The sequence below is a fragment of the Eupeodes corollae genome, chromosome 2, assembly GCF_945859685.1.
Source record: "Eupeodes corollae chromosome 2, idEupCoro1.1, whole genome shotgun sequence".
In the NCBI taxonomy this organism is placed as follows: domain Eukaryota; kingdom Metazoa; phylum Arthropoda; class Insecta; order Diptera; family Syrphidae; genus Eupeodes; species Eupeodes corollae.
Window position 1 is genome coordinate 61,944,416 of NC_079148.1, and position 60,948 is coordinate 62,005,363.

The 60,948-nt window shown below is 35.6% G+C and overlaps 3 protein-coding genes across 3 annotated transcripts; 2 read left to right on the forward strand and 1 right to left on the reverse strand.

Moving 5' to 3' along the window:
• Positions 1–13,150: 13,150 nt before the first annotated feature.
• On the forward strand, positions 13,151–14,098 carry LOC129945812 (NADH dehydrogenase [ubiquinone] 1 beta subcomplex subunit 8, mitochondrial). The gene is made up of 3 exons (XM_056055740.1): positions 13,151–13,310; positions 13,494–13,726; positions 13,786–14,098. The coding sequence occupies exons 1-3, from the start codon at positions 13,223–13,225 to the stop codon at positions 14,002–14,004; spliced, it is 540 nt and encodes a 179-aa protein (XP_055911715.1). The 5' UTR covers positions 13,151–13,222; the 3' UTR covers positions 14,005–14,098.
• An 8,148-nt stretch (positions 14,099–22,246) lies between these two features.
• LOC129946148 (CCR4-NOT transcription complex subunit 9) lies at positions 22,247–39,936 on the reverse strand. Its single transcript, XM_056056227.1, has 5 exons — positions 39,480–39,936; positions 31,922–32,302; positions 31,659–31,853; positions 31,477–31,568; positions 22,247–24,698 (listed from the first exon to the last, which is right to left on the reverse strand). Exons 1-5 carry the CDS (start codon positions 39,531–39,533, stop codon positions 24,518–24,520), a joined length of 903 nt encoding a protein of 300 aa, XP_055912202.1. The 5' UTR covers positions 39,534–39,936; the 3' UTR covers positions 22,247–24,517.
• Positions 39,937–43,725: 3,789 nt separating this feature from the next.
• Positions 43,726–60,355, forward strand: LOC129946771 (protein DDI1 homolog 2). The gene is made up of 6 exons (XM_056057088.1): positions 43,726–44,877; positions 55,330–55,744; positions 55,854–55,976; positions 56,057–56,219; positions 59,582–59,780; positions 59,840–60,355. The coding sequence occupies exons 1-6, from the start codon at positions 44,607–44,609 to the stop codon at positions 60,022–60,024; spliced, it is 1,356 nt and encodes a 451-aa protein (XP_055913063.1). The 5' UTR covers positions 43,726–44,606; the 3' UTR covers positions 60,025–60,355.
• Positions 60,356–60,948: the final 593 nt, after the last annotated feature.

Consider the following 60,948-nt stretch of genomic DNA (forward strand, 5'->3'; position numbering starts at 1 on the left):
ATTAATCAGCGTTTTCATGACCTTGGAAAGAAGGGACGTAAGTGCAATCGGTCGATAATTAGACGGTGAGGAAGATTCGCCTTTTTTGGGAATAGGCTGGACAAATGCGGTTTTCCATCCGCTCGGAACGAGACCTGAGGAGTAGGACAGATGAAAAAGCTTACGCAGTGATTTTGCCAGCGATGAAAAACACCTCTTCAGAACAATAGCGGGGATACCATCCGGACCAGCAGATTTGTGTATGTTAAGATCTTTTAGGACTCTCGCTACAGTGCAAGTGCGAAAAAAGATTTGCCCCATAGAATCATTAACTCGCTCAAGTAAAGGCAGTCATAACACTCACTGGCAGCGTTGAATTGGCGGCAAACTGCTTAGCAGCTTAGCTTACCTTTCTCTATAGAGCTAACAAATGGAGTGTCATTCACAACGAGCGTACGAACCGAGGAAGAATTCCTTATATTTTTTACAAATGACCAAACATTTTTACTGCCTTTGGGACATTGCAGTATATAGGCGTTGCAGGCCTTCCTGGCTTGCTTGAACTTATATCGGTTTCCCTCAGTTGGATTGGCTTTAAAACAACGGAAACTTACCTTCTTGACCCTAATAACCTCTTTACAGCTCGGATCGAACTATGCGTTTTCCTTAGGTCTGATGCTTTTAACTCTATTTGGGATAAAAGTTCTCATTAACAGGAGAATCAAACTTGTGATCATATCAGCGCTGGTGTAAACGTCACTATCCAGGAAGCATAGGGACATAGGGGGAATTTAATGAGATTATCATACATTGCCGTTGGACGTTGATAGTCCATATTCGAAGGACAAGAATTAGAATATAAAAACGAATTTGAAAAACTGAGGATACCGTCATCAGCAACAAAATTTAGTGTGTAAGGAGTTACAGATCATTCATAAAAATAAGGAAAAGTGTCGGAGACAAGACAGTACCTTGGGGCACACCAGCGTTTATTCGGTGAATATTAGATCTGAACCCGTCTAATACTAATTGAATTGAACGGTCCTAAAAGAAACTACTAACCCAACAAAGAAGAGGTTCATCAAAACCAAATGCAAGCATTGCCGACATTTTCTTCAAGAAATTTCTTAAGCTGACAATTGACAAAAAAGTTGAACAACATTCAAAGGAAAAACAAAACCGTTCTATTGCTTCGTTTAAAAGATTGAAGTCGTATTAATTTAAAATATGATTCTTCTTTAGGTAAAATATCATTTATTAACTTCCCATAGGAAGTTATTGGAAGTATTGGAATTACAAAATTTCACATTTCTCGAAGTTTCAAGGTCCTCAGAGTTGAAATAAAAGATTTTTAGAAACATGTCTGTGAGTGCGTGTGTACGTTTGTTCGCGAAGTTTTCCTCGTCGTACATGACTCAAAAACCAGTAGAGATATCGACTTCAAATACATTTTTGTTTACAGATAATAATGCAGAAATGACTCTCAAACAAATTGAGTGGGTGGTTTTTCGCCACAGCAATTTAAAAAAAAGGTGAACATTTTGGTTAACCCAAAATATCTTACGAACCAATAACGATAGAGACTTGAATTAAATGCTTAATTATATATTGTAACTTGATTGTAATTGTAACTTGATAATTTTGAAAAAAAAATCCAAATTAACGTTTGTTTTTTAACAAAAAACTGAAAAAAAAAATATATTTCTCACCTCGAAAATTTTACAATTAAAAAATGATTTTATCTCCAAAATAATTTTATGCAACGAGAAATAACGATATTGATATTATGCAGGTAAAATTTTGAGGAAAATTTAATTGACAATTTTTTTTACAAAAAAAAGAAGCTAAAAAAAATTGATAAGAAATGTTAAAAATTGATTTTCGAAAATTCTTTTCAAACATTTAAGAATATGGCTTTAAACTCCTTTTTTCTAATAAGAAATACTGTTTAACATTCGGTAAAATTCTGAGAAAAATCAAATGATAGTTTTTTTTTTTGTACAAGTAATAAGAACCTCAAAAAACATTACTAAAAGTTGGTAAAAATTGTGGCTTAAATAATTTTCGACTTAAATATCTTTTCAAAAATGTGAGATTAAGGCTTCCATCTAATTTTATTTTATAAGAAATGTTGTCTTTGAAATGACATTTTTTTTAGAGAAAAAAAAACCTAAACAAAATACTTAAACTTAGTAAAAATTTACTTGCGACTCAAATTTATTTTCAAAAATTAAAAAAAATGTTTGTTTCAAACTATTTTTATCTCATAGAAAAATATTGTTTTTGACATTTAGTAATTTTTTTTTATAAAAATGCAACAGTCAGTTTTTTCATAAAAAATTAAAATCTACAAAAAATATACGAAAACTGGTAAAAATTGATGTTCTCGATATAATCGTGAATAATAGAAGACATTGACTTCAAATCGATTTCATTCATCCAATTTGTATTTGTTTTTAATAAGAAATAAAAACTTTTAAGAAATGCTACTTAAATTGGTAACAATTTTTTTTTTCACTAAAAATCTTGTTAATAAAACTAGGTTTTTAAATCAAAATATTTTTTGTAATATTCATTTCTTTTAACAAAATACTAAAACCTACACACTTTTTAAGCAAGACAAATCGACAGTGTGTGGGTCGCATTTCGATTCTTTTTGATAATCAATTTTCAAAATTCTTTATTTAAATTTTTAAATTTTAATAAAGACTTTATTATTATTATAAATTAAATTTAATTCATTATATGTACTTTAAAAATAGATATAAGAACAATAATTGAAATCTGAAATAAATTTAATTGCTTCCAGCAGAAGTTGTTGGGCCTCCGGTACGGTTGAAATATCGCGATTTTGTTTCAAAAATCGGTAGTTCTTGCCTGGATTTGATCTTTGATCTAATGTAGCCATCTCGTGCATCCTGTCCACAAACAGATAATGAGGCTTCTGTAACAAGCTTAACGCAACGTTCTACTGCTTGAGTGTGACAAGGCAACTTCTGCAACATTATATTGTCCTTTGAAGAAATCATGTTCGATATTTCTGTATCGCTGTATTTTATTGTCATTGGTAGTTCGATTACTTTTTCCTTCGACCAGTCTATTAATTAATTCGTATTAATTAGATCTACTTGTAGCTTAGGAAGTTGAAACTCACGAACTTCATTGCCGTTTCTAAGTTGTCTTGCCTTTATTAATCTTCGGAGAGCTAGCTCTCTTATGTGTGATTGGTCATCTTGGAACTTAGCTAGCAACAAATTTTCTGGGTGTACGAAGTATGAATTTCTTTGTATAGTTCTTAGAACGATGTTCTTAATGTCATCCCACAAGTACAATGATCTTTTTAGCATGTTGAAAATGTGAAGCCGACCATTTTTACATGATGGCTTTGTTTTTGATGTCAAACCACGTTGGAGCGTATAGACTTTCACAATAAATATGACAAGTTCTTTGAGCTTGTCTGAAGGATTTTCTGTGCCAACATATAATCGAAGATCCTTGCTAGCTAAAGCGGGCAAAATTGAACCTCTAGAAATAGCAAAGCACATTTGATGCAAATATTTTTGATCTGTGCTTAAGGAGTCAGCATCCACATCCGGAAGTGCTGCATTTACTGCTTCAAAATTCACTACTTTGAAGCTTAGACACTTTTCAAGCATTTTCAAAATGCTGTGGTGGTTCCATCGAGACTTACAAACAGATGACGAAGCGGTAGCTCAGTTGCATGTAATAAACACACAAACCATTGTAAAGGACGACCAAAATGTTTTTCTAACAATGCAATGACTCCGTTCTCATGTCCTGTATTTACAGCAGTGCCATCACACCCAATTGCTACCAAAGACGTAAGAAGTTCAAAATTTATTTCTAGAAAGTCAACTATACTTCTTTCAATAGTTCTCGAATCAATTGAAAGGTGTCCTAGGTATTCTAAATCTGACTCTGATAAATGTGATATATGTATGTTCTTCAGTAACAGTCTTCCGATGTAAAATGTTGTCAGTCTTAGCGATGAATAATGTTTTGGCCGTCAAAGTAAAGTGAGTATATAGGTTTTATTAAACCTGCAGCTTCACATTGTAAACCTACACGGACTTTTCGACGCTCTCGTCGTAATTTACTCCGATATTTCACTTTTGATGAATTTTCACTCTTTATGACGTTTAAATCCAACATAGCAGCGTTTACTATGGTAGCAAGCCGATCTATCTGAAACCTCAGTTCTATCATATACTGTAACCAAATTCTTTAGTTTGTTTCTTTTTTGAAACGTTTCTTTCTTTTGTTTGCAGGGTTTTAAGGGGCAAAATTCCTTGACTTCAGTTTCAGTAGAAGTACTGTCAGACAAATATTCCACAACTGCATCAGTAGTAGAAGTGCTATTGGTTGGAGTATCGGCCGTAGTTTTTAAAAATTCTTAATATTTTCGTTCCCTAAGATCCTTACGAAGCAAAGACTTGGTTGCCACTTGATCAACAGATCCAATATACATTTTACGAGCACTTCGTTGATCTTTTAAGAAGGGTTCTTCTCCAATGGGTATTTTTACGAGTCTTAGGCATTTTAATAAGTCAGTAGCAAACGAATTTATTACTAAAAAATTGGACGTCAAAGTAATGTTTATAAAAGTGGCGGAACGAATTAACTTAGTTAGTCAATAGTTTAAATATAAAAATAGTTTAATACGCACAATTACACTTCATAGAAAGTGATTCTGACACATTACTTGAAAAAAAACATTAAAAATTACTCTGAATCGAATGAAGAATAAGTTTGTAGACCTTAAATTTATTTTGAATTCAATTAATTTGCGGCAACTGAAAGAAAAATCATAGGTTCCTGTTTTATAATAACTCTGAATAGAGTGAAGAACTTTTTAAAATAAGGTATTAAGGACCGATTTGTCAAATTGAAAATTTTGACATTTTTCGACGTTTTAAGGTCCCTAGAGTCGAAATAAAAGATTTTTAAGAATGTCTGTGCGTGCGTGTGTACGTACGTTCGTACGTCCGTACATTCGCGACGTTTTTTTCGTCGTCTACAGCTCAAGAACCAGAAGAGATATCGATTTCAAATAAATGTTGTTATACAGATAATAAGGCAGATGCAGAAAGGGCTCTCAAGAAAATTGCGTGGGTGGTTTTTTTACCATAGCAGTTTGAAAAAAGGTGAAAATTTTGGTTAACCCAAAATATCTTACGAACCAAAAACGCTAGAGACTTGAATTAAATTTTATATAATATATTGTAACGTGATATCAAAGAAATTTATTTTTTGAAAAAATCTAACGGTATTTTTTATAAATCAAAAAAACTGAAAAAAAATTTGTCACCTCCAAAATTTTACGACTAAAATATGATTTCATCTCCAAAATAATTTTGTGCAACGAAGAATAATGTTTTTGACATCTGATAAAATTTTGAGAAAAATCGAATTTATAAAAATAAAAATCTAAAAAAAAACATTACTCAAAGTTGGTAAAAATTGAATATCGATTCAAATATCTTTTCAAAAACTTGAAATTTAGGCTTCAAACTTATTTTATCTTATAAGAAATATTGTTTTCAATATTAGGACAAATTTTGAGAAAAATCAAATTGACAATTTTTTACAAAAAATAAAAACCTAAAAAAAATAATAAAAGTTGGTAAAAAATGATTTCCGACTCAAATATCTTTTTAAAAATTTGAGATAATAGCTTCTAACTAATTTTTGCTTATAAGAAATATTGTTTTCTACATTAGAACAAATTTTGAAAAAATCGAATTGACAGTTTTTTTACAAAAAATAAAAACCTAAACAAAATTTATAAAAGTTAGTAAAAATTTATTTACGACTCAAATTACTTTTCAAAAAATTAAAATATTGGCTTCAAACTAATTTTATCTTATAAGAAATATTGTTTTCAACATTCGATAATATTTTGAAAAAATCGAATTGACCGTTTTTTTACAAAAAATAAAACTCTAAAAAACAATACTAAAACTTGGTAAAAATTTTGTTTCGACTCAAATAGCTTTTCAAAAATTAAAAATATTGGCTTAAAACTTATTTTATTTCACAGAAAATATTGTTTTCGATATTCAGTAATTTTTATATAAAAATCCAACAGTCCATTTTTTCATAAAAAATAAAATCTACAAAAAATAATACGAAAATCTGGTAAAAATTGATACGAGTACATATAGACAAACTTTTAAGCAAGACAAAGCGACAGACGGGATGGGTTGTTATCAGTGTGGGTCGCATGCCAGCCTCTTTTTTAAATTAAAGCCATCTGCGCCACCTGAATATAAAGTCATAGCTTCCTGATTTTTTGCATAAATTATGTCCTAGTAAAGGGTCACCAGTTAACAATAAAGGAACAACAAAATTTTTATTTTTGTTTTTTGTTGCCACTTTCGCTCCACCCAGTACCCAAAAGGGGATTTTTAAAGCTTAAGACACACATAGTGTGAAAGCCATCAGCCGAAATTCAATCTTCATAGGAAAAATAGAATAAGGTAGTTGAATCATAAAATCTCGGTGACCAATTGTTATCATCTCTTCGAGAAATAAAAGGGTAAGGAAACTTTTGATGTAAGGTTGTGCACTATAAATATTTTTGTCCCCAATCTACCAATATTTAAAATAAATAAATAAATTTGGTGGTGCAGCGGTCTATTTAGAACTAGGGACTGGTGGCCTACAACTCTCATCCAATCCTCTGTACAAAGAATGTTTTCAGGGATGGAAAGGACCTACAGTTTTAACATGAACCCCAAAGGCTAATTTGAGAACCACTTTTTATGGCAGAATTACTATTGGAAGATTTTTCAATTCCTCGCAAGGAACACCTGCGAAAAAACGTTAGACGGCTCTGGCAGGATTTTAACGCAAGACCTCTGGCATAACAGTTTAAACAAAAATTCTAACAATCATATCATTGACTTGTTTCAAAACTAGTTTAAGAAAAATGATTTTGGGTGCCACGTCCCGCTCGAATAAATTCTAGCCGAGAACTCAAGTGAGTGCATTTTTAAGAAGTTGTAGGAGCGATAGTTTCTCGACAATGTCGTGTGGATTATGATCACTTCAAATATGACAATTTTGTTTATTAACGTATCCATTCAACCAAAAATGAACTTCATCGCTGTACAAAATATATACAAAAATCCAATTGGTATTTTTCGCATAAGAATTAAGAAACCTTCAAAAATTGGTTTATGACGAAACTGTCTTGGGAACTCGAACGTATTTTATCATATGCAATACATTGTTTTCAAGATTTAGTGATTTTTTTTTGAAATATCTAACTGACAAGAAACGTATGTATTTAAAATCGACCTCTTTGCTAGTTAAGAAACCAGTCTTCACTTAATGTTTGTCACTATTTTACAACACTGTATACATATCAACTTTTAAACTCAGCAAGACCTTAAAAATATATAGTCAACTACCAATATGGCAATTCCTGAACTTTGGACCATTTAAAAATGTGTAGCTCATCTATGTAATGAAACCTAAAAGTTTTTCTGATTAAAACACTTGCATCAAGCTCTCCTTAAATTAGACAGGAAAATGAAAAATTAAAAGTTACATGTGTAAGACTTCAGTTAAGGGAAACTAAATTGACTTTAAACGAATTTGAGACGATTCGACAAGAAAATATTTTCGGTTCTGGTTGTGGTTGTGGTTTGCTGGTGAACCTAGTATTTGAGGGGATGAGGTATCTAATTATAAATTCTAAGCGATAAATTCTTTTCAGAGAATCTTTATAAGTGCCGCGAGGGAAGAGGAAGAGCCATCAAGTTCTTGGTTCATCAAAGTAAAAATAATTGACTTTTAAGATATTTTTTTCATTTTAATTAAGCTAATTGGAAAGGCATTAGGGTAATTAAAATCATAGCTTCTAGGTTATAATAGTAATCAAACACTTATATGGGATAAGCGTTACTTAAATATTTTTCAAAACCTTTTAATTGACTTTGAATGTTGTTGTTTGTTTTACATGCGTTTTATATAAAACATGTTAAGATTTTAAGCTTTAGGTTCAACCTTCGCGAATTTAGGATTTATTAATGGGTTTTATGAGATGTAATTTGAAGAGTAACACAATTTATTCAAAAGCTCTAGTGGGAAGAATGCATACTGAAAAGTTTTAGTTGAATTTGAAGATGTAGGTAGAAAAAGAGGCGAAAAATTTTTAATGAGATAAACGAGATACAAATTTAAAAGAGATTTGAAAACGAAATTTCAGAAAGGAAATTTTACTTCAAAATACAAAGTTACAAAGAAATGAAAATTGAAAGGAGTTTGATAAGGAGGATACTTTTCATACGATCACAGAATTTATTTAAAATTGATATGGAACAAATTTTTACATCCATTAACTCCATTTTTTTTTTGCCAAATAGAAGAATTAAAAAAAAATTGGGTGGCTTAACAGTCCGTTGACAACTAGGGTCTAGTGACTTACAACTTTCAACTATTCCTGTGTGCTAGTACTGTTGTCAGGGATGTAGGGGACCTACAATTTATATGCCGAATCCAAGCGGCTGATTTGAGAAAGCACTTTTTCATGACAAGAATTAATCTTGCAGAATTTTTCAATTCCTCGCAAGAGGCAGTACCCGTGAATAAAACTTTAGGGAGCACAGGCAGGGATCTAACCCAAGACCTCTGGCATGACTCAGGCATAAATCTTTTTCCATTTTAATGTGGCTGGAAAATGGAGGATAACATTGTAAAACTGAAATAGTTAATTTGTTGATGTATTTATCATTTCGAACTCAAAATCAGAAAAATTACCAATTTCAAACGCTCACCCACGACCGCAGCTAAAAGAAAAAAAAAACTGCCAGAAGGTTGGATTTGATATAATGGTGCGTATATTACAAATACATGAAAATAAAATTTGGTGCCTCCTATTATACTATGAAGACCTCTCTTTAAATCTCCGGTATTTCCCTGAAATTTCAGGACCTGACTTGGTATTTTAAAACCCTCCTTGTAATCTACAAACCTCCTTTGAAATGTACAGACCTCCTCTTATATTTTAATACAGGCTTTGGAATCTCCAGACCTCCCTTGAAATTTCAAGACCTGAGTTGTTATTTTAAAATGCATTTTGTAATCTACAAATTTAAGTTGATATTTTAAGACCTCCCTTGGAATCTCCAGACCTCTCTTTATATTGTAGGACCTTCCCTGATATTTCAAGACCTGCCTTGGAATCTCTAGACTTGAGTTGATATGTTTAAACCCACCTTGGAATCTCCAACCATCCTTTGAAATTTTAGCAACCACCCCCCATTTTCAATATCCTAACCTCACTTTATATTTTAAAACCTCTTAGAAACTTCAGATCTCCATTTAAATTTGAACACTTTGATAATAATAGATATCCACGTGGAATGTTAGGCCCCTTAACAGACCACGTGCGGCCGAAGAATTAGCGAAGGCTCTTGACCGCTATAAAGCAGACATCACCGCCATCCAGGAAATACGATGGAATGGGCCGTGCAAAAAGAGGATGAAAAACTGCGATATTTACTATGATGACTGCTACCACGAAAACCAACAGCGCTTATTTGCATGCGGCTTCGTCATTGGATCCAGACTTAGGCAAGAAGTCTTGAGCTAAAGGTGCATCAATAAGGGCCTCATAACCATACGCATCAAGGTTGAATTCGGCAACATTAGCCTGATTAGTCCTGGGTTATTTTAATGCCAAGCTAGGTAGGGAAGACATCTTTGGTGAAATAATCGGGAAGAACAGCCTGCACAACAACACATCCGACAACGGATTCAGGCTCATAGATTTTGCTGCGGAGCGAAACGTCATGGTAGCCAGTAAGCATCCACAAAGGAACTTAGACTTCTCCAGACCAATCTACCGTCAACCAGATTGACCATATTGCGATAGACGCCAGACACGCTTCCAGCATCATGGATGTACGAACTTTTCGAGAAGCTAACATCGACTAGCACTTCGGGTTTCCAGACCACAGGCAAAACAGGAAGATGCTGGGAGAAGATAGAACGTCGAACGGCTAAAATCGCCAGAAATCGCCAAATCCTTCTCCGACCGAGTTACAAGTAAAATCTCTCAAAGTTCTCTGCCGCCAACACAATGTATCGAACACCAGTGGCAACATTGCCAAGATGCAATCAGAGATGCCGCCTCTGATGTGCTGGGTTTCTAGCAGCCACCATCAAGGAACCCCTGGATTGATAAGGAATATCGCCAATCAAATGCAGCTAAACAACAGACACGCAAAGCGGTGCTGTATAAAAGGACGAGAGCTGCTCATGAGCTCTATGAGCAGAAGCGGTGAAAGGAACGCCGACTTCTCAGGAGTAAAAAGATAGGGTATGAGAAGCGTGCGGTCGAAGATGTTGAAAGGTTTAACAAGCAGGAATGAAGTTTGAAAGTTTTATGAGCAGGTAAAACAAAATTCACAGGTACATAAACCTAGAACCAAAGGCTGCAAAGACGAAAGTGGAAACATCATAGTGGAACCGCAGTCAATGCTGAGGATATGGAAGGACCACTTCTGCAGACTGTATTACGGCGACGACGAACTAAATTCCGCTGTCAGACAGGATGATCCATTCAACATAGACGACGAAAGCCAACAATCCCGTCCTCCCGACTTAGACGAAGTCTAAGCTGAAGTCTAATAAAGACGCTGGACGGATGGCTTGAATGCCGAGCTCTTTAAAGCAGCTGGAGATAAGTTGGTCAGGAGCATGCACCAACTTATCTGTCGGAAGAAAGCATGCCCGATGAATGGAACCTCAGTATTGTTTGCCCGATCCTGAAAAAAGGAGACCCAACTAGAGGAATCAGTCTACTTAACATCGCCTACAAAATCTTCTCTGCCGTAATATGTGAACGTCTAATGCCCATCGTCAACAAACTGATAGGTCCTTATCAGTGTGGTTTTAGACCAGGAAAGTCCACATTTGATCAAATATTCACATTATGGCAGATCCTGGAAAAAACCCAAGAACACCAAATCGACATCGATTTCAAGGCCGCATACGACAGCATCTACAGGGACGAGCTATATAGAGCCATGTCTAGTTTTGACAAAACTCGTCCGTTTGTGCAGGATGACCATGGAGAATTCACGCTGCTCCATAAAGGTTGGAAACAACTTAACAGAACCTTTCGATGTCAAAAAAGGTTTTAGACAAGGTAATGCGCTGTTATGTGATTTTTTTAACATCGTGCTTGAAAAAATAGTGCAGAGCTCACACGTCAACACTAGAGGCACTATCTTTCAAAAGTCTGTCCAATTACTAGCATATGCTGATGAAATTGACATAATCGGAAGAACACAGCGTGATGTAAAAATGGGTTTAACGGTTAATGAGGGCAAAACAAAGTACATGCTGTCGTCAAGAAAGGACATGCAACACCGACGTCTTGGTCAAAACGACACCATCGACAGAAGCATGGACTATGACAAAAGCCGATGAAAGCACCTTGGGTCGCTTCGAGAGAAATGTTCTTCGTGTGATCTACGGTCCCGTATGCATCGAAGGGGAGTGGAGGAGAAGATAGAACGACGAACTGTACGGGCTGTACAGCGACGTAGACTTAGCCAGAAGAGTAAAAGTCCAACGATTAAGATGGCTGGGTCACGTAGAGCGCCTGGAAACTAATGCTCCGGCCTGGAAAGTCTTCGAATCCACACCCACAGGACAGCGCAGTAGAGAAGGACCGCGGATCAGGTGGCGCGCACAAGTGGAAGGTGACCTCACCCAACTTGGAGCGCAAAACTGGAGACATCTAGCTAGGGACCGAGTTATAGATGGAGACGTTTGTTTAGTGAGGCCCTAGTTCACATAGGACTGTAGCACCACCTTGAAGTTTCAAGGCCTACCTTGGCATTTCTTAAAATTTCAAGGGCTCCCATTTATATCACAAGACATCCCTTGGAATCAAGAGACCTACTATGAGATTTTTAGAGTTGAGAAAATCTAAGGTCGGTTAAGTCTAGAGTTGGAAATCGTTGAAAACTTCAAGTGTTTTTCTTATGAGTAATGAAAATGTAGTTGATTAGGAGTTACTACAAAAATGTATAGGACAAATAAAACCTGCTTAATTGACTCGTCAGCTCTTTGGAAAAACACAAACGTATTTCAATTAGAAAAAAATTGAAATAAATTATAAGGAAATTCAAATCAAAACCCGAAAGTGATAGACAATACACCAGTCGTAACTCTTTTTTAATTCTTATAAGACCCTATAACTTTCTGGCAGTACATTGTTGCCGCAAGCCTTCACAAATGCGTAACGAAAAAAATAAACACCCTACAAAATAGTAAGAAAATCGTAAAAGGACTGCACGGTTTCCATAGTATTTCAAAATTATAACTAGAAGGTATTTATCATTCTTTTTATATTAAAAACGCTTTGAAATTTAAAAAAGTATCTCACTAATTTAAGGCAAATAATGCAAATTGGTGCATGAACATTACAATTAAAAGGAAATTTAAATGGAATCCTTGAAAAAAGGTGTGACATAATAACACAATTTAAAAATTAAAAAGAAATGTAGAGATTTTGTTACACTTCAACCAATGTGGCAGCACTGATACATACAAAGATGGTGTAATAAAGATGAACATGTTTTTCTTTACTATAATCTTCACTTCTGTATTATAGGAATTTCCCATAATGCAGAAGTGAATATCCTTTCCCTCCATCTCACATGTAAATCATCTAAAAATCGAGTAAAAGTGAAATCTCTATGCACAGCGGAATTTCACATTAACTTTTATAGTCGGTGGTCCTACTGCGGAGGGTTTATGTATTATTCCTATAAATTGTTATTGTACTTTATTTGAATTTTTTAAATCTCAAAATATACAGTTGTATACACTTTATCCACTGCACATCAACGACATCCAACATTTAAACAGATTTAAACTTCAAAGTAGTACCCATTCACCCACACCGGAATGGTTGAGAGTTGAAAGTGACTAGACCCTAGTTCTCATTTATTAAATTTATTATTTATTTATTTAAACTTAAAATCGGATTTGTGTAGGAATTCAAATACGCGCCTCAGTTACACACCTCATTGTGTATCCCACTTAAGACACACCAACATTTGTTTCCCTCCTAAATCAGATGCACCAACCCGAAGAAAATAAAATCTAACAACTTGACACTTAAATGACGTTTGAATAATGACAGCTGAAAGATAATTTTCCAAAAAATTAAAGTTGTTCGAAAAATCTTGCGACGATGGCCAGCTTAATTAAAGGGCTTCAACTTGCCCAACAAATTTCAAAGAATTCTTCAATTCTTTTCACTGCCTCCAGAACTGCTTCCCGTAAGTAAACTGAATCTATGTCAATTAAACTTAATTAATCGATGGAAGTCTGCTGAAATTATTTACACTGCTTCTTTACGTAATCCACACTCATCACATCACCATTTATCCGACTGACATTTCAACACTTGTTCTCATAATTCTTCCCAAATATTTGATTAGAATTCGTTTATTTTATTTAAGATTGGAACAAGGATTTCAAACCAGGTCCATTCCCAAAAACCCAAGAAGAACGTGAAGCAGCAGCCAAAAAATATAATCTGCTACCAGAGGAATATCGCCCCTATGCAGATGAAGGTCTGTACTATGGTGACTACCCTCATTTGCCAGAAGGTCCCAATGGGCTAGGTGTTGAGGCTAAGGATAATTACTATCCATATGATTATCCCGAACACAAAAGGAACTTCAATGAACCGGTAAAGTTATAATTACTTTGATTTTTAACCCGGTTTAAATTCATATTGGTCTTTTTTAGGTTCATGCCCAAATCGATTTGATTGGTGAGGATCGTTACAGTCAACCTGAAAAAACACGTTTGGAGAATTGGCAATACTTTGCCAGTTTCTTTGGATTTATGACAGGCTGCTTTGTTCTGTATTACTGGTTGGAAGACAAGAAAATGTTCCGACCAGTTCTGCCCAAGCAGTACCCTGGAAAGGGCAAAGTACATTATACTTTCGAGCCGAATAACTAATGAAAATTATGATTTTGCAATTTAGTAGCGATAATTTATGAAATAAATAAAGAAGATGGCAATTAATGATTTGTTGATCAAATTGGGAAAATTATGTTATATTTTTTAAAAATATGTTTTAAGACATTTTTGGTCTTTGGTTTATTAAGTAATTTGACTTACCTTGTTTGTCGTAGAAAACAAAGTGTTTGAAAATTCAAAAACACGGCTTGGTTTCGGTGAAATTCATGATTTAAACACATTATTTGGGGAAGCATCTTCTTCTAGTATTCATTTTTGTTTTAAAAATGAAAAGTCTTCCGAGCGAGATGTCGACGCAATACCCTTAGTACACAACAGGAAATAAAGAACCGTTACCGTTATCACTTTGCTGTGCACATCACTTTTATGTATAAATTTAGTTTAAAATCTTAATCTTTCGCTGTGGATTAAAGCAATTTTGCACTAGTTTTGTAAAAAAAACTAATTTTCATTACAATTAAAACTGAATTAAGGAATTTAAAACTACCGGGCCCGTATTACGAATCACAAAACACGACACAAAAATACGAAACCAAAAAACACAATAGCCACGGCATAAACCGATTACCGAATTACGAAAATGGATCCATGTAAATGTTGCCAGATAAAAATAAAAAAAGAATTTTATTTCGAAGCGCATCCAACTTCATACCTTTCAAGATCTTTAAAAAATATTTGCTTAGCCGGTTATTCATAAATTAAGACCGACACTTTTTGATATTTGTCATTGAAGTAATTTGAAGAGATTCGGATTTTTATGTTCCATCACAATTGGATTTCTAGAAATAAGTAATCTAGTGGACAAAATTTGATTGGGGCTAAAGGGTATGGCCAGCTTTAAATGTTAACAAATTATTTTTTTTTTGGGGTGTCCCAGGATTGAACTAAGATTGATATTTTTCAAAAAATTAGTGGTTGAATCTAGGTTAGCAATAAGTTTTAAAATCTCGGCAATTATGAATTTAAGTGACTTGGTTCAGACTTTTTGGTAGGAAATTGAATTGCCTAGAAAATTGTCCCTTATTTGTTTTTTTTAGCCTTTACATTTATGATATAACGGCAGAAGAAAAAATTATAAAAAGTTAGGTTAATTGGCCCTTTAATTCTCTGTTGGTAAACGTAAGTGATTCATTTCAAATGACACTTGAAATGCAGTGGACGACTGCTAAACATTATTTCTAAGGGCTAAAAATGACATTTCCAACTAATTTTTAGCATAAGAAGTGAAAAAAAAGATTAATTACCTTAGTATAGTGTGATTTTAAAAGCGTGGAACTTTTGAATGCAATAAAGACATTATTATCGTTGGTTTCTTTTTTTAAATTGACATGAATTTTACTTTTTTTGTGGCAATACTTGGATTACTTTTCCCAACATTTGCGGCCGTATAACTCGACGAGAGCTGTCATTCAAGTGTTCAATCACTTCAGGCTTATATTGGCGTAGACTAGCAACTTCAAATATCCCCTCTGAAAGTAGTCAAGAGGCTTTAAATCTCACGATCATGGGTTTGTAACGTGAAACTATTCAATTTTCTTCAATAAATCAGTTGTGGCACGAGCTGTTTCATGTTGTACCCTTTTATTGAAACCGTAGCTCAACAAACACTTGAGGATTATCATCACTTCAAGTAAGGCCGTTTTATTTTTAAACAAAAGTGAGCTTCATCGCTAAAAAAAATTCTTTTTTATGAATTGGGACCAACGGAAATCTTGTTTAAGTCCTAACTCGAAGGCTTCAATTCAAATCACTTGACAGCAGACAAAATGGCCACCATAGTAAAAAAAAGTGTTGTCAACTTAAAACTTTATATGTACAGTTGTGTTCATAAAAATAACATTTAATTAGATTGTCAATTATTTAAATAACGGAAATTCTTACAAAAAAAAATTACCATGTTACTTGCATCTAACGGTCTTTAGTTTTCATATTAGAGACTTTTAGCTTGAATGTTTTCCCTAGTTTTCCCGGTGAACACTCTGGATATAGAGTGTTCAGAAAAATAGCAGTGCTTTTGATTTTATAATTAAAAAGTGGTAAAAATTATTTCTTTTTTTTATTTTTCGTTAAGTGAATATTTTACTACATAAAGTTTTAAGTATTTGTAACATACTGGCATATAAAAAATTAATAAATATTAGCTCAAAAATAAACAATGAGACGGTCAAGACACTGCACCGAAGAAATTCGAAAACTGCGTTTGGAGGGAAAAACCTACTAAAATATTCAAGACATCCTAGGCTGCTCAGCAAAAATGGTCATTAACGTCTTAAAATGGTAAAATAAACCGAAAACGCGATTCCCAAAAAGGATGGCTACTGAAATAACTGACAGAAAAATTGTTCAGTTAGCAAAACAGAACCCTTCCATAGGCTCTAGGAAAATAAGAAATGGACTTCAACTGTCTGTTAGCGCTGTTACAATACGAATACGTCTTTTATATGCGAAGTTACCAGCCCGAAGTTTACGCAAGGTATCATTCGTGACGAAAAGGCATGTGGCAAAGAGAATGGAGTTTGTTAAAGCACATAGAGATCAGGCAAAAGAGGAATGGATTAATGTTCTGTGGAGCGATGAAAACAAAGTCGTCCTTTTTGGGTCCGAGGTTAGTCGAAAATATGGGAGAAGACCCTAAAATGCAGCATACGATCCACGGTACTCTATAAAAACAGTGAAGCATGGTGGAGGAAAAATTATGATATGGGCTTGCTTATGGGCTTGCTACGGGGTCTGGTCTACTTATCCCATGGGGGGTATAAAGGATGCAACCGAGTATGTGAAAATTCTCGAGGAGGTTATGTTACCCTATGCTGAAGAGGAAATGCCTTTGGTTTGGGTATACCAACAAAACTATGATCCAAAACAACACTCCGCTATGGAGTGTCCCGCTCAATTACTGCGACAAAGCTAATGGTAAAAATACTTATTTTCTGTTATTATGAAACAAAAATATTTCACTTTGTTATTAGAAGTTTAATGAAATATATTATAACGTTGATATTGAAGGCCTTTTTGTTTTATTTGGAGAGCACTGCTATTTTTATGAAAACAACTATACCTCTTCTGGTGTCCTGACTCTGTTGCATGTTTTTTTTTTTGTAATACAGAATTTCAAAATAGGACGGAAAAATTCGTATTTGTTTGGATATTAACGCCTTAAATTCATCGGGTCTGTGTGAACATTTTCTGACCTAAGTCCTTTTTGCCTAACGCTAACGTCAAAGAATTGTGATCGGCAAAATGTATTCTGTTGATGGCAAATAAAGCAAAAAGAAAGATCTTTCAATATTGGCAGATTTTTCACGAACATTTGTTCTACCAACCACGTAAACACCCAATTTTATCTGTCTCGTCTAAAAACACAATTTTTATATTTTCACTAACTGGATTATGTTCTTTCCAACTCCACCATTCAATTTTTAACTTGCAAAGTTTTTAAAGAGGAAAGAACAACAAAAGCTTATTGGATTGAAAATTATGAAAATTAAAATAAATAGGAAGTCACTGACAAAATAAGAAAAAAGAAGTTATGCAAAATGAGGTTGAAAAGGATTGCTTCATTATTGTTACACTTTTTTATATTTTGTATTTTTAAATGTTCCTGCTGTTTTCACTTCTAAAATAAATTTGCATATTCTCTTTTCCCTATCATGAAAATTGTCTTCTAATGAGTCTACCAATTCTATTGTTTTCTAAAGTTTTCCAAAAGTGTAAACAGACTATTATTTAGTGGAAGATACAAAATTGTCGGCTATTGCCACGCAACTTTTCTACCAAAAATTGTCTAAAATCTAGATAAAATCAACCAACCACATAAAAGACAATATTTACTTGATAGAAAATTGGCAACTATCATCTAATTGGATGCTACAACCAAAATAGGAAGATCTTGCAATCGTGTATTGGGCGGCTTCAAGAACATTGGGAGACCTCATTTCCAGTCAACTGCTTTCGAGTGTCATGAATTTCAAATTCAGAAGTTTAATTCACAAAACTCTACCTTCAGTTCATAGTACAAAAACTACCAAAAACATTGAGCAGGTTCAGACGACTTTAGGGACTTGAGAGTAAGACAAGTATCTGATTGGTCAGCTGCCAAAAAATTGCCGTTCAATTAAGGCAACTTTAATGGAAAGTCGACTGGAAGGTTAGTCACTAAAAATCTCCCTTATAATCAAGTCAAGTCAACTTATGTCAAAATGACAATTGATCATATTTGTTAAGCTAAACATTATTTCTCTATGATTTATTTATTTTCTGCACAATTCCATTTGAGGTTTTGTGTAAAAGGGATCCTTGTAAAATTGGAAAAGAAATGAGACATATTTCCAAACAATACAAAATGTGAGTAGTGAAGGACTTGTAGCTTTCCTGATAATACTTTTGTAGACAATAATAAGAAACATTTAAGCTTCTAACCAAATTGTTGTAAGATAAAACAATAAATGGATAATCCAAACGATTTGTGGGACGATGATGAATTGATAGGTGTGTAACAATTTAATAAATAAGAGATAATCTTGAAGTTTAAAAAAATAGATCATAATTGTCTTCTAAAATTGGGGGCAAATAGCTTCTTCATCGTCTTTTATGTACAGAACATTCTTAAATACACCTTAAACTTACATTTTGTATCTTTTTGTTTACCAACAAATACAAAAAAGATGAAACCAATTAACAGCTGTTATTTAACATGTAAAACGCTAACAAAAAGGTATCCGGATACTCTATCTGTCTGAGATTTAAAGAAGCCATAGGGTAATAAAGTTCAGCTGTCATTTTGACAGAAGTAGACTTGGCTTGATATTTAGAGAAATTTTTCGTGACTAACTTTCCATTAAAGGGAGCGTTCAAGTAATACGAAACGCAATTTTGGGGGAGGGGGTCTCGTAAAACGTTACGATGCGTTACAGGGGAGGAGGGGGTCTTTCTTACAACACGTTGCGTAACATTGATTTTTTTTTAATTGAATGAAGGATGGTAACAATTGTGTGTAAAGCTGAAAATTTATAAGAAAAATAAACAAAAAAACGCAGGTGTTGCGGATTAAAAATCTCTTGTTTTATTTAGTAAGGTAGGGTAGGGTGGGGCACATGCGACAGATTTTCTATAAATTCCTTAAAACTTGTTTAAAAATGCATTTTTGAACGAGGTTTTTGTTTTATTTGAAACTTAAACAATTTTACTCAAGGAAATCACAAAGCTTGAAGATTTTACTCAAACCTAGGAGTTTAAAACAGATATGTTAAACAACTACTTCAAAATGTCGAAAGTGCCCCGTAGGTGGGGCACTTTCGTCGTACTCATGGGGCACATTCGACGCACATGTCGATGATACAGAATGTAGAAAAAAAATATTTTTTTTTCCTCGGTTATCGCACATTTTTTTTTATTTATTTAAATAAATCAATCTCATATCTAAAAACATAAAAGTTAAATAAGGTACTATACACATTCATCTTTTATACGATTATACATACGTATCAACTAAGATCACAAAGTATCAATAACTTTTAGGTGAGAGTATTGAATCATTTTTGCGTAGTAATCTCCGGTAAAAAGTAATTTATTGAACGTTGTACAGGTTCATGTCAACTTTTTTGAAAAAAATTAGATTAGAATATCTTGATGATCCAGCTGGGTGTTCTGGCAATGGCAGCTTCAAATCGAAATCACTTCTAAAGACAAGAGATATATCTTCAAAGAGGGGCTTAAAAAATTGCCAACTGTTCGGTTTTTTACGGAAAAAATCTACGTAAAAATGAAACTCGTTCTCATTTTTTAAATCTAAATCAGAAACTTCTTGTATCTACGCTTTCATCTTTTTTTCGATTTTTGTAATCTTCTATTTCTTATATGATTTTTTTTTTCTTGTTTGCGCTTTAGTTCAATGATTCTGTTCTTTTAAGGGGTCTCAGTGTAGACTCTGTATTTATTCTATATATGGATTTTGGTGTGGGAATTTTTGGAACTGGTCTTATTTCATGGGGAGTGATTTGAACCGTTCTTATCTCTTGGTGAGTCCTTTGAATGTCTTCTTGCATAATTTGTGGTTCAATTTGCCGTTCAGAAGGAACTGTAGCCGTACAATATTCAGAATCTTAAAAAATTAAGCTGTTAAAAGGGTATATCCCTGTGGCCTTAATTCCCTTTTTAATATTTTCAGGACAAAAAGCTCTTTGAAAAGGAACTTTTGTCAATCGAGCAATATCGTAAATTGATATCAGTTTACCTGGGTTATTCACTTGAAACTCATTAAAAAAAATTTGCAATAGCTTTTGAATGGGCCAAATATGGAAACGTCCAGTGGTTGCAGCTTATGAGAGCAATGAGATGGAAAAGACAAGAGCTCAATTCCATTTTCTCGACAAAAGTCTATACCTTCCAGTCCATAGTGTGATAAATGGTTGTCCAAAATAATAAGAATAGGTTTCTCTTCTCAGTTGGTAAAATTCTGGATGTGCTTTAATTCGTGAATAAACGGTTCTCCGACTATCCATCCATTTTTGCTCAAAAGACCAATACAGTTGCTGTGAACGTCTTTAATAAATTCATCCTTAAATCTGATCCTGGGGAAGACATACACTGGAGGTAGAGCCCAACCAGCAGCATTAACAATCCCTACAACTGTAACAAGAGTCCTCCTCTCTGCGAATGACACCTCGCTTACAGAGCGTTTCCCTTTTTCTGATATTACCTAAATTTTAGTTTTGGGTCAACAATTTCAAAATATTGTTTTTAAAAGATTGTCTTACCTTTGGAGGGGCTAAGCCCGTTGAAATACCAGTTTCATCCAAATTAAAAATACTTTTTGGTTCAAATTGATGCTTTTCGAAGTCTTTTTAAATTTGTAAAGAATTCCTCCACCGAAGTTTATTAAAGCCTCTTAATCTTGCTAAGCTTATATTTTCGGGCCTGCGCAAGGAAATATCAGGGTTTCTTTTGAGAAGTCCACGAACCCGATATAAGCTTCTTTTTCGACTAACCATGAACTGTAATATTATTTTTTGTTGCATATTCAAAAGCAAAATTTCGAGCTATTGAATACGAAAATACAAAAGTTTGAGCAGAACACCTTTTAAAGTATTCCACGAGTTCACGCTCCTGATACTTGGAAAACACTTGTTGGGTCGTATATTTGGAGTTGAATGTTGATTCAGTTTCTTAAGTCTGGAAATAAGTGTCGTACGTTTCAAGTCATATGTATTTCCGAGCCGCTGACGTGGGTGTTTCTGTTTTGCTTAAAATTTCTTCCAGAGCAGTTTTAAGCTTTGTTTCATCGATATCGCAGCGATCAGTCTTCTTCTTATATGAGCGAACCATTCTTAAAAAAAAATTACAGAAATAACATGGGGCACATTCGACTATTGTCGTAAGTGCCCCACACTTAGTTTTTTTTTTTAAATTAAATTTTTTTTTGAAAACTTCTAAACATAAATTAAAGAAAATAAACCCACATTTACTTTTGATAATACACTACAACTTGAATTGGACACCTTTTAAATTCCGTTATCACAAAATAAAATATCACTCACTTCGTGTCTGAAAGTAGAAAGAGAACTGTTAAAATACGTATATGATAGGAGAGAACAATGTGACCAACAATACCATTAAAATTTTGATTTAAAAATCAACTCTCTTCTCACAATTGTAAAAGTCGAATGTGCCCCACCGTCGAAAATGCACCACACTACCCTATTATTAACGTAAAGGCAATTAAAACTATACCAAGGATAAAATCTGTAACATACTTTTTTGCGACTTTAGGGTAAAAATGGTCCCTCGAGTGTTACGTAACGTTTAGAGAGTGGGAGGGGGAGTACAAAAACACGTTACGGTGCGTTACAAGGCGAGAAGGGGGTCAAACATCTTCAAAAAGTAACGTAACTTAATACTTGAACGCTCCCAAAGTTGCCTAATTTGGAATGCAGGTTTTTAGCAGCTGGCCAATCAGATACTAGAAACTTACCTTACTTTCAAGTCCCTTCTGTGGTCTCAACCTGTCCTTTTCTTTCAAGTACCTTATGTCGTCTGAACCTGCTCAGTGGCAAGTTTTGTGCATTTTTCAAAGTATCATACATTTCTTAACTTAAAAAAAGAAGTGTTTTATTTTTAGACTTTTGGAAATATTAATTTAGATTTTTTCCGCACCTTTGATGCTCATAAAACTAAGACCTTGGATAAAATGTATACTCAGCGACAGTATAAATGAAACACAACCTTTAGAATTTTTGCAATATAATGATATAATGTATATATATATATGTTTGTTTTATTTTTTTCAAATATTTTATAATTAGTTCATTGTAAGGTTTACACACTGGATAAAAATTGTTACTCATTATCATCGCGTTATATGCGCGATGTATTTCACATATTCTTTCAGTTAAATATTAATTTCTTTGTTGTTATATTATTTTAATATAATATATATATTTATGTTTTTAATTAGTTTTACTAACCATTGTTTAATAATTAAAGTCCATACAAATTTGAATTTTTATTTCGTTTTCGGTTTTATTTGGCTAATTTAAAAAAAAAAAGAAAATATTTGTATACATATATATTATAATTTATTTATATGCTTATCATGAAATTCATACATTTCTTTGTTTTTTGTTTCTAAATTTGATAAAGAAAATTAATTAAGGAATACAAATTTAAGGTTTAAACTATTAATATACTCTAATTACAAATACAATCACTCAATTTGAGATTTTGGTAGTGTGTTACACATCGCTATATGATATAAAATCATCAACTCTCATTTTTTGTTTTTTTTCTAATAAAAAAATATATATATATATTAATAAATAAATACACACAAATAATTATTAAAGTAAGCCGCAGCAAATGCTAATTAGAGACAAATTAGAATATAATATATATATATATAAAATGAACAAACAACTAAAACTAAATTTTGTATATTACAAACTCTATTATGTATTTGTGTGCATGGTATATATATATATATAATGTTGGTGTGAGTGTGTGTGAAGGATATAACTTAGAAGAAAAAACGTAAACTAACTTAATGAATAAATATATAAAATAAATGTTAGCATATCGCTTAACATTTAGGAAACAATCTTTTTATAATAAATGTGAAATGGGCAGAAAAAATGTTTATGTGTAATTAATAATTAATAATAATAATCAATGTACATAAATTAAATACAAAATTGATTTTCATACAAAACAAGCCAATTTTAAATTAATAATTTTATGAGTCTAACGAGGAGATTTTGATATAGTAGTAGTTTTGTAGTTTTATAAAAGCAGATCTTGAAGTGAACAGTGAACTTGTATATGTCAAGGCAGCTTTATTCGGACTGAACTGGCTGAAGTCTTTAAAACAGGACAGCCTTGAATTAGTATTAATAACTTTAATTGTTGTTTTGCACTGATTCAAAAATCAGACAATTTAAAAATGGATCAACGACCGAGACGTTGTGAATGCGTATATTCGTGTTTTGGGTTTGAACTTTTAAAAAACCATCATTTTGAAAAAAAGAAACCCACAGAGAACATTAATTAAGTCTTTGGGGTTTTTTGTATATGTATTTTTTTACTGAATTACTATTTTTTCTTATATGATTTGTTTGTGTTTTTAATTGTTAAATTGGCATTTCTTTATATGATATTTTAAATCGTACAAAAATAACAAAAGTAGTTGTTTTTTTTACAGTTTGATGTGTCCTTTTTTGTTTTGTTTTCTTTTTAAATCTATGTTTATCGACACATTTTTATTTTTGATAGTCCTACTTTGCTATGCAAGGTTTTGTTTTTGTTTAATTTTTACATTTACAATTTTACATACATAATATACAATATATGCTGTTATGAATTAACTATTTTCGCATAGTAATAATATACATATATATATATATTAGAATCTACATAAAATGTTTTACAATTTTGTTTATTGGACAACAATTGTATCAATATCAATATCAACATAACTCTTTAAATCGTATATTTTCTTAGATCAAAAAATTAACATTCCTTAAATTCAGTTAAGCATTATTTTATAAATCAGAAAAAATGTGTAGTTGGTTTGTATTATTTATAAATTTTCGGATATAATATTTTAATTTTAATTTTTGTTTAACGGGTTTGATAATTTACTAATTTATTTTATTAAATTTTTTGTTTTTTTTTATTTAAATCAAATGAAAATTAATGCCAGTAATTTTTGTAATTCTTAATTAAATTTGTATTGTTATGCTTTTGATTAGGTACTTTTTTGTGTTTTTTTTTGTTTATAAATTTAATTATAATCATATTGACAGTCTCCTCTGTTTATTTTTATTTAATAATATTTTGTTTTAATTATCACGAGGTTTCCATTTAAAATATTTATTTATTTTAATTTTAGTTTTGTATTTTTGTTTGTTTTTTTTTTTAATTTTTGTAATTATTTTTTGGAGGTTTATGTGTATAAAATTGTAGCGTGGATTGAGTTTTTATTTTAAAATTTGCTTTATACTTATGAGGTCAATGGTGACATGCCAATTTGGCGAGGATCAGTTGGTGCTACAGATCCGAGTTCCAAGTTTTTTATTAGCAATTGAAGCCAATGCTTGGTAGATTTATCATCTTGGAGACAACCGGAAAATGTTGCATCGCGTAATTGATCAGGAAGACACTGTCGCAAGGCTTCTCTAGCTCTGGAAATTTAAATAATAAATATATGTTATATAAATAAAATATTTAACTAATTGGAAAAAAGTGAACGACAGCAACATTGAGTTTATGAAGCTTAACAAATAGACACAAGTAGTGAAAAGAAGACTTAGAAAGCAGGGACAGACAGAAAACAATTGCTTGGATGGAAGAGAGGAAAAAAACTCGTTTATCATTTTTATGTTGCGGTCACCGTGATTTCATAAACGTCTGCCTAACTTTGGCCTGCGTTTGACATGTTCATAAAGTAAGATTTAGAGTCCAACAACCTCAAATTATTTACAGAAATTATGTTCATTAACTTTATAAATGTCAAACTTCAAAAACGCGGTAGATAAAAGTAAAACTTTAAGCTATATATATTATATTTCTATTGGTAATCTTTTTTAAAGATTTGTAAAAAAATGTGCGCAACACTACGTCTCGTCAGTTCCTTCACTCGTTTCCAATGACACTCCTTTTGTAAGCTCGTTTGATAAAGTCAATTTGCTGTTGATTCGCTGCTGCCAATGAGTGAGACGAATCTTCTTTCGCACTCGTACAGTTGCTAGAGTACTAAAAGATCTTGACATTCACAAATCCGCTGGCCCGGATAGTATCCCCACTATTGTTCTAAAGAAGTGTTCTTAAACCCTGACAAAACCACCGAGTGGATGGGAAACCGCATTTGTCAAGCCTGTCCCTAAAAAAGGATGTTTAAATGGTAGACATGTGCATTCAAGAGGACACAAGCGTCCACAGGTTTTTCTCAAAACCCACCTCTGTCTATCAACTCCTACTCTCACCTACCCGAAGTGAACATCGGGTGCCTAGTACCCCAACTGGAGATTGGGTTCTAACCCCAGTGGAAAGTTGTTGGGGGCAGCAAACGGGAGAGAGGTGTTTCCACTAAGGCACCTTATCCACACGACAGCGGAGGAATTCCCGAGATGGAATCAACGGCGGCGTCTACAGTTCCAGTAAGGTTGAACTACTTAGTGAACACCTTATAGGGCTTCTTCGACATGTTTTATCCGGCTCCCCTTCCTTTTAGTTATGCTAAGGATCTGGCCCTCCAGGTTGGGGGTTGTGCCGTGTATTTGGGTGTGGATTTGTTGTTGGAACTAGACTCAGGTAAAAAGCCTTGAGTTTCAACAGTGTGAGCGAGCGCATCACGACAATCCGCACCAAGGCTAAATTCGCCAACATAAGCCTCATATGCGCCCATGCCCCAACAGAGGAGAAAGATGAAGACACCAAAGACATATTGTTCGAGCTCTTGGACAAGACATATGAGCAGTGCCTTGGCTATGACATTAAAATTGTCTTAGGAGATTTTAATGCAAAGCTAGGAAGAGAAGACATCTTTGGTGGCATAATCGGGAGATACAGCCTGCACGAAACCACCTCCAACAACGGATTCAGGCTGATCAATTTCGCTGCGGGGCGAGACGTTCTGGTAGCTAGTACGCAGTTCACAACATCTCAATATCCACAAGGGGACATGGAAATCTTCTAATCAATCAACCGTCAACCAGATTGACCTCATTGCGATCGACGCACGACACTTCTCCAGTATACAGGATATCCGAACATTCCGAGAGGCCAACATTGACTCGGACCACTACCTCGTTGTAGCCAAGGTACGCCTACGGGTATCCCGATCCAAGCCAAAACAAGGAAGTACTGTGAGAAGATTCGACGTTAGACGGCTACAATCGCAAGAGACTGCCATGTCCTTTTCCGATCGAGTCTCTAATAACCTCTTAAGGAGTCCTATGCTTCCTGCATTAAGCACTGAAAACCAGTGGCAACATTGCCTTGCAGCCATCAGAGATGCCGCCTCTGCAGGGCTAGGTTTCACACGGCCACCACAGCGAAACCCCTGGTTGGACGATGAATGCCGGCAAGCGCACGCAGCGAAACAACAGGCATACAAAACGGCGCTGCATAAAAGGACCAGAGCTGCTCGCGAGCTCTACGAGCAGAAGAGGAAAAAGGAACACCGGCTTCTTAGATGGAAAAAAATAGAGCATGAGAAGCACGCGTTCGAGGATATAGAGGGATGTCAAAACAGGAATGAGGTTCGTAAATTTTACCAAAAGGTACAAAAAACATCCCAAGGGTCCCAGCCACGAACCGAAGCCTGCAAAGACGATCAGGGGAACATCGCAGTAGAACCGCAGTCGATATTGAGAATATGGGAAGACCACGTCTGCAAATTACATAACGGCGATGACGAACCGAATTCCGCTGTAAGAGAGATAGAACCACTCAACCTCGGCGACGCAGATCAATAATTCCGCCTACTCGACCTTCACGAAGTGAAGATAGCTATATCTAAACTTAAGTCAAACAAGGCTGCTGGAGCTGACGGCATCGCTGCCGAACTATTCAAAGCAGCAGGCGATGACTTGGTAGGGAGCATGCACCAACTCATCTGCAAAATATGGTCGGAAGAAAGCATGCCCGATAAGTGGAATCTCAGTACAGTATGCCCAATACATAAGAAAGGATATCCTCTAAATTGCGACAACTACAGAGGCATCAGTCTCCTTAACATTGCGTATAAGATCCTTCTGCCGTTCGTCAACAACCTGATTGGTCCTTATCACGCTGCTCTATCAAGGTCGGAAAAGATCTTACTGATGCATTTGATGTCAAAAAAGGTTTTAGAGAAGGTGATGCACTGTCATTCGACTTCTTCAACATCGTTCTGGAAAGAATTTTGCAAAACTCAACCGTCAACACTAGAGGCACAATCTTCCTAAGGTCCATCCAATTACTCGGATACGCAGACGATATTGACATAATTGGAAGATCAAAGCGTGATGGCAGTGGAGCGTTGTTGAGCATTGCGACGGAGGCGAAGAAGATGGGTTTAGTGGTCAATGAGAAGTAAAGTTCTCTCTCGCGCATCTAAAATCACCATCTATAAGACACTCATAATCCCGGTTCTCATTTATGGCGCTGAGGCCTGGACCCTGTCAAAGAAAGATGAGAGCGTCTTAAGATGCTTCGAGAGAAAACTTCTTCGGGTGATTTTCGGTCCCGTACGCATAGATGGAGAATGGAGGAGAAGATATAACGACGAACTGTACGGGTTGTACAGCGACACTGACCTAGTTAGCAGAATTAAAGTCCAACGGCTTAGATGGCTAGGTCATGTAGAGCGAATGGACATCAACGCTCCAGTCCGGACGGTCTTCTAATCCAGTCGAGGGACAGCGCAGTAGAGGAAGACCGCAACTCAGGTGGCGCACCCAGGTGAGAGAGGATCTCAAACAACTTGCCTTGCGAGTGTTTAGGTTTTGTCGGACGATGCAAGAAGTTTTTTACCCTTCTGATCTGGCTTTTATTCGTTCAAAACTCGAGTATAACTTTCATATTTGGACTGGTGCCTCAATAACATACTTGATTCTTCTGGATATTATTGAAAAAAGAGCTCTTCAAATGACAGGAGGTCGTTCTCTTACCGAGACATTAGCTTCTCTTGAACACCGCCGAAAGGTCTCATATCTGTCTGTTTTATCGTTACAATGCTCTAGCGAAATAGCCAGTTGCATTCCTCCCCTTTAACAATTCAACCGTAATATCCGTACTGCTAGGAATGCCTATCGGTTTACCCTTGAGTCCAATTTCGGACGTACTGTTTAGTAAAGAGATTCTTTCTTTAGCCGCACTACACGAATGTGGAATGCTTTACCTGACTTAATATTTCCCACTCATTTCAATGTGCAGACATTCAAAACCAATGTGCATCGGTTTCTCCTTTCTATCTATCCTATCCTCATTTCCTAATTGCTAGCGCTATGTTTTATCATTTGAAGGGTATTCATAACCACTTTAGTGCGCTCACAATATAAAAAAAAACTTGTACCATTCTCCGCTTTTGGTGTTTTGGAATCTTGGTTATCAAACAAATAAAATCTCTTGCGGCAACGATTTTTGATGACGTCTTAACTTAATGAACAATCAGACTTTTAATGCAACAAAGCAGAAAGCCGTTTAGACTAACGTAGATTTTTGACGTTCCTGAAAACACCAAATACTAGGGCAAGTAGCCGCAGTGGCTGGCTCAAATATATTCCAGCCGAGAGGCCAATTTTCGCCCACTTCTAGCAACAATTGAAGTCGGTCGTCAGAAATAACGAATTGAATTTTCTTTTTGTCGTCAATCATGTCGGGCTTATCTGCTTAGACAAGTGACTTTAAATAACCCCACAAAAAAAATTGAGCCACAGATCCACGACTCGAGATAATGCCTCCACAAAAAGTTCGCTTCAGTAAATTGATTGTTTTATTGGTTTTATGGCATGTAGCGCCGTCTTGTTGGAACGAAAGGTCCTCCAATTCAGGCACGAAAAAGTCATAAATCATGGCTCTGTGTTCCCCATTCACTGTAACATTATGAGTGGTTTAATTTTTGAAGAAATATGGAGCAATGATTGCCTCTGCCCATAGAACACACCAAATACTTATTTTTTGAGGATATAACGGCGCGGCATCTCAACAATGGTTTTTGGTTTATGTTCTCTTTAAATTCGAAAATTTACTTATTAACATAGCCATTTAACAAAAAATGAGAATCATCGCTAAACTACATTTTTTGCCCCTTTAACGAAAGTGCGACTGGTTTGATGATCGTTCACCTTCAAGATCAAGCCTACAAACAAAGATCCTTCCACAAAAAGTACGCGATGGCTTTTTTTTGTTTTTATAATAAGCGCACACTCAAAGGGATATACTACTCTTATTATGTAGACACAGTGTGAGCACTAGGAAAGGGAGAGAGGGGTTGAAAGGAGGTGTCGGTGCACATTGGTTTTGAATTCCTGAATATTGCAATAGCTGGGAAAGACAGAGTGTGGCAAGGCATTCCACATTCGCATAGTACGGCTAAGGAACGAATCTCTGTACTTGACAGTACGACCGAAGTTGGTCTCGAGGGTATATTGATGAGCATTCCTAGAAGCGCGAGTATTACAGTTGAACTGTTTAAGGGGAGGAATGCACCTGGCTATTTCTCGAGAGCATAAACCATTAAAATAACGGTAAAAAAGGGTGAGAAAAGAAACATTTGGACGATGTTCAAGTGACGTAAATGATCTTATGATGGTAATATCACCAATCAATCTAAATGCTCTACGTTCAATACTATCCAAGAGGCTTAAGTAAGTTGCAGGAGCACCAGCCCAGATATGGGAGTTATACTCAAGCTTTGGACGTACATATATAAGTCTTGTAAATAACAGCCAGATCAGAGGGGGAGAAAAACTTCTTGCATCGCCAAACATCTTGAGACATTTTTGGCAACATCGCTTATGTGATTGGTTCACAAAAGGTGTTTGGTGATACACATACCGAGAATGTCGAGAAGTTCAGTTTCCTCGATGCAAGTGCCATTTATGGATAATGGCAAAGGGGGTATATTTCGCTTTAAATATACAAGACAGCATTGCGTTTTCGAAGCATTAAATTCCACGCGGTTTCTTATTCCCCATTGTAGAATGCTGTTTAGGTCAAAATTCAATGAGCTTATCATATTTTGTAGTTGCAGTTTCACATCCGAAGAAGAGGGATGTGAGTCTGAAAACGAAAATAAAAAGCTACGAGTACTATCGTCAGCGAAACAATGTATTGGATTAGATATTCCAGACAGGAGATCAATAATAAAAATGAGAAAGAGTGTTGGTGATAGAACAGAGCCCTGGGGCACACCAGCATTTATTTTGTGGTTTTCAGACTTGAATCCATCCAATACCACTTGTATTGAACGATTCGAAAGGTAATTACTAATCCAATGAAGAAGGGGTTCATGAAAACCGAGAGCACGCATTTTCGATAAGAGAGCCTGATGCCAAACGCTATCAAATGCTTTTGAACTATCAAGTGCAATAATCTTACTTTCTCCAAAACGATGTAAAGATTTGCTCCACTGTTCGGTGAGATGAACCATGAGATCACTAGTGGACCTATTGCTACGAAAGTCGTACTGTCTTTTTTTTCTATCTTGGAGATATTTCTTGAGCTGCTAATTAATCAGCGTGACCTTGGGAAGAAGGGACTTAAGTACAATCGGTGGGTATTAGACGGTGAGGAAGATTGGTTTTTTTGGGAATAGGCTGGACAAATGCGGTTTTCCATCCGCTCGGAACGAGACCTGAGGAGTAGGACAGATGAATAAGCTTACGCAGTGGTTTTGCCAGCGATGAAGAACACCTCTTAGACTTATTCGGGTCTTCTTCGATACTGTGCTCCATAGCGGCAATAGCGCTGTGAAAATGCACATTAGGGTATACGTGATGCAATAGCGAGCAGAGGTTGCTAGAATTATTTTGGTGCTATTGTTTGTATTGTGATGATTGTTTTGGTGATAAATTTTGCACTATTTCCAAACGTTGTCGAAGTGGCAAACAAACTGAGCTTAAAGCAAGTGACATCCGTCAAAAAGATCAACTCCGAAAAAAGTATTGCCAAACTGAAAAGTACACGTCTAAAAAAAAGACCCGGAATATTTTTCAAGTTAAAGGAAAGCAGTTGTCCAAACAATTAGTAGAAACCCTAGATCTTTCGACAATTTATAGTAGTGTTCATCTTTGATTGGACAATCAACTCCCTGCCAATAAATCCTTTGGACTATAAAACTAATTATTTGTCTTATTTCGTTTTTTTTTCTGCCAAAGGGCTTTTATAGTTTTCTTTTTATTTCTTGTGCGTTAAATAAAGCTTCAATTTTATAACCAAGGAGATAAATTTTAAGTTTCATAAAAACCAACTTACCTTGGATTGTCTGAAAGCCTCAAATAACAACGAACAACATGTTTAAGTAATCGCGCGGAGGGTTCTTTAGCAAGTTGAATAACCATTTTACCCTAGAAAAACATAAAATATCAAAATATTTAATTTGAAAATATTTAAATGTTTTTTGTTTTATATACAAATTAAAAAAAAAAGTCACTTACCAAAATGATTGCAACATGAGAAAACCTTTCATAGGTTTGACAAATATACGATAAACCACTTTCATCAAGTAAAATCTTTTGCAAAATAAATGTCGCAACTGTTTTGCTTAATTCTGAACCTGACTCCATTATTCTTAAGCAAAGAGGAATGATTTCAGTTGTTAAAAGGAAAGTTATCACTTCTTGTTCATCAGTCTATAATTTAAAACAAAAAATATCAATAAATGATTTTGTTATTGTAAAATTAAAAAAAAATAATTTACCTTAACAAGAGCCCCAATTACACCCAAACTAGTTAATCTTAAATATTCAAATGGTCGAGTTTTTGATGTTGTATGAAGAAATGGATATAAAAATAAGGGAATTTGTGCCTGCAGAAATACAGTTCGTGTGTCCGGATGGGATGCAACACATTGCAACAAGGCAAGAGCATTGCATACCCTATTTGATTGGTGTGCAGTTAAAGTGGCGGGATTTATTGAGGGATAAATGTTAATAATCTCTTGGAGGAGGGCAGCTGTTGTACCAAAACTATGCCATAGCATTGGTGCTAAATCTGTAACAGTTTCACGTTTCTTACTAAGTTCCAACAAAGCTGTTTCGCGAGTTTCTGGATGGGCTAGCTCGTTGATCCATTGGAATACCTTAAATAAAAATATAGATATTATTTAGTGCTTTTATATTTTTTTATATTTTTAAGAATTATAATTGAACCAAAAATATTCAAAAAAAGTAGATTTCTACTTTGGTTTGTTATAGTATTACGTTACACATTTGCCATCAGCTGCTGGAGCTGACGGCATTGATGCTGGATTATCCAGACTTAATAACGAGTTTTTAATAATTCATCTGAAAAATATGATCGAAAGAAAGCATGCTCGTTGAGTGGAATCTCAGCATAATTTACATTAACCTTGAAAAAGGAGATCCTCTAAACTTTGCCAACTACAGAGACATCAGTCTCCTGAATATCGCATATAAGATCCGTTGTGTCGTTTTAGGTAAGCTTCTGAAGCTTTTCGTCAACAATCTGATAAGTACGCATCACTGTTGCTTCAGACCAAGAAAGTCCACCATTAATCAAATATTCACATTACAATGGATCTTGAAAAAAAAAACGGAGGAACTTCAAATCGATACCCAACATCTCTTTATCGAATTCAAACCAGCGTACGACAGCATCTATGCTGCATAAGGTCGGCAAAGATCTCACCGATGGTTGGGATGTCAAAAAAGCTTTCAAACAAGGAGATACAATGTCATGCGACTTTTTCAACATCGTTCTGGAAAGAATGTGATGTCAGTGGTGCGTTTAAGAATATTTCGACGGAAGCGGAGAAGATGAGTTTAGTAGTCAAGAGGGCAAGACCAATTAAATGCTTTCATCAAAAAAGAACATCGAACGGCTATGTCTTGGAAAAAACGACACCATTGACAGCTATAACTTTGAGGTAGTTAAGGACTTTGTCTAGCAAGGCATCGCTATAAATTCATACAAGGACACCAGCACTGAAATCAAACGAAGAATAACTCTTGCTTCGTTTGACTGGTAGATTAGCGGAACTGCCAATTAATCCTGTACCAGACCGCATCATTCTGGTGGAATAAAGTAGCTCAAGCGTGCACTTTCAAAATACTCGTCATTGTTGGTCAAAGACATACATAGATCTTGCAATGTGACCTTGAAGGAGTTTTATTACGAAATTGTCAATTCTGTTAATTCCAGCTCCGTTGTATAGGACCTCGTTGGAATAGTAATGCACGAAAGAAGATACGGCTGTTCGATATAAGCAGGTACACCATCGCAAACACTGCCTCCATCTGGGAAGGGGCAACGTTGAACCACACAGGACAACCATAAACGATCATCGGCCGTATGAGGGCCATGTAGCAAAGTACCTTCATTCTGGGGTCAAGCCGACTGCTAAAAAACAGCCGTTTCGCCAAAGCGAAGGCTCCTTTGGCCCTGATCAGAGCAGCATTTATATGTCTGTCGAAATATAAATACTGATCTAACCAGATACCGAGGTACTTCACTACACTTTTTCTCGCTAATGGCTGCCCGTGAAGATCAACGATAACCATCTTGCGCCAATTCTTGCACGTATACCTCATGGCGCTAGCCAACGGAGTCCAGAACAGAATTGTCTCCGTCTTCTGGACATTTATTTCCAGTTTCCAGTAGTCGCAATATCGCTGAATCTTGTCGAAATCACGCTGCAAGAGAATTGTAATAACCTCAACCTTTCGACACGTTCTGTACGCAATTAGATTGTCGACGTACGCAATTGCCATTGTGAGACTACCTATCAGATCGCTGGTTCCTGTTGAAGACCATTTTTAATTAAGAATGTTATGGTAGAAGTTACATTGCCACTTTTGACAAACTTTCTACCGTTAAGCATATCATGAAGTATATACAACAATGGTCAGCACAAGTCTGCTCAGTTTTAGGTAAAGACCCTCTAACCATACGGTGTCAAAGGCCTTTTCCAAATCAACAAGAAGAGCACCTGTGCATTGTTGTTTTGATTTATTCCGTTGGATATCAGAAACGAGTTTAGACGCAGCATGAATTGTGTCATGACCCGCCTTGAACCCAAACTGTTTACACGGAATTATTTTGCTGTCCGCAGTCCACTTAGTTAGAGCCCTATTGATGATCTTTTCGAAAACTTTGCTGATACTCGGAAGAAGACTTATCGACCGAAGGTTTGACGGGTTGGAGTTGTCCTTTCCCTTTTTCGGCAGAGGATGAACCACAGCGGTCTTCCAATGCACTGGATAATATGCATTATTGAAGAGCGTGGTATAAATTTCAATTGCCTCCATCGGTAAATGTCTTAGTACACCGTTGGATATACCATCGACACATGCTGATTTTTTTTTTATTGAGTTGAAGATGAGCTGAAGCTCGACCTTCGTCACTGCTTGGCGATTATGGCATTTGAAAAGGAATCGTCATAGAACCGCATGAACCGCGGTTCTCAGATCGCCAACGTGTGATATCATTTCGAAGGTAAAATTGATTAAGTAGGGCTCTGTTTTCCAGGTCGTGGTTGGGGTGAATTCTTACAATCACCTTATACACTTGCTGGAAAGGAGATTCCTTCGGATCTTCAATTATAAAAAAGTCATCGTCAAAGATGACTTCTTATGGATCTATTTGCGCTGTCCTGAGTAAGTCCCTGTTCTCTTCAGTTTTTTTGGAGTTTTAGACAGGGAAGGTCATTATCGTTCTTTTTCCTGAATATCTAGTTCATTTTAGGGAACATCCTTAGGTCACTGGCATTAACTGACCGGATCTTGCGGTACTTAACTGACCGGATCCAAGTACTTGTTCATTGATAACCTGTAGGTCTCCTTAATCAACAGATTGACATTTTTTATTGACGACTTCAGTGTACTAACCTCCAAGTCGTATGGGTCCAACGTCGTTACCATCATGCCACGGGTACTCCATTTATTTAAAGTAATTTAAACAAAATGTATCGTCTGAATAGTGGGCCTCAGTAAGTAAATAGAGATGGCAGTCAATTGCTACGTTACCCTATGATTGCTGATGTACTCCGTTTTGATACCACAAATTCATGATCATTGAATGAGAAATAGAAGAAGGAAGACCTCATAGCGGGTTATCGCTAGAGGCACTTCGTTTGCTTTCTTCATAATGGAAATTAAATCGTTAATTTTTATTTTGAAAAGCTCAAGAACATTTAATAATGCGTTTTTACAAAAACCAACTTTCTTAAACCGGCCTAGGTAGACAAAATAAAGCACAAGCACCTGTTTTCTTGTTGGTAACACACAACTAAGGTGGCGGTGGGTAGATACTGTAATTAATATAAAACGTAAATAATAGTGAACTGATTTGATAAAGCAATAAATAGCCCTGCTAGCTAAACTGTTGGTTTTCCAGACCCTTGGGGCATTGCAACACTCATTAAACTGCTATTTCCAACTATTTTTACTGACAACTCAAAGATTAAGTGTACAGTTGGGTCAATAATCTTCTCCTAGTCATTAAATGTCTCTAAGTCATTTTGGGTACCTGATTTTGTCAGTGTATTTCAAGCGTAATTACTTGCAATATGAGAAGTATGCAAAATACTCAAATCCAATTTAATCCAAAATAGAATCAAGGCTATCTGCACTGCTGTTATGGCTATCAATTCGGTCACAACATCCTCTATACTGGTCTATTGAAAAACGATTGCTTATGTTTTTCAATACCCCTTCTCAATCGTTTAAACCAAGTCTTAAACATAAATCTTGAAAACTTGTTGAATCAAGGGATTTTGTAAGAACGTCTGCAAGTTGATCCTTTGTTTCAATAGACTTGATTTCAATCAGTCCATTTTGAATGTGATCTCGAATAAAGTGGTGTTTTATATCTATATGTTTAGACCGTTTGCTCTATAAATCTGTAGCCATTCCAATACATCCCCTATTGTCTTCGTAAATTATTGCAGGTTCCAAGTTAATTTGCTTAAGGTCTTGTAATATGCCTCGGATCCAAATGGCTTTAGATGTGGCAGCACTAAGGGCCATATACTCTGCTTCTCTTGAAGAAGTCGCAACAGTAGTTTGCTTTTTGGTAGACCATGACACAGTACATCCATAAACTTTAAACGTATATCCAGTCAGCATCAGCAAATCCAATCAAAGGATTAGGACTACTTACTTCGAAAACAAGTTTTTTGTTTTTAGTCTCTTTTAAAAATCTCACAATTCGTTTTAGAGCTTGCCAATGAATTTCTGATGGGTTGTGTTGGTATCTTCCCATGTATCCAACTGGAAAACATATATGCGGTCTAACTCACATCATAATCTACATTAAGCTTCCAAGCAATTCTCTGTAGGACTTGTCAAGTGTAATTTCAGTTATTGTCCTTTTAAGTTGTAGTCCTTTTTCCATCGGGGTTCTAGTAGGATTACATTCATCCATTTTAAACTTGCTTAAAACTTTTTCAATGCTGGATACTTACTATAGATGTATTTCGTTTTCATGAACATTAATCTAAATTCCAAGAAAATATTTAAGATTCCCGCAGTCTGACATCTTGAATGTCTTTTCCAAATTTTTCTTTAATTGCTCTATTTGTCTTAAGCTTTTTCCAGCAATGAGTAAATCATCAACATACAGAATAAGTACAAACAATAGTCGTGATTGGGTCTTTTAAATCCCAATTGAAGAAGAAAATCGTTAAACTTTTTGTTCCAACATCGGGGTGCTTGCTTTAAGCCGTAGATGGATTTGAGTAAGCGACAAACAATTCCATCTGCTTCGGAAATTCCTTCTAGAACAGCCATATAAAGTTCTTCCTTCAACTCACCATGTAAAATCACCATGAAATCTTTACATCTAATTGGTGGAATATCAGGTTTGTGTACAGTCCAACAGTTAACACAATTCCTATGGTTGTCAATTTCGCAACAGGTGAGTAGGTTTCGTCATAATCAATTCCAGCCTTTTGTAAATATCCCTTCACTACGAGTCTGGCCTTATATCTTGTCGGCTCACCGTTCTCGTTAACTTTAATTTGGAAGATCCACTTCGGTTTTCTGACCACTTGCCAAACTTTGTTTTCGTTCATTGAAGTGTGTTCGTCTTCAATAGCCTTATACCAATTTGCAGCATCAGAGCAGGAATTAATTTCCCCAAAAGAATTCGGAATACCTGTTAAAAATTCATCCGCAGAAGTTGCTCTATAACTCATGTAATAATCATCAAACTTACTTGGAGGTCGGCGCTCCCGTTCGCTGCGCCTTAACGTAGCCTCGCCTTGAAGATCACTGTTGTAATTTTGCGAAGGGAGCTCAGCTGCACCATAGCTAACAGTATGATGTTCATCTTCCAACTCTTCACTAACTGTATCTTTAGTTATGGTAACATCACCAGAGTCTTCAACAGTTTCAACTTCAGTAATTGTCAGATCTTCATTACACAACTAGTTGATATTCTTTTTCATCTTGGTTATAATCAGAACCGACGAGTATTTCAGATGACTCTTCCCCTTCTTGCTCGTCGTTGCTATTTTATACTTGAACGGAGTCAGTTTCGTCAAATTTAACATCTCTTGCAGTAAACAACTTTTGAGTTTCCATATTCAAAAGTTTGTATCTATTCGGTACATAGCCAACTATAACTGACTTACGACTTATTGAGCCTAGCTTCTTTCTCTGCTGACTAGGTTTCCACGCATAAGCTTTGCAACCAAAAACACGGAGTTTTTTAAAATCATGGAGTCTTAGGACAATCTAAAGACTTAGTAGGTATTCTATTTATCAGATATGTGCCAGTTAGAGCCGCCTTACCCCACATTTGTTTTGGCATTTTGGGTTCTAGTAGCATTGTTCTTATTTTTTCGATTAGTGTTCTGTTAAACCTTTCAGCCACTCTTTTTTGCTGTGGCGAGTAAGCAATAGTATGTTCACCTTGAATCCCATACTTTTTGTACCATATCTTTTGTTCCCTTGAACAATACTCTCGTCCTTGGTCTACAGTATTCTTCGATATGTATTTTCCAAACATCGATCTTGTCATAGATTCATATTCCTTCAGCGCTTCAAAAACTTCAGATTTTCTTGTTATTACATAAATCATAGCAAAATGAGTGAAGTCATCAATGAAAGACCCGAAGTATCTTGTACCATCACAAGCAGCTTCATCAATAGGACCGCAAACATTAGAATGAATTCTTTCTAGAACTCTTGTTGCTCTTTTCCGAACACCTTTGAACGGATCACGTTACTGCTTACCTTCTATACAGACATTGCAAAAACCAATGTCATCCATCCAGGAAGATATGGCTTACCTATAACAAAAACCGTTCTATCGAACTTTTATAGAGACACAAGCATAACTAAGGAGACCAACATGAAAGGGAAACTGTGATTCAATTCTTTTGTAAATGTCTTGCCCTGGTCAGTTCCTGATTTCCTTTCTGAACGCAACAAAATAGCTCTAGCATTACTAATTTTGTCAATAGAAATCCGATATAAAATATCTTTATTTTTTCAATACATAGGTCTCAAGACGAGTTTATCAAAACGGTGCTTTCCAGTGCTAATTGAGTTGCACATCAAGGGCTGCTTGTGTCAGTTGACTACCATCCCTGACTACTTGGGCCTAAAGCTTCAATTGTCTATTGCCGTAGTAGGAAAAGGAATATAAATAAGAGAAATACAATAACTCCAAAAGAAGCTCTCTATTTTTTAAAGACTGTTTTAAAATCCACAAGGACAGCGAAAATGGTAAAAGAAACTAACAAATATTCATAAACAAAGCCCTTATTTTTATGCAGCTGTTCGTAGGAATTGACATCAAATTAAAAATAAAACATCTGCGCATCTAGGGCTACAAAAAAAGGAACTTTCTCTACTCGACAAAAAAAAAGAATGCATCAATACACAGAGAACACTCTTATAAACAACAAAAACAACAACAGACGGCTGGCGTTATTTATTTTAGTTGTTTTATGTCTTTCAATCTAGATCTGGCATCTTCGGGTTTGGTCTGCTTCTGCAGGAATAAAAGATGACAAAAAGAAACACGAAAGACAAACAAAAACAAGCTCTAAGCAAGATACAAAAAATAATAAATTGACAACACATCAAAACCTGAGACTGAGATGCTCTTCAAGGCTAATTGAAGAGCAGGCCGAGAAAATAAAAATGAAAGACCCATTCTAAAACATTTGGGAAATTTTTCAACTTAAAATCCAATTTTTGAGCAGGAAATTACCTACAACAAAAATGTTTTAATTATTTTTTTTTATAAAAATAAATACATAAAAGAAGAAGAAAATAACTACAAACCTTATCAGTTTCAGCCTGAGGATTGAGGCTCGCTGGACTTGGCTGACTACTCATAGTTAACTTCTGGTAGTTGTAGCTATTTTGTGGAAATATTTTGACGATTTTCAATTAATTCGTTGGGAAGGAAAATTCTGTTTTTTTCTTGTTGAGGTTTTATTTTTAATTATTTTTCTCAAATGTATGCGATTGTGAAATTACGTCTTAAATGTGTCACACCGAGACTAAAAACAGCACAGCACAAAAATCAATTGAATTCTTTATTGTGGGTAAACCAAGGGCTTTTTAAAACACTTTAAATGGAATAAACGTTTTGAATGGTATTGAAAATTGTTTGAAGATGATTTTTTAGAATATATTAAGCTTGAAATTGAGAAATACGGGGTTAATTTTTGCAAAGAAAACTCCTTGAACCACACGAAACTTTTCACTTTTTGCATTTGCAGGAAGCCATCTTTTATTTTCGAACTTGTTGTACTAAGAATATAAAAAAAATATAAGCTAATTTATGTACTAAAAATTAGTTTGACAGTTTCAAGTTCTTTACAGCGAATTGGTAAGCTTAAGTCGTGTGTACATCAGTTAAGTTTTATTCTTTATAAATAAATTGCTATAAATGTGACTTATGTATATTTCTCACTATGAAATAAGTACTATAATAAAATTCTGGCCATACTTGAAATATTTATTTAAATGGATCCAAGCCATTGAATACATTTCAGATTTGACTGTAATACATGACCGCTTTAAAAAATGCTTAAATCAGTTACTCTTTCGTAAGATTTCTTTTACCCTAGATAAGAAGAGTGCCATAATAATGATTGAAATTGCTCGAATCAATTAAATTCTGAAAAAGTTTTGGAATCATATGACACCTTTAAATTCGATCGTTTAGTCAAAGCAATAAGCTAACTCATTTTCCCCATATCGGTATATTTTGGCTGGGTTTGAGACCATTTGACAGTGTGGTTAGGTCGTAAATGGCAAGATTAAGCTTCTTGATGGGAAGAGTAGGAAAAAAAGTGGATTGCACGAAAACCCGTTTCTCATTGCTCTCTCATTTCATTTAAAAGTAGAATGGACGAAAATGTCATGTAGTTTTAATTTTACAAATTGTTATGAAATATAAAGCACACAAAAATAGTTATCTAACAATATAAAAGTTCGGAACCTGAAATCCAAAGCTAAGCGACATCTTGTAGATTATGTAGCCATACTCTAATGATAGGTTAGGTTAGGTTATAGTGGCTGTCCAAGATGGAAACGGACACACTTAGGCCAGTTTAATGGCCCATTGTGATACCACATGAATCTTGAGGCTTCCTCCTAAGCTCAATGGAACCAGCTTGAGTACCTTAAGAAACGTGAGAGGCTGATTATACCGATGTGATTTAGATCGTTAAAGAAGAATTCTCCTAGGTAATTCTTGCGTTTTCGAGCTAGAGCAGGGCATGTGCAGAGAAGATGAAAAACCGTTTCTTCCTCTTCCTCGCCCATACAGCTTCTGCAAAAGTCATTTGAGAATACGCCTAGTCTCGTGGCGTGCTTTCCTATTAGACAGTGTCTGGTTATGACACCTATTATCGAGCTTATATGCAATCTGCTCAGAGAGAGCAAGCACCTTGAACGTTTTAAATCCAGTGTTGGCCAGATGTTTTTTGTGGCTTGACACGTGGTGATGTTAGTCCACCTGGTGCCTGCCCTCCTCACAGCGTCTTGCATTAGCAGCAGTTTACAAGTAGCGATTGGTATGCCAGTACTTGCCAAACGTGGTAGGATGGGCTGTACTGTACCGTTCCTGGCGAGTTCATCTGCCTTACAGTTACCTGGAATGTCTCTATGGCCCGGCACCCAGCATAGGTGAATATTAAACTGCTGCGCAATCTCCATTAGAGATGATCGACAGTTATGGACTGTTATAGAGTTTGTAGAGACAGAGTCCAGAGATTTGATAGCGGCCTGGCTATCAGAGAAAATACGGATATCAGATGTTCATATCACGTTTTCTTTGAGCCAAGACAAGGCTTCTTTTATCGCCAAAAGTTCCGCCTGGAACACACAACAATGATTGGGAAGGTGGAATGAGAGACTTAATTTCAGTCGTTCAGAGTACACACCTCCACCAACCCCTTCTTTGGTTTTTGAGCCATCTGTGTAAAAATGGATTGACTCATCCTCCTAGAATGTCCTATCTTCCCAAAAAGATCTGGGAGGTATAGAAATCTGGAAGTTTCTGTCGAATTGCAGTTGGGGGATGGTGTAGTCTGTGATTCTAAATACCTAAGAACGCCACTCCGTAGGCCAATGTTGTTGTTAGTCCACTGCGACGAAGCATTGAGGCGAATAGCAGAACTTGCAGCTATTTGTTTGCTAAATATGTCAAGAGGTGCAAGGTAGAGCAAGGTGTCCAGTGCCGCAGACGGGGTCATGCGAAGCGATCCGCTTATACATAGGCAGGCTGAAAGTTAAACTTTATTAAGCTTATCCCTGTTTATACCTTTCTCTAAAGCAGTCCACCATACTGCCAATACGTGATTCTGTGTTGTAAACCCCATTTATTACCAATAGCTTTTTTGCAAGAAAAGAGAGCTACAGTTGGTTTTTTGACTCTTTCCTGTACGTTGCGTTTCCAATTTAGTTTTTTGTCTAAGTACAGTCTAAGAATCAACCACTTGTCCATCATGTAATACCATATTACAACCAGACTAGAAAAATCGTTTGACCGTTTGTAGTATCCATATTTGTTTGTGTAGCATAGTCTTTTCGTAGTGGAAACAGAGCCATTTCTTGAAAGTGGGTAGTAGTTTTACTTAAAATTCCTATCATATTAATGTTTCTTATTCATATTTATTATTTGTTATTTCAAAATTTAAAAAAAACGAATTTAAAGGAAGATTCTTGGCAACGGACAATTAGCCAGAATGCTGAATTTTTAACTTTGACAAATGTCCTTAGAGTCTTTGAAAAAAAGCTTATTGAGGCCAAGGAACAAGAGACGGCATTTTTAAAAGTATTATTATTTCTTTTTAACCTAACCCACAAGAAGAAAAGCATAGCCAAATTCATTTCCAGTATGCCAATATTTGAAACACAAAGGTGGTTCTCAAATTATACTTTAGTAATCAAATTAATAAAAAAAAAACGCTTATTCCACCTTTATTCCTCAAGTTTACTAAACCAAGGAATAAGAGCTAAGGTGTGGGTTAAAATCTACCATGAATAAAACCAGAATGTAAAATGATTTTTACTAAAAATCTCCTATGAAAATCAATTACAATAATTACAATTGTTCCCACAAGTTCCACGGACTTTTTTTGACTTGTGAACACACCTAGGAATTCTCTTGTTTATATTTACATATCTTTCTGTGAAATTATTATTATTTTTCAATTGTTTTTTGTGTGTCCAGTAATTGGAACTGGTTTAAAAACTCAACAAATCTTGCACACATTATTATAACGAAACCAGCAATTTCCACTCATTTTTTTTATTTAAACAAAATTTGACACTTTTGGATCTTATTCCTTACTTACTAAACGTCACTTAGTAGGAATTTTATTTTATTCATAACATTTTTAACTTAAAAATAAATATATTGAGTGGTGCAACAGTCCGTTGAGAACTAGGGCCTAGTGACTTACGACTCTTAGCCATTCCTGTGTGCGAATAATATAATCACTAATAGAGGGGACCTACAGTTTCAAGCCGAATACGAACGGCTAATTTAAGAAAGCACTTTTCGTGACAAGAATTACTTTTGCAGAATTTGTCAATTCTTCTTAAGAGGCAGTACCCGTGAAAAAAGAACTTAAAATGGCACAGGGAGGGATCGAACCCAAGACCTCTAGCACAACAGTCCAGCGCACTTTTTTTAAAATTCATTTTTATTAATTTATTCTTACTTAAAACTATTTTAAAACTAGACAAAAATTCATAAAACTAGCCTAATTAACCACAACGTACTTAAGTCCAATGCACGCACTATCATGCCACGAGCACACATTTTTAACTTAGTCCATAAAATAACACCTAACCCTTCGCTATTCCACGTTTATTAATTTGCCGGTAAAATATCAAAAGTAATAACAGACATCATTTGCCATATCCAACCGCCACAAATAGAACTTACATCATTCCTGGACATCGCCTGATGTGATCTCACCCTAAAGTTTCAGTTTCTGACATTTTTAATATTCGCTTTCGCCACAAATCGATTCATTCACAATAGTTTCGCTAGCGTCAACAAATTAAAATCAAAATTTTGTTCAAGAACATAAATCCCAGTTTCAATTTCCTTCTCTCACGGATTATTTTTTAAATTAATTTCCATTTAAATAAGCACTTGCTTATCCAAATCTCATAATTAAGTGTCCAAAAATCTACAGACAAATTCCCAATCCGAAAAACCTACAAGAAACCACGTAATATTATCAAAATTATTGCAATCTAGTGCATACAAATTAATATTGATAGGTACTTGGATTGATTTCGTAGTTCCAAAAGTGCCTTGCTCTTTGGTTCTTTGTTTATTGGTTAAAGGATCTTATCGGATTCAGTGTTTCTGCTTCTGTTTTTATTGACAAAATAAATAATATATATTTGGAAATACCTACACATGAACCGATTTTCCAAATCGAAACAAGCAAATCTGAGTTATTTTAAGATTAAAAAATACAATTTTCATAAAAAATATTTGGCACTCTTTTAACAAACGCAACCGCTACCGCCACTGCCGCTGCTGCTCTCTGTTTGGGTTTCTGTTTTTGTGTTGCACTAAAGACTAAACAAAGAAAACGAAGAAAAGAACAAAAACCACTTGGAAAAACAGAGTAATTAAAAAAAGAAAAAAGACCATCGCAAACGCCATCACCATCACCACTCGTCCAATCTCCAATACCTGAACATTTGTGTGGTGCGCCGCAGCCGCTTGCTAACACAAAAACAAATTAACATTATTTATATCGCAATCACTGCTTAGCGAAAGCGAACACGTCGTCGGGTCGTTGTTGCTCAGGTCGTTCGAGTCGTTCGGTTGAAAAATAGTGCAAAGTACAAGATTGTTTTTTCTAAAAATTGTCGTTTTTGTTTCTTTTTTGGGTTTGGGGTTTGTTTTGAATAAAAACATTCATCATGAAAATCACTGTTACTACTTTGAGCGATGAGATTTTTGTTCTCGATGTGTCGGAAGATTTGGAGCTGGAGAACTTCAAAGCGTTTTGTGAAGTTGAATCCCGGGTCCCGGGGCCGCAGATTCGTGTGCTATTTAACGGGCAACCGTTGATGGATGATAAGAAGTCTCTGAAGGCGTATGGCATGAGTGACGGTGATTGTGTTGTGATCCAACGTATAACTTCGAACAGGAGTGCTCCGTCTGGGCCATCTGGAGGAGGGCGTGTTTTAGGTATGTAAATTTTGCATTTGATACATGGGAGTCTTTGACATCCCAATAAAGCGGGGTCAAGTTCAGGGGCATTGTATTACTAAAAGCCACGCATAATTGCTCATCAAAATGCCTTGAATTTTACTTATACTTTGTTATGGCAACGCACCATCGACATGAATCGTACAAAACAGTCTTTTTATTTACACATATTTACCTTCTTGAATATTTCATTTTAAAATTGAATATTCATAACTTAACAGTAAGTAGTTCCTAACTCAAGGCTGTGAAGTGGAAAGTAATACAAAACAAAAAAAACAACACTGCAATATTTCAACGAAACTTGGTGTTTGGATAAAATATAGTTTCTGGAAGATCTTCAATTTAATATTTGTCTTTAAAGCTAATTTTGAACATAAGAATATATATTTATGGAAGCCTGTATCGTGATTCCAAATGTAAAAAGGTTTAAAAGGTTATTTCATTAACCCTCCATTGCAGGTGAGAGATTGAAAAAATAAAGTTAGAATTCGAATTTGGAAAGTGTTTGCCCCTATTTTTCTAATTATTCCTCTACAAATCTCAACTAAACGAATAGACAAAGTTCATTTGAATTTCAGTTATTTGGGACTTTTAGAGGGAAAGAGCCAACCATTAAATCACTTGGGTCATGAGGTTATATTTTTTTAAATTATTTATTTATTCAGTAACCGTAATCAGTTATTTGTACAATTTAACATTTGTATTTTAGAGATTTAGGATAAATGCAATTATTCCTTTACAACTATAATTAATAATGTGTATAACGATATACAGGGTGTCCCACGGGAACCGGACGAAAAGTAGGGGTCCCTTTCTCTTCACTGATGCGGTCGAGTGAGGTGCGGATGGGCTCATTTGAAACCTCAGGTAGTGTCGTTTAGTAACCACAATCAATCGTTGGAAAGTGTTTCATCGTGTCTTCAACTGGAGGAATTTATTAAAAACAATAAATCGGTGGTGGCAGTGGACGTCACGGTACTGTTCCTTCAAGAAGCACAATTATGAGATGGGTAACTTCTTTTCGAAATACGGGCAGTGTAATGAAAAAGAAACCACCTGGCCCCGTACGGACAGCTGCAACTTAAGAAAACGTTGACCGAGTGAGGGTAGCTATTCTCCAGAGCCCTGGCCGTTCCGTGCGCAAGCGAGCTCAATCACTGCACCTTTCATCCTCTTCAGTGAGTCGAATTATCAAGCATAATTTAAAGTTTCATGCGTACAAGTTGGCAATCGTTCAGAAGTTGCAACCTACTGATTACGCACAGCGTTCTTCATTCGCATTGGAGATGCTCTCGTTGTTTGAAGTGATTGACGATATGTTGCTGCTCATGACCGATGAGGCGCACTTCCATCTCAATAGTTATGTTAATCGAAAGAACTACCGCTATTATGCCCCTGAGAACCCTCAACGCCTCCATGAACGACAACTGCATAGCCCTAAAGTAACTGTGTGGTGTGCAATGTCAAGAAAATTTATCATCGGTCCCTATTTTTTTGAAGAAGAAGAAGGAAACACCGTCACCGTCAATTCTATCCCCTACATGGACATGATAAATAACTTGCCACAAGATGGGCACCATTTGTCCGACGTTGTTTTTAAAACTTGAAATGGCATTTAATTCCTTACATTCTGATATTAATTAAAAAAAATTAAGACTTTAACTTTTGGAGTTAAATTCATTTGTTTTTGATCCGGTTTCCGTGGGACACCCTGTATATATGTACATACATTCTTTTTATATTTGACAGTTTAAGGGAAAGCTACAAACCCTCATACAAAACTTAAACCTAATATTGCAACACTCAAACATTGTTTATTTTAATTAATTAATATATTATCAGATAAGTTACAATTTTGATAGAATTTAACGAGAGTGTCTAACAAGTTGATATTGGCCAAATCATGTAGTCTCTGGGTTGAGTAGTAACGTGGAAGATCAAGTATAATCTTAAGTATTTTATTTTGACATCTTTGAATTTTTAATTTATGTATTTATGTACAAGAGTATCGCTTAAAAGATTGTTTTGAAAATAATTAGTTTATTTTCTCTACTGAGCTTAGAGCCAATCAATGTTAACCGTACCTAATTGAAGTTGAACATTACCTACCCGGTAAAAAACATGCTTTCCGGCGACGAGTAAACCAGATTGCTTGTGTTTTATCCGGGTTAATTATAATTTTCTACTTGAAAAAACACGACACTACCTCCGACAACGGATTCAGGCTGGTCGATTTCGCTGCGGGGCGAGACGTTCTGGTAGCTAGTACGCAGTTCACGCATCTCAATATCCACAAGGGGACATGGAAATCTCCTGATTAATCAACCGTCAACCAGATTGACCACATTGCGATCGACGCACGACACTTCTCCAGTATCCAGGATATCCGAACATTCCGAGAGGCCAACATTGACTCGGACCACTACCTCGTTGTAGCCAAGGTACGGCTACGGATATCCCGATCCAAGCCAAAACAAGGAAGTACTGTGAGAAGATTCGACGTTAGACGGCTACAATCGCAAGAGACTGCCATGTCCTTTTCCGATCGAGTCTCTAATAACCTCTTAAGGAGTCCTATGCTGCCTGCATTAAGCACTGAAAACCAGTGGCAACATTGCCTTGCAGCCATCAGAGATGCCGCCTCTGAAGGGCTAGGTTTCACACGGCCACCACAGCGAAACCCCTGGTTGGACGACGAATGCCGGCAAGCGCACGCAGCGAAACAAGAGGCATACAAAACGCCGCTGCACAAAGCACAAAAGGACTAGAGCTGCTCGCGAGCTCTACGAGCAGAAAAGGAGAGAGGAACACCGGCTTCTTAGATTTAAAGAAATAGAGCATGAGAAGCACGCGATCGAGGAGATAGAGTGATGTCACAACAGGAATGAGGTTCGTAAATTTTATTAAAAGGTAAAAAAAACCTCCCAAGGGTACCAGCCACGAACCGAAGCCTGTAAAGACGATCAGGGGAACCGCAGTCGATGTTGAGAATATGGAAAGACCACTTCTCCAAATTATATAACGGCGATGACGAACCGAATTCCGCTGTAAGGGAGATAGAACCACTTAATCTCGGCGACGCAGATCAACAATTCCGCCTACCCTACCTTGACGAAGTGAAGATAGCTATATCTAAACTTAAGTCAAACAAAGCTGCTGGAGCTGACGGCATCGCTGCCGAACTATTCAAAGCAGCAGGCGATGACTTGGTACGGAGCATGCACCAACTCATCTGCAAAATATGGTCGGAAGAAAGCATGCCCGATGAGTGGAATCTCAAGTGTGCCCGATACATAAGAAAGGAGACCCTCTAAACTGCGCCAACTACAGAGGCATCAGTCTCCTTAACATTGCGTATAAGATCCTCTCTGCCGTATTATGTGAACGTCTGAAGAAATTCGTCAACAACCTGATTGGTCCTTATCAGTGTGGCTTCAAACCAGGAAAGTCCACTATCGACCAAATATTCACACTACGGCAGATCTTGGAAAAAACCCAGGAGTTTCAAATCTATACCCACCATCTCTTTATCGATTTTAAAGCCGCGTATGACAGCATCTATAGGGAAGAGCTCTACCGAGCAATGTCTAGTTTTGGCATCCCTGTCAAACTTATCCGCTTGTGCAGAATCACGATGGAGAATGCACGCTGCTCTATCAAGGTCGGAAAAGATCTTTACGATTCATTTGATGTCAAAAAAGGTTTTAGACATGGCGATGCGCTGTCATGCGACTTTTTCAACATCGTTCTGGAAAGAATTGTGCAAAACTCAACCGTCAACACTAGAGGCACAATCTTCCAAAGATCCATCCAATTACTCGGATACGCAGATGATATTAACATAATTGGAAGATCAAAGCGTGATGTCAGTGGAGCGTTTTTGAGCATTGCGACGGAAGCGAAGAAGATGGGTTTAGTGGTCAATGAGGGCAAGACCAAGTATATGCTGTCATCAAAAAAGGACACTGAACGACGACGTCTTGGACAAAACATCACCATGGACAGCTATAACTTTGAGGTAGTTAAGTACTTTGTCTACCTAGGCACCGCTATTAACACAGACAACGACATCAGCGCTGAAATCAAACGAAGAATAAATCTTGCAGATCGCTGCTTCTTTGGACTTAGAAGGCAATTGAGAAGTAAAGTCCTCTCTCGAGCATGTGAAATCACCATCTATAAGACACTCATCATCCCGGTTCTCATTAATGGCTCTGAGGCTTGGACCCAGTCAAAGAAAGATGAGAGTGTCTAGGATGCTTCGAGAGAAAAATTCTTCGGGTGATTTTCGGTCCCGTACGCATAGATGGAGAATGGAGGAGAAGATATAACGACGAGCTGTACGGGCTGTACAGCGACACTGACCTAGTTAGCAGAATTAAAGTCCAACGGCTAAGATGGCTAGGTCATGTAGAGCGGATGGACATCAACGCTCCAGCCCGGAAGGTCTTCGAATCCAATTCCGAGGGACGGCGCAGTAGAGGAAGACCGCGACTCAGGTGGCGCACCCAGGTGGGAGAGGACCTCAACCAACTTGGCGTGCGAAACTGGAGACAGCTAGCTAGGGACCGAGCTGGCTGGAGACGCTTGTTGGTTGAGGCCCAAGTCCGCCCCGGACTGTAGCGCCACCTTATGTAATGTAATGTATGTACTTGAAAAAATAATTTTCTAATTGAATTAGAGAAGATTGCAGTTTTTGGTGGAAATCTGAAAATGAAATCCCTGAACAGAAGATAGCCGTATCGTCGGCAAATATAGCAATTTTGACTTCCTATTGAAAAGTATGGGACTTAGCACTGAACCTTGAGGTACACCAAATTCAATCGTTTTGAACTTTAACTAAGAATTTTCTTCCATTTAAAAAGCTTTGAATTATTTTAATTGTTGGCAACGAAAAATTTAACACATAAAGCTGTATGTATCAATCCGTTGTGCCATACTGTGTCAAAAGCTTTACCAATGTCTAACAGTATCAAACCCGTCGATTATTTTGAGGAAAATTTTTGAGATACGTGTTTTTTAATCCTTAAAATTTGATAGATTGTGTTGTGGTTGCGCCTAAATCCGTATTGAAAGTCAGGTAAAATAGTTCACTTAAGTGATTCTTGATTTTTTCTTGTATATTTTTTTCAAATAACTTACTAACACAACTAAGTAGGCTGATGGGTCTGTAGCTATTAGCATCGTCCTTGGGTTTGCCAGGTTAAGCAGTAGGTATAACCAATGCTGTTTTCCAGCTTTCAGGATAGTAACATATTTTGAGACATATATTAAATAATGATGTAAGGTATTTTATACCAGAGGGAGGAAGGACTTTTAGAATTATGTTATTGATGCCGTCGAATCCAGCTGATTTCTTGTTTTTTAAGAACTTGATAAGTATACGTACTTTTTCAGGATTAACCAAATAGTTGTCAGGAAAAACAATGTTAGCTTGGGCTATGGTAGTTATAGAGCTAGAAACTGTATTGAAGGTCAGCAGTAATATTGTGGTTTCTTGCAAAACTTGTTGCTAGGAGATTAGCCTTATCTTTTGGAGCAATGAAAAGCTGATTTTGTGCTTTAAGAGGTGGAATATTAGTACCTTTTTTCTTTAGTATTTTAGTAACCTTTCAGAACGGTTTACTAGATTTGTCAAATGAAGATTATTAGCCATTCCATCGGTAGTTTTGGAAATTTGACATTATCGAGGAAAAAGTCGTAACAATAGCGGAGCCATTTACGTCTTTCAAATTTTCTCAAACGAATTAAGAGCAGTATGTTGTCGGGAAGTTTTTGTTTTTGACTATTGGCTGTTGTAGATAGCTTAGGGATTGCAACTTCGGAAGCCCGGTTAACAAGAGATACAAAACTGTCGCTGATGTCAACGTTAGATGCGTAATCATTCATTCTACAGTTAGCATAAATAAAAGATTTAAATAGATTCCAGTTAGCATCAGAGTAATTGTAAATAAATGTGGTCTGCTGAACAGGGTTTACATTGTCTATAGTAATATTTAAGGGAAGGTGTAAATGGCCTGGTGCAGTGGTTGGGTATGTTAGTGACGAAAAAGTCAAGGGTAGAGGGACTCTTATCTCGAGATTTGGGGACATAAGCATAGCATAGGTGGATATATGAATGAAAAGCTAGAATAAACTTCATTCACTTCGTATAGTAGATTGCCCCAACAATTGGCGCGAAGATAATTCCATTGTTGATGACGACAGTTTAAATCGCCTCCAACAATAATTTTGTTGCGAAGTCTAAACATTTTTCGTAAGTCACTTTTAAAGTCGCGAATTTTCTCGGCGGTTCTATTTCCACCAGGGAAATAGGCGGAAAAAACACTCACTTTGGAATTGTTACCTAAACATATGTCTACTTCTATTATCTCAATACACTAGGTGTAAGGTTATATAATGTCACTGTGATCGATAGATCTTTTTATTAGTTTTATTAGTTGTGGTTGTGAGAAAGTCTAAGTTCTGAAATGTTCGGTGAACATTTTATTCTACGTTTGAGACCGGTCAATTGGCGATGTAACGCCTTTAGACTATTTAGACAAGACATCAGCTTCTATTGACGCTTTGGACGACAACTGTTGAAACTGCGCTCTCAGACTGTTCAATACTTTGAATAAATTTATAATTTATTTTTATATATTGTTTCAAGTAAATTTTCGTTAAATATTTTTATGAAAATTAAATTAATATTATTAAATCATAATCATCGTTACTAGAAAGAAGTCCTTGTTTTAATTTCTAAAGGAAATATATATTGAAGAGGATACTTTCCATAGGTTATGGGCCCAGCATCGTGGCACAAATAATAATTGCTAATTATTTTAAACATTTCAAAAGTATAATCTGCAAACTTTATGATGGACTTGAAAGTTAATGTATCTTATATTTTATGGAAGACGAAAATTCAAGCCGTCCTTATAAGAGATGAACTTTGGAATGTTATTAGCAAAATGAAACCAGCAGAAATCGATGATGAATGGACGAAGAAGAATAATAAAGCGAAAGCTTATTTAACGTTGAGCGTAGAGGATGGTCAATTGATGCACATTGCCCATCTAGAAGATGCGTTTAGTATTTGGGAAGTTTTTTCTAAGAGAGGTCAACTTTTGGAAGTCGCCTCTACTTAAGAAGAAAATTATATGGCATTCACTGTACTAGTGGTAAGATGAGTGACCATATAGATGCTATTCTTAAGGTTGGAGGTTTGTTTAGAGCTTCTGGAAAACCTTTAGAGGAAGATGAAGTTGTTGCAGTTTTGTTGGTGAGTCTACCAGAATCTTACTCTGGGCTTGTTACTGCACTCGAAGGTCAAGATGAGGCAGATTTAACAATTGAATATGTCACTGGTAAGATGTAAGACGAATATCAAAGACGTTTTAAAAGCAATGATGACAAAAATGAAAATGAAGTTACTATGTGGTCTAACCAAAGAAGAAATCAAAAGTCTACAAAACCGAAGAAGACGGATGTAAAAGAAGCAAGAACGTGCTTTTATTGTAACAAAATAGGACATGTTAAAGCGGACTGCTACAAATACAAGCCAACTTTGCAAAAAGGGAAGTCATCTGTTGCATCAACATCACATGACAGAATCAGTCAAATCTACAATGAATCCCGAATTATTGCTGTTGCAAAGCGAAATACAGTCTTTACAAGCTGGAAACTGAACATTCTGTTGAACTGTCCTGTAAAGCTGACAATTCACTGTTTATTCATCAGTGGCATCGTCGACTTGGACATAAAGATCCAGTAGTTATCGAGAGACTTGTGAAGGAAGATCTTGCAACTGGAATACGTATCTAAAGACTTGGAAGAATTTCTGAAGAGGGAAGGAATACATCATCAGTAGGCGGTTCCATACACACCACAGCAATACGGTGTAGCAGAACGCCAGAACCGAACCCTAACTGAAGCAGCGAAGTATATGTTACTTGATGCAAATCTTCCAAATCGTTTCTGGGGAGAAGCCGTTTCAACAGCAGCCTATTTGCAGAATAGGCTACCCAGTAAAAGTCTCGAGAAGATTTCAATTGAGATGTTTACTGGAGAGAAACCTGATTTGAGCCATATTAGAGTGTTTGGATCCAAATCGTTTACCTTAGTTCCAAAACAGAAGAGGAAGAAGTGGGATGGCAAGGAAGAAGAAGGCGTTCTTGTTGGATACGATTTCTACTCAAAAGGATATCGTATACTTGATCCAAAATCTAATAGTTTGGATATCCAGATCTTTGAAAATTATCGAAAATGAACCCAAGAATCAGCAACCCACAAAAAGCCAAGAATTCAGAACTGTATGTTTCAATAAGACTGGGAAGAGACGAAAGCATCTCATTTAATGAGTCGCTTGTCATTGAAGAGGAGCAAGGCGGTGAAGACATTCAAGATCAGACAGAAAATCAGTAAATAATTCGAATTTCAAAGCGTTCGCATAAAGGCATTCTTCCAATACGTCTGTCGTACAAAGCCCTGGTTAGTATTTCGAAAGAACCAGAATCCTGGGTTGAAGTATCAAGTCAATGAACGAGCTTAAAGTTTGGACACTTACAGATCTGCCGCCTGGAAGAAGAACAGTAAGTTGTAAATGGGTATTTAAAACCAAACTAAATGTAGAGGGAAGAATTAATACTCATAAAGCCCGACTTGTTGCAAGAGGATTTTCTCAAAAATTCGGTGAAGATTACGATGAGACCTTTGCGCCAGTGGTAAGCTATAAGAACTCTTCTAGTGGTTACACAATAGAGACGTTTGCATGTGCGGCATTTTGATGTGAAAAATGCTTACTTAATTTTCATGGACCAACCCCCAGGGTTCAAAATGTTGGGTCATAAAGAAAAGATGCTTAACCTTAATAAAAGCATATATGGTCTAAAACAATCAGCCCGGGAATGGAACAAGAGAGAAACAGAGATCTTACTTGGAATGGGATTCAAGGCATCGACAGCTGATCCGTGTCTGTTTTCAAGGAAAGAAAGCAACGGCCAAACAACATTAATATTGATTTATGTTGATGACATTCTGGTGGCTGGATTTTCTGAAGAACTTATAAACACCATATATAAAGAACTCCAAAAGAAAGACTTGGGTGAAGCAAAACATTATCTCGGTATAGAGATGGACCGGGAAAAAGATGGATCGTTCAAACTAAGCCAAAAGTCAAAAATTAAACAACTGATAAAAACCTACAAAGTATCCTCTTCAATAACAACATTGAAGCATTTATTCGCGAGGTACCGTCCGGAATGTGGGAAAGAGTATGCCAAAATTAAACTTAGCGGATGGACCATTTGAGGTGCAGTCAAGGTCAACATTTGCAAGTAATAATCTTCAAACATTAAATTATATGAAACGTACTATTCAAAGATTTCATGCATTTTTTTGAATTGTATGTGTTTTTTTTTGTTGAAAAACTTTCCTATAGCCTTTACAAAATCAGCCTTTAGAAGAGTTTTCCTTAGTAAGTATTGTGTTTTTGAGCTAGAGCAGGACATGTAAAAAGGAGGTGAAGAAGTGTTTTCTCCTCTTTCTAATTCAGATAACTTCTGCAAAAGTCATTTCACGCCTTTCCTATTAAACTGCGCCCAATTATGACACCGATTATCGAGCTTATATGCGATCTGCTTAGAGATAGCAAGCACCTTAAGCGCTTTAAGTCTAGTGTAAGACAGATGTTTTTTTTTTATGACCTGAAACCTTCATCATAGCGTCTGGCATTAGCAATAGTTAACATGAAGCGATTGGTGTGCTTCCAGTAGCCAAACGTGATAGAATTGGTTGTAATTTCCGGCAAACTAATCTATCTTACGATTAATTAAGTTTGACCTGCAGAAAGAAGTCTACTGAGCTTTATTGAAGTCTCAATTAAAGCGTCACCCGAATGGTCCTTCTTTAAAAGCTGGGCCATCAATTATTAGTAAGACTTATTCTAACTCGGCTAAGGAGGTAGAGTACCTTTTTATAAATCTGTGTTCCATGCCAAGTATTGTCATATTATTTCCAAAATCAATGGAAACACATTAAATTTCAAAAACTAGCTTCAATATACATCCTTATTTTTGTATATACTATCGACTAGGGAATACAAATTAAACCTCTTCTAGTAAATTGTAATTTAAATAAATATAATCAACAAATGAACTTTAAATACAGTTCCCGTCCCGCCATTGTACGACTATATTTACGTATAAAATATATACTGTAATTTTTTTTTACACAAAATACAATATGTTTTTTTTTTATATTTCAAAAACCATCACAACAATAATTTAATGCAGTGTACATTTTTTGTTAAAATTAGATCTTGTGATCTCATTTTTTACTATACATACATATAGTCTAAAAAAATAAAATCTTCCAAAATCACAACAAAATAATAATTATTTGAGCTCATTTTTAAAAATAAAAAACATTAACATTTCATTATTTCAACAGGCACAGGTGCTCTCTCGCCGTTGAGTTCATTGGATTTTAGTAGTATACACATTCCTGGCACATCATCGAATGTCCAGCCAAAAGAAGTAACAGTTGGCGAAGATGAAGATCCCGCAAGTGTGAGACAAATGTTTCTAACAAGTCCGGAACATTTGTCATTGTTGAAGCAAAACAACCCACGTCTTGCTGATGCTTTGCTATCGGGTAACTTGGATGCATTTGCCAAAGTTCTGCGAGAACAAATCGAAGAGAAGAAGGAAAGAGAAATGCAACGCTTGAGAATGCTGCAAGCTGACCCCTTCGATACCGAAGCACAACGCATGATTGCCGAGGAGATCAAACAGAAGAATATACAAGATAATATGGCTGCAGCTATTGAGTATAACCCTGAGATTTTTGGCACAGTAACAATGTTGTAAGTTTATTGGCAAATGGTAAATGCACTACACTCTGTGTGTGTGTGTGTGCATGCCTCCGAATGTCCCTAAAAGGCAATGGTTCTTGATAATTTTTGTTGTCTTCAGATATATCAACTGCAAAGTGAATGGTGTACCAGTTAAAGCATTCATTGATTCGGGGGCTCAGACGACGATCATGAGTGCTTCTTGTGCAGAGAAGTGTCATATAAATCGATTAATAGATACCAGGTTTGGTTTATTTGATGTTTTGATGTGACATCATTTTTGTGACATTGTTTTTTGTTTGTTTTGTTATTTTCTTGACGCAGATGGAATGGAATTGCAAAAGGTGTGGGCACGCAGCGCATTATTGGACGCATTCACATGGTTCAAATGCAAATAGAGAATGATCATTTGACGTCGAGTTTCTCTGTGTTGGAACAGCAACCAATGGACATGCTATTGGGGTTGGACATGTTGAAACGACACCAGGTACGAACAGTTTAGTTCTTTTTAAATTTGCAAATATGCTAAAATATAATAATAATATCTTAATTATTATTTTTTGGGTACAAAAAATCCACAAAATATTGCATTTTATCGAATGAAATATGGTAAAAGAAACAATTAGTTATTTTTCTTTCTTTAAAAGGCAATAGAAGATAGATTTTGAAGATTTTAGAAATTAAAAACTGAGCTAGGTATGTAACGTTAAAATAATACTGTGATAATTTCTTTAGTCCTTAAAAGGAATCGTTTTTATTTAGCTGTTTATGTAGTGAAATAACTTTTCAAAGTTTAGGTGTTTTAGGATTTTTTATTATAAATGTTTTCTCCATGGCGTTATGGTTTTACGCCCAAAACCATAACACCCAAAGCCTATAATATTATACAGCCCAAAATCTTCCACAAAGTTCAAAAAATAAAAAAAACAAAGCGAATGTCGTAAAGTCCAAATAATTTTTTTTAAGTAAAAGAACGTCTAAATTTTTAGTTTTCATTTTGCCAAAAAGAATGTTTTGTTTTGTACTTGTTTTTTAAACATAGGGGTTGGGCACTGTGGCATTTATTTAGGACATTACGACGATTATGATTCTCTTTCGGATCTTTTATTTTATTACCCAACGAAATATAAACCACTTGATAAAATGACATAAGGTCCAAAAGAGAAACGTTGTACAAAATATCACTAAGAAAACGTCAAAAAGCCCAAATTTAGTGTCCATTACCCAAACCCAAACTTTGAATGTGGTAACGCATAAAAGATTTTGGATTGTTGGGCTTTGAGACGCGTATGAACAGCGAGGTATATATGAGTTACAAGTCTAGCACCATTTGTACATTGAACTGTTAAGAAATATTACATATTTCTTTTCCAAATTTCCAAGGAACCCTTTTACACAAAACTTTAAATGAAAACTGTGTAGAAAATAAATAAATCATAGATAATAAAGTTCAGCTTTCAATTGAATGGAAACACATGAATAACTGTGATTTTGACAGAAGTAAACTTAACTTGCTAGTTAAGGAGATCTTTCGTGAATTACTTTCCAGTCAACTTTCTATTAAAGTTGCCATAATTGGAAGGCAAGTTTTTGGCAGCTATCCAATCAAATAAAAGAAACTTGCCTTACTTTCAAGTCCCTTATGTGGCCTGAACCTGCCCATATTTGGCACGCTTTCTTGACGTTCCAAGTTCTTGGGCTATCTGAAACTATTGTATTAATGTTTGCGTTTGGGCGATACAAATTTCAAACACAAAATGTAGCACTGCCCAAAATAAACAAAACATTTTTCAGAACTCACTCCCAAATGTTGAAACACATGACATCTTTTGGTCGATATGTCAATTTGGACGTTATGAAACTTTAAAATTGATTTGGGCAATGTGACATTGATTTTTATGCCCGTCAAGATATCAAGCCTTATTGAGAGTTTCACACGGAAAACCATTCACAGGGAAAATTTTCGTTCCCACGGACTTTCAAAAGCTATTGGGAGTTTCACTCGAATAAAATTTCACATCGAATCGGAAATGACAGAAACTGGGACCTAAATAAATTTCCCTTCTCTAAAACACTCTTAAAATTTAACCCTCATCGACTTATATGTAACTTAACGACCACGTATATAAAAATGCACAGGTTTTTAAAACTAATATTCACAGGTGAGGTCTTCACATCACAGATGGGTGTTCTTAACAGCTACACACCAGTCTTCAGTTTTTTCTTTCCATAACTCGAAGCTTGCCCTCTTCGAGCTCTAATATTTTGGAATTTTTGTCTATTTTAGCTGCGAGCTCAAACTTGCGAAATTTTTCCATCTTCAAATTGTGACGCTTTTGTTCTATAAGGCTTTCCTTTTTTAGTTCAGTAATGCGGTCCAGTGAGCGGTATAACTTTTTAAAGCTACTTTGAACTTATTTGTTATGCTCTCGCATTACGAAAATCCCTGCACTGAGCTCAACAAATTTTTTTTTGAATTTCCAGCTTCTCTGTGACGACTTCGCTCGTGCTCATTTGGACAGCCTTTCGTTTTTTAATTGATTTGAGGAGTCGGAGGAGTTGCTTGGTCATTTTTCAGGAGTGACTTCAAGGTCATAATTGAATGGATCTGAAGATGAACCAGCCGCAGTTGGACAATATTCTTCATTCAAAACCATTTCTTCAGATGCAGGCATCCCAAAGCAGGATTTAGGGACTTCTTCCACTGCTTCACTCATTCTAACCAGATGGAATATAGTCTGCCGAAGGGTGAACATTTTTGGGTTTTATTTGGTAAACCTCCTGTTCCTCTTGGGTGGATTTTATTAGTTGCTGCTTTTTTGGGCACATATCGCTTTTGGTCAATCTAAACCTATTTACAAAACATAATTTTAAACAAAAAATGAATTAGAACTACAAAACAAACTTACTTTTTTCCACTCGCATTTATTTTTAACGGGCGGGCCAGCGCTGTTAAGCTCTAATGTGAGCTGCTTCCAAAACTACAAAACTTTTTCGCGACTTTGTTTTACAAAGCCTTTGGCAATTTCAGGGTTTGGTTGCATTTTATTTAAAAGCATTTCCCTTTGGGCTTTATTTAAAGTTTTGCCCTTAAATATTGGAAAAATTCACTTTTATTTTTGGTCACAAAACTAAAAAAAACAAACAACTTACATTTTTCTCTTTGCTCTTCTCTCGTTCGTGACAAAAAAATAAGTGAACATTTCAGCTGTTGAGAACGTTACATTTCACACGGAAAAAATGCTTACAATAAGGGTTTTTTCGAACATGGGGAATTTTTTCGTCAGAAACTCACAATTAGGGAAAAGGGAAATGGGAATTATTTCATGTGGAATCTTGTTCCCATGGAACTCACAATAGGGCTGAATAACACTTTTTTGGGCTATAGAACAGATGGCAGTAAAGCCATACTTAGTGTTTTTTGTCTTTAAACTTTATAAAAAAATGTAATCAATTGGAAACCAACCTAATCTAAATCTAATCTGAAATCTAGACACATATTTTAGTGATATAACATTTTTAATCTCTTGGCGTGCATAGGGTAATAAGACCGAACGCTTCTTTTTATTTGGAATTCCATAAAACCCAAAAAAGTTTTAACGCCTAAAGGTGCGGTAATATTGCCCAAATCATACAACAAAAAAATGTTAATAAATTGTTTTTGGCTGTATGACATTTTTAATTTGGTCTCTATATAAAAGAATTTAATGGTAATTTCTCTCAGGAAATAGATATGATCGCCTTTTTTAAACACTGTTTCAAAAATGTTTACAAGAATTTAATACAAAATTTTTGATGGAACTGATTTGAAACTAGCTAGAAATGTGTTAAAAAATATTTTCTTTTTAGATGAATATCGATCTGCAAAGAAACGTGTTACGCATAGGAACCACCGGAACAGAAACCCATTTCTTGCCTGAAAATGAGCTACCCGATTGCGCTCGACTTTCGGGTGGTTCTGAAGATATGATTGTTGTAGAAGAATCTAAACAAAGTGCAGAAGATGATGCAATTCGCAAAGCAATCGAGGCCAGTAAAATGGACACAGGTATTTAACGTTAATACATCAATTTTATTTTATGGTTTTTAATTTATTATTATCATCAGATTCACCAACTACATCTCAATCTACAAAGCCGAAAAGTAATGACGAAAAATTTACTGAAGCTGATGTAAATGATCTAGTGAAATTAGGTTTTAAACGTGATGATGTCGTAGCTGAACTCCGCAAACAAAATGGCAATAAAACACAAGCCACTGCAGCGTTGATTGCTAAATCATTAAAATTTTAAGACAAATAAATATGTACATCAATATTAGATTTAAAAATTACAGCGAATTCATAAAAGTGTATTCACCAATAATAACATTTATAAACAAACGAAGCCTATCATCTAAAATCTACCTCAGGCTCGAGCATTTACAAACAAACAAAAAATTCGACATATACAAGAACGTTAAGATAACATGCCTTGAAATGGAGTAAAAATGGATTGTAGGACACGAAAACGCAAAAATGGACTTTAATTACATTTATTTACATAATTTCTTTTGAATTTTTAAAATAAAATTAACAGCAATAAGTTAATGCAAACATATAGTATGAAAAAAGAAAGAGAGAAATTAATTTGTTTTGAATTATGAACTAAGACTATCAATTTTGTGTTTCTTCTAGAGCGGGGAAAGTTTACTGATTGTAAGTATAAAATAATATAATAATAAAATTGACTCCTTATTACCTTTATTAGATATATAATTTTGTTTTATTTTCATAAACGTACTAGATATTGGACAGGCACAAACGACATAAGGGACTTGAGAACAGAGTATATCTATTTATGAGTAGGGACACTCTTCACGTTTTCGTTCTGAGTTCATATTTTAAATTACCGCTGTGTTACAGTGTAAAAGAGAAGGAAGAAAAAGAGTTTTTCTTTTGACTGTATCATAGGGTGTTTCGATAAATAAAGGCATACTTATATAATTTTATTTAGGTCTTATAAATAATGTTTTACATATGTGTAACGCTTAAATATTTATGCTTATTGCTAGATTTTTTCTAGTTACATTGAAATTCTTAAGGATATGGTATACTTGAACTCGTATAAAAAACTTTGTAATAGTCCTTATTTTGGTTCTTACAGCAATTGTTAAAATATCAAACATTTTCAAAATTATTACAAAAATATAAATTTGGAAAATTAGTTATACTTACT

Bases quoted from the DNA above. Each gene is read 5' to 3' on its own strand.
- LOC129946771 (XM_056057088.1), top strand. From the start codon at position 44,607: ATGAAAATCACTGTTACTACTTTGAGCGATGAGATTTTTGTTCTCGAT. The intron at 44,878-55,329 runs GTATGTAAATTT...TTATTTCAACAG, and splicing joins TGGAGGAGGGCGTGTTTTAG to GCACAGGTGCTCTCTCGCCG. The intron at 55,745-55,853 runs GTAAGTTTATTG...TGTTGTCTTCAG, and splicing joins TTTGGCACAGTAACAATGTT to ATATATCAACTGCAAAGTGA.
- LOC129946148 (XM_056056227.1), bottom strand. From the start codon at position 39,533: ATGAGTAGTCAGCCAAGTCCAGCGAGCCTCAATCCTCAGGCTGAAACT. The intron at 32,303-39,479 runs GTTTGTAGTTAT...TTTTTATTTAAG, and splicing joins CTCAGGCTGAAACTGATAAG to GTATTCCAATGGATCAACGA. The intron at 31,854-31,921 runs GTAAATTATTTT...TTTAAATTATAG, and splicing joins TAATTGGGGCTCTTGTTAAG to ACTGATGAACAAGAAGTGAT.
- LOC129945812 (XM_056055740.1), top strand. From the start codon at position 13,223: ATGGCCAGCTTAATTAAAGGGCTTCAACTTGCCCAACAAATTTCAAAG. The intron at 13,311-13,493 runs GTAAGTAAACTG...ATTTTATTTAAG, and splicing joins TGCCTCCAGAACTGCTTCCC to ATTGGAACAAGGATTTCAAA. The intron at 13,727-13,785 runs GTAAAGTTATAA...GGTCTTTTTTAG, and splicing joins AAAGGAACTTCAATGAACCG to GTTCATGCCCAAATCGATTT.